This window comes from Danaus plexippus (genome assembly GCF_018135715.1).
Source record: "Danaus plexippus chromosome 3 unlocalized genomic scaffold, MEX_DaPlex mxdp_25, whole genome shotgun sequence".
In the NCBI taxonomy this organism is placed as follows: Eukaryota; Metazoa; Arthropoda; class Insecta; order Lepidoptera; family Nymphalidae; genus Danaus; species Danaus plexippus.
Genome location: NW_026869844.1, coordinates 1,518,632 through 1,590,720, shown reverse-complemented (window position 1 = coordinate 1,590,720; position 72,089 = coordinate 1,518,632). Strand labels below are relative to the sequence as shown.

The 72,089-nt window shown below is 29.2% G+C and overlaps 1 protein-coding gene across 1 annotated transcript; it reads right to left on the bottom strand.

Annotated features, from left to right (window-relative positions):
• Positions 1-13,390: 13,390 nt before the first annotated feature.
• LOC116768088 (5-hydroxytryptamine receptor 2C) lies at positions 13,391-49,295 on the bottom strand. Its single transcript, XM_061526743.1, has 9 exons — positions 48,568-49,295; positions 47,841-47,943; positions 37,881-38,002; positions 26,088-26,286; positions 23,487-23,609; positions 22,583-22,792; positions 19,978-20,147; positions 18,241-18,367; positions 13,391-14,484 (listed from the first exon to the last, which is right to left on the bottom strand). The coding sequence occupies exons 1-9, from the start codon at positions 49,229-49,231 to the stop codon at positions 14,292-14,294; spliced, it is 1,911 nt and encodes a 636-aa protein (XP_061382727.1). The 5' UTR covers positions 49,232-49,295; the 3' UTR covers positions 13,391-14,291.
• Positions 49,296-72,089: the final 22,794 nt, after the last annotated feature.

Here is a 72,089-nt window from a genome sequence, read left to right as displayed (position 1 = left end):
TACAAATTTGCAATTTATATTTAAAAGCATGTGTCATCTATGAAACAGTTTGTTATTTAAATTTTGCTTGAACTTAAATTACCTCAAATTCACTAAAAAATAAGATGGAATCCATAATTTGTAAAGATAAAAGATATTTAAGACAAAATTTTAATTTAATTTATTGTAAAAAAAATTAAAAAAACGTATCAAAATTTTGTACATAAACTTTTAAACCAGTGTGATATTAAATTCACTTCTTATGTCTGTAATATTAATCTAGGAAAAGTAAAACAATATTAGTAATGACAATCTCTATGAGGTACAAAATAAAAGCCCTTATTCAAAGTTCTATATGGTCCAATCATATTTCTGTATTATTTAAAAAAATACTCTTAAATTTGAGTAATAAGTAAATGATGCTAAAAAAATATATGTCTTCTCTAGAATACTCAGATGTTGTAAAAAGGTATGTCACTATATAAATTCAAAAACATTTCTTGATACTCGAAGCACTGCTTATCTTAATATTAAAAAAGATTTCTTTCATCACTTGAATTTTTATATAAATAAGTATTCGAATACTTTGGCCAAATTTTTAAGTAAGCTAAGCCGCATTATAGACCTACTTTTTTCTAAACTGAATAACCACGCTCTCTGGCAAAGCATTGGCAAAGCTCTAAATTCTTTATTGTATTTTTTAAAAATCTTGGCAACCTTAGTTATCTAATGTTTTGTACGATAGCTTTGAGTTAAAAAAATCGGTTCAACTTTGTTAGTTTGTTTATGTCTCTGTGAGCAACTGATGAAAAGAATAAAATAATTTTATTTATTTTCCTGATATTAATAATAATAATATATAAAAAAGTAATTTCAGCTGACAATAATGAGGTATGACAAAAGAAATGAATTTCGAACAAAAAAAAAGCATCCCCTAAGGAATAGTTCCATCGCTTTACATTTATTAGCATCACATATTTTCAATACATGATTGCAAGTTCATAAACGAAACATTTTTAAAATTACGACATAAAAGTTACGTTCTTTCGTTCTTTATAAGAAGTATTTTGTCTTCTTGATAAATAAAATTAAATTCATATGAAACAAGTGGAAAATTTAGTGTTTCAGTATTTGTTATAAACAGAATTTAAGGACGCTAAGAATGATTAAATCTGTGGAGGTTATTTCTCGTAACCATGATATAAAAATTTCTTCAATCAAATGGTCGTCTTGGTAACGGTTTCAATTGCATTAAAGGTAAAGAATATGTTCGTTAGATATCTCTTTTGAAAAAAGTAGCGCTTGTACGCAAGATGATAAAGAATTCCGAGAGCTTGTAATGCAACCTAATTCAAGCACCTTATATCTTATGTGTATAAAACGAGTATTAGGTGTAAGTTAAATTTATTTTTTGTAAGTTATCTTGATATTTAAGAATTTACTTAAATAAATTTTTACATTCTGTTTATTCAAGGTGATCAAGTGTCCAGTTAAAAGCAAGAGAATGCTGAGAGAAACAGCAAAACATAAAAACGAAACGCGACGAAAGTTGGCTCGGTACGAACCATCGGCTATCCGACACTATGTATAACTTACCAAATCGTCTTATAAAACGAACGTACGTGCTAATTTCTACTATTCTCAGCTGAGGTTACAATGATAACTGATATGAATGAAGTACTTTTTAGGTCGGTGCTTTAAATATTTACGTTAAACAACGCGAGACACTTAAACGTAAACCTTATTTCTGAAACATAAACCTTATTTCTGAAAAAAAAAAATTTTTGTGATATATATGAACATTGCGTAAAACAAGCGAAGTAGTAATTGAATGATTTTCGGAAAACACCCAAAAGTATTTCGCAAGTATATTAATTGAAAAGAAAAATATAAACGAGACAGTTTTCACACATACAAGTAGGTTACGTGGGCATTTTTGTAAGCTCTTGTATAATATGAATAATCATGACTTCATGAATTTTAATTCACCAACGAGATGATGTAAAAAAAAATGCATCAGGATTTCTGATTTTTTTATGAATTGCATTTACGTATTTAACGAACTTAATTCATAAAATATTTATGTGAGAAGAATGACATTATATAGAAAGCACTCCATAGATGAAATTATTCTTTGTCTAATTTGTATGAGGTATATCAAATAGCAAATAAACTCTCAGTCTACAACATACAACAAAGATTTCCACATGAAAATTTATTACTATGGACACGTCAACATAACTACAAAGTTCTTTAAAACTGTCTTTAACTTTACGGAAAACATTTGTTTAATTATTTTTGTATGTACTAGTAAATTATTTAACAAAGGTCATCGTAAATAAATAAGCAGCAAGTCATCGGAGTAAAGTAGCTTAAATCTATATTAACGAGAAAATACGTAATTTACTTTTAGGTTTTATTTTCATCAAAATAATATTCATGACGTCGGTTTATGAACAAACCGTTGCAAGTTAATTAAGATACATGTATTCAATTCTCTCAAAACTACAAAGTAAAATAATCATAATAATGTTTTGTATTCCATTTTATCCTTTAAGTTGTAATATTTTTATGAGAATTAGATATTCTAAATCATTTTAGAATTATACTTTATAAGAGGAAAGTTAATTCCAATTATCATGACTTTGTTTTTTATCTTTGAGTTTTATCCTTTTATTATTATTTTTTTTATTTTTCTTACACCACCTTCATATCGGACGAAAAGATACCCTAAATCTGCCGCCCATAGGCCACACCGTATGGTGGCCGGAATTCAATGCGTTTGCTGTGAGACGGAAGACAAGAGGCAGTTTCTCACTCCCTTTCCGTCACCTCCTTTGCGAGCGTCACAGTCTCTCAAAAGGTGGCGACGGCACACCACCCTGACAAGCTCCTTACCATGGCACACACAACAGCCGGAAGCGAGAGGTTTCCCGCAACATCTACGGCCTTTTAATAATTGAGAATATTTTTCAACTGATTAAATATATTTTGACTCATTATTTTTTAAACGACTTAAAAATTGCAATTTGATTAATTTTTTTTTTATACCAAATTTAAATAAATACATAATAATATGTTTTATGAAAACAATTAAAGACTATGCTTAAAGATTTTTAATTAAGTCAGTTTACACATATATATACATATAACAAGCAGAACATGAAGGTATGGTGTATGAGGTTGGTGATATGAATTGGACGGTTTAATTTTAAAAGAGTTTTTTAATGGTGCTACACTTTGGTGCTGCTCTTTTTATGGGAGAAATTTATCTCTTCAACTAAGGAAAAGGTAACTCTAAAACGACTCTCCCACTTCTATTTCTCTTTAAATATTATAAAAATTATTTGAAACCCTTGTATTGGGAGGAAGGCGCTATAGTCTACGTCACAATTTTTGATCACTGTGTTTGTTAAAAATTAAGTTTATTATGAAATATCCATTTCTTGAAATATTTTATTTCAGGACGTTATATAATTTTTGGACTCGTATCTCAAAAGTTTCACTAGTTCTAATTGCTTTAAAGTTTAATATCTTCAAGATATTCCTTGGAGAAATCATATTAAACAAAATTACTTTAGTAACCAATTAACGAACTCAAATCCCTCTTTGGACTTTGAGAAATCTAACCAACTTTAGTATTGGCCACTTACCACACTAACTTTAACCAAACACTACCATTTAAAAATGATTCAAATTAAAAAAAAAACTAAATATTTAATCCTCCAAAAACTGTAAAACAAATGAAATAAAATCATATCGTAATAAATCCTAAACACATAAAAAAAATCTTTTCAATTTATATAATATACGGTTCACGCCCAGCATAAAATCCAGACATACGTTTCAATAAAATTCACATATGTAAAACTTAAAACCTCTTCCTAAGACATAATCGGCCTGATATTAAAACACTACTATCACATTTTGTGTAGTATCAGGAATCTCTTGACCCACACAACCATGGCTTCATTTTACGTTGGTCGTTATGAATTACCTTATCTATACAATTTCGTTTCCCCCGGCGATGTTCGCTCAGTTTTCAAATTAATTTTCAGAGGACATTCTTTTGTTTGTACTCTTATCTCTTATCGCTTAAATAACAATTTCCTTTCGCTTTGCTTACCACTCCTAGCACTGTCATTTTATACACTTGTAGATTGCGTTTTTATGTGCTTTCTAACATATTTATTACTAGAAACGTTATAATTAGGACGTTACAATAAAAATTTACCATCTCTGGGGATTACCTTTCAGCTATCAACCGTCCAATGTCTGGTGAACCCACAAATATATAAAATAAGAAGAACTTTAGTTACACAAGACAACAAAACTATGTTATCAAATATTCCCGTCCAAACCCAATTGTTTAGGACACTTTGTGATTTGTGTAGTTTCTATTTCTTCTAAAACTGATAGCATTATTTATTTATAAGACAGGACCCTCAATAAATATTGAAAAAAAGATTTTTTTATCATAAAATCATTTTTTTGTATTAATCCATGCTTTGTATTTTATTTTGAAAGTTATCGTGAAGACACACTATATTTATTATTAAAACACAAAATTGGTAAATTGAAAGCAAACACAAGACTTTCGAATTACCATATCGTATGATAAAATACCAAAAGTTTTAATGTCCCTTTTATTCTAAAAGGTTTTTCCTTTAACTCACTACAACCGATAAATATTAAAATCATGCTGAAAATAATTTATTAATAAAAGAAGTTAACGACCATCCCTTTGACTATATATTAAAATTATAATAAAATTCAATCTTATATTCCGATTCAGTATTGTCTTTATTAACTTTGGCTACAATGTTTGTGGTAATCATCGGTAAATTGAACGATAAACCCAAAGAGACTCGACTCAATCGCTCATTTATTTATAGTCTGTCATATAACAAGTCGTAAAATATTAATACGTTCGTCCATTTTTCGTATACATTATATTGATGTTTGATGTGTAAACTTGGTAACTCACAGCTTTATATGAAGATAATATATATATAAAAAAAAATCTGTCTTCAATACTATAACTAAATGTATTGAAGCAGCTGAATTTGTACATTAAAAAAAAACAGGAAGTAGATTTTTTGTTCTTATATACTTCATCTCCACTTAATCTCTCTTAGCAACGCAATGGATAAATATAATATTAGGATAACGAAAACTCAAAGATTTTTTAAATCAGGTGCATGTATTGTACTATACGTAATTTTTTTTATTAATAAACACTAAGGTACACATTTCAAATGTCCCTGAAGCTTGTTCTCCATTGATCGAATTCCCATAATATAGTTTACTAAAGAAATGACACGTTTAAATTAAACTTTGTCCAATTTTTCAAAAAAGGTGTTAATTTTTGTAAGGACAACACTAATCACTGTTTTAAATATAGTATAGCTATAACTATACCTAATAGAACTTTGCCTAGTTGAAAAAATATTTTAAACAAATTTTGATTTGGAGAAGATCTTAGAACCCATATATTTTTCATCATATTAAGAAATACTGTTTTACTGCAAGTGTTATAAAGCAATGACATAGGTTTGAGAATAAAAAATAATTTTACTACTTATTCCTGTTTTACGTCGTTACTAATATGAGATCCTTATTAAGTAAGTTATAATCGTTACGACGTACATGATATTAATTAATTATTAATAATGAAGTAAAAGCCAATAATCGAACGAAAACGATAGAGTAGCTAAATTTCTAAAATTCCACAAAACACTTTATTCATATCAGAATCAAGGAATCACAAGGAATATAAAATTCGTTATTTTCAAGAGCTTGTTTTTTTTTCAACCAACTTCAAGAAAGGAGGTTATCAATTCGTCGGTATTTATATTTACTAGTTTTGTATTAAAGCTTTGCTTGCTTAAAAAAATAATTTGAAGAATGACAAAATTTCGTACCAAAGCTATTCAACACTGTCACTTTTTGGGATTAATATTTAAGTACAATAAGTAATAAAAAAACGTAATTAGCTTGAAACTTTTACTCGATTATGCTAGCACTTAATCAATTACTACGCTCAGCGAAAAAGCATATTTCAGTGAAGTCTATTCTTCAACAAAATCTTTCTGTTTAAATATTTATATTTTTCACAATATTCTTTTCTCAAATCATCCTTTCCGTTTATAATGTTTTTTCATGAACTCTCGGACTTGTATTTGCTACCTTAACTTTACTAATGCAATGGAAAACACTGAAACATGACTAGTTTGATGGTAATGTTACTTATCTTTACAGTTTTTTTTTTTAAATAATTATATTTGAAAAAAATCTGACTAGAAAAGGATGAGAATATAAAAGTCCTACAATATCAACTGCAACAATATTTCTACAATCTAAAAGATCTGTTTAACATCGTAACTAATTTGGTTGCTTTTCGTTTTCCCAACTGATATGATAGCGTTCTTTAACAATTTCAATCTAAGCTTTCGTCGGTAATGACATTTTGTTTTTATTATTTGTTGTATTTGAAAATGGATTTAAGATACGTATAAGTTCCCAATTTTGTCTATAACTCCTAATATAAGTAAGACCCTTAGTAAGTACGGTATAAACATTACGACGTAAATGCTATTTATTAATTATTAATAACGAAGTAAAAGCCAATAATCGAAAAACGATATAGTAGCTAAACTTCTATAATTACACAATATTCTATACTCAGTCTTTTGTTGTAATTTAGAATTTATATGTTACGTCTGCTTCAGTATTGTAAGTCGGAAGATACACTTTATCTGTGTTTTCCACGCTATAAAATTTCGTGTTGAAATGGTTTACATATAGCTATGACATATTTTTTGAAATGTTAAACTTTTCTATTTTATATTTTAAGCTAGAATTTTTTTTTTTTCTATTTCAAAATTCTATCTAAAGAAATGTATGTTGTTGCAAATCTTAAGATTGACAACTTAAAACGTTATATGTGTATCGTTTGCTCGTAACAAGTAATTCAGGGTCGTAGGGACAAAATTAACCAAAACCCAGAAAATACCTAAACCCCTAATCTCAGCCGGCCACTCAACTCAGTTCGAAACCTACAAAATTTTACACTTTCTTATAAAATAAATCTTTTTCTCTGAAAACACTATGTATATTAAACTTTCGTAACGTTGAAACTCTTTTCATCAGAAAAATAATAATAATCTGTCACCATTTTCTCACTTTTGTCTTCCCGTACAATACAAAATACTGGTCTTATATAATGAATCTTTGCATTTCCATGTTTGAATTGCGACATAAGAATTTTGTTTCTTCATAGCATCATAATCAAATATAATATATTTAAAACACATTTCATGTTCAGGTAAAAAATACATTTTATACTTTAAAAAACTTTATGACTTATTTTTATTAACTAAAATGGCCTCAATTATGGCTGCATTGCATATGGTTTAATATTCGAGCCAAGCTGCAGGCAGCAGTTAGGTACAACATAAATTCGATTCGTTTTGACTTCTATTAATTATCATATTAAAGATTTCAGGCAATTAATGGATGTAAGTACATATGGTTCCCAATCAGTCTGAATATCATACAGAAGTTTAAATCCCAAGTGATCAAAGATCCGACATTTGCATTAATTCTTAACTACTATCCTCACAGGTGCATCTCACATAACTTTATCCGATCACTAAAGTTAAAACATAATTGTTACGTATATGCTCATAGCTATGAACATATACGTAACAATAAGGGTAAGAATAAGGGTAGCTACCCTTTACAAAAAAAAATATTTTTAGAATAATCTTGTTGCATATAAAAAATAACATTGTTTGCCAATATGTCATAAATTATAATGCATGACTTCAAAAAAAAGGTCAACCGCCATAAAAAAAGGTGATTATGAATTCGATCAGTCTGTATGTAATATTATAGGAAATGCTCCGTTTTTATATATTTATATATTGATTTATCTTAAAACCAATATATGTAAACAACAATAACACGTTATTAAAGATGCCCTCATAAACTCATTCGAGTTTTACGTTAGTCTAGTTTTGTTTTATGTTAGTCTATATCAGCGTCTGAACAAATGTGCCAAATTTGAAAAAAGTATGTATGTATGCTTTTATGTTTGTGCACGCATATCTCAGGAACTACAAGTCCGATTTAAGTATTTCTTTCTTTGTTGTACTAGGCTTCCTTCAACTTAGGGATTATTGCAGGTTTAATCAAAATCAGTTCAGTAGTTCTTGAGCTACGGAATTTTAACAGACCTTAATTTATTCTACAAGTCTAATTTAAGTAATTCTTTTTTTTTTTCGTTCTCCTGGGCATTTTTCGAATAAGGGAATACAGAACGATAAATCAATAACGGTTTAGTAGTTTTTAATATAAGGAATTTCCGGGAAGAATATTGTAATGCTATTATAATTTTTTATCAAATTGTGTTAGATTGTTACATAATCGCAACATTTCTTGGTAAGCATGAGGATCATGCGGTTGTTTTAACAGTTGCGTGGAATCTAACTCATCCGTTGAAACTTTATGAACTCCGAAATCCGAAACTTTATGAACTTAACTAGTTTAGCCTACTTTAGTTAAAGAAAATTAAAAAAGTAAAACTAACTTCAAAATGGTCCGTAAATAACTTACCTAAGTAGGTATGTTTAGAAAGAATATAAAAGAACTAAAAAGTAAATGAAGTCGTTTGAAATAGTAACAAGAACTTCTGTCTTATATAAAATCACTTTCATGTACCAACTAAGTATTTTTTGAAATCGGTCCCTGCCCGAAACAAAAAAAAACAAATTTATAAAAAAAAAAACTGTGAAACACAATTAAAGACATCAATAGCAAAAATAAATTACCTATAACTCCAGACTTAAACTATCACCCAATCCTATACTCAATTCAAAGAAAACTGTCGTTTTTGACCATTCGAAAAAGTATTTAATTTCACTAGTTTTCAAGTACCCAATTTTTTAGGTACTACTTTTCTATGAGAAGGGGCAGGCACCGAATTTTAATTTAAATTTTTTATTTTTTACCTTTTACCTCTGTTATAAACATACCCACTTAGGTAAGTTATTGACTTACTATTTTGAAATCGGTTTTTTTTTTGATATTCCAATTTTCATTTATTTTCTTAGCTGTGTATTTAAATTTAAAACAAAAACATCTAGAGTACAAGTAAATTATACAGTAAATCAAGATAAATATGATAAAGATCTCTTGATAAGTTAAACCTTACATATTATAGTGCAACGTCTGCAGATAAGTCGAAACTTGCCTTAGAAGCAAATCATAGTTAGAAACGTTAGAGCATGTTCTTGATTACAGAGATGATATGTGTCCTATTTAACAAGAACTGTATGAAAATGTTGCAAAATATAATAATAAAAAAATTATAAAAAATTAAGTGTGTGAAATTATCTCGTATATTCATTATAAATTGTCATTTAAAGATTATAAAGGCATTTAATCGAGTAATCATACGCTACATGTACAACAACATTTTGGAAAAGAACTGATACACTTACGCTGCTGAACCGATATTTAAAGAATACAGCCAAAGTCCACCGAAAAGAAACAAAGGAAAGAAATTTGACAAAGTAACATACGGGCACACATACGTAAGTGGATATCAAAATTATAACACCCTTCTCTTTGCTTCGGTGGTAACGATATTCAGGTTGAGATTTATATTCAGTTGCTAATGGTTGCTACAGCGTTAGTTATCCAAAGCTACAACTACAACAAGTATCCAAAGATCTACATATTAATGTTATCGGTATGCAAACGTTGACAAGTTCGTAGGATCTCAGTTGTTATAGTTTTAATTGAACCAAAACAGTTTCATGAAACTTCACATGTCAGTGTTAGTTATATACACAAATATTATTTACTAAACTAGTGCCTATAGATATAAAATATATAACAAAAGCATTCTATGTTAGCTGATTATGATGTAAGTGTATTGAAACATAAACTCTATTTTGGATGTTTCCATCTCAATGATCTAATAGAAAAGATGGTATCACAATATTTACGACTTCAGAAACCTTATCTGAATCATTCACTTTAGTTTTTCTACCTAGCATAGCAAAAAAATTGTCTCAAATAAATATTTTGTTCGAAATTATAACTTCTATTATTATTATTATTTATTTTCAATTTGATTTTTGCAATGTTCAATAAAATTGTGTGTAATTTTCAACTACAACTAAGACTTACGCATGAAGAAAAAATTACAGACGACATGTAAGGACATTTCCTTCACTTTAACATAATTTTAAGATACGCTAATGATTATAATTTCTGTCTCGGATCAAACACTATACGTTTCACTACAGCACGACTGATAGCTAGTTTTATGAATACAATATTAATATGAACCTTATGTTAAAAGCAGTAAATTTTATTTTTGCATACAAACGGACTAAAGTAAAATTTGGGTCGAATTTGCAAATGTTTGAGAGTCTTTTAGCTAGAATTTAAATGGTATAAATGTAATTCAAATTGACATCCAAATTTAAAGGAATATGGAAACTATTTTAGACATTTTACCTAATAATTCCCAAGAACGTGAAAATTATTTTTTTGGGAAAAATAACTACAAATTTTAAATGTGTATACCAGTAACTTTTTTCTTTATTTTTATTATCCTTCTTTAGTCTGTTCTCTCATTAATGCTGATAATATAGATTATCATTGCTTATTAATAAAGCTAATATAGGGTTAAACACAAAAATGACAGTCAGAAATCATTGTTTTTAAAGAAAATCAATGAAAATAAGTATTATAATATATATATATGCAACATAAATCAAATAGATACGTAGTCATAAATCAAATAAACACGTGAAATAAGTAATTGAAATATTCATGAGATAGATGTTAATAATTGAAATAATTCATGAGATAGTGAGTCACGGGGCGGCTGCGAGCTGGATATGAGTTGTAAACTTATTGAGTCCTAGAAGAAAGTTAAAAGATCCTAAAATAATAATTAAATTTTATTTTCAAATTTCATTTTTCAGAGTTTCTACTCAAAGAATGAAAATAAAAAATTCTACGGAATTAATTTAACCTGATATATTCTCAGGTTAAAACAACTAACGTTTTCGTGATGATGTAGAAATAGTCCAATCTTGGACACCAACAAAACCTCGGCAGTTTCTATGATAAAAATTGTCTGTCACGTTTTATACACATCTTCAAACAACCCAAAATATTGCTTACAAAAAATACAACTCATCAAAAAGCCCAAACTCACCTCTATTTAATGTGATCAAATAAGAAGCATGATAACGAAATATCAACAGTACGGTCATAATTACATTCCCCTTTTTATTGTAACATTTATTATATTGACATTAGACGCACTCACTGGAACAGATTTAAATAAAAAAGTAACAACTGCTATGACAACTTCATATACATAGACTAAACTTAACAAGTTTGTCATATGTTAATATAATAATTAAATTGTTTTATCAAAATACTAAGGCTTAATTGGAAAGTTTTGAGGATATATTAAAAAAGCATTTGGGTAGAAACCTTATTAAGTCTTTAACAGAATAAGCCTAGCTTATAGTTTAGCATTAATTGCTACAAAAATTTGTATTGACTAATTATATTATCGTCTAACACGTGTGTTGCCTAACAAAAATGTAGTATCAGGCAAAATGCGTAGATAATTGCCTTTAAGGTTTAAAGAGGTTTATACATATTTATTTGTGAAGATTGCATTGACATAATTTATAACTAAAAGAAAAATTTTAATAAGAAAATGATCTGTATTTTTTGCTACAGTCACTTAAGCCCTGCTTTTCTAGATTCATATATTATGGTGACACATTCAAATGTCTCTTTTCCCATCTTCCTCTCGCATAAAAAATGCATAATGATTAATCATGAATGCCGTCCAGAGACTTGTATACTCGAATAAATTTAAATAAATCTGTATAATATATTCTTTTAAAGAAAAAACAAATATGTGGTATCTTTATATTTAATTTTATGAAGCTGCTTCTTATTTTAATGGTAAGTATATTACATACTATTGACTGATTAATTGAATTACTTCTGACGTAACAACAATACTAATTGAGTCAAGATCACAAATCTAAATCTCTCTGGGCTTTAAGAATCATTCTAAAAATTCACACCATAAAACACACATTATTAAACATTATTCAGTTTTCGATATAAAAAGAAGTTTGGGAAGTGTAAATATCGAGTTTTTCATCTTAATACTAGAAAATGTAATATGCAAGATTTTCACTACTACGCATTTAAAGAAAACTTTTTAAAATCTACGCGTTTTTCATTATTTTATATATACATACATACTCCCGACGTTTTGGTGATCACTGGTGATCACTTTACAGCAGCCGTGATCAGGTAAGTCTTGTTATTTGACATCTCCCTCCAACGATTTCTTAAATTTCTATTATAATTTTCACGAAAGGATCCAAGGTGTAATTAATTGCCAGAAATGTGTAGTAATTTCATTATGTATATATGTATTTGCTACGATAAAATTTGTTTTGTAAGTAATAAATAGGTCCGGAATACGGTAATAGACTATTATAACAAGCTTTTCTGTAACTTTTTTTTTATCTGTAATAATACTACAACTAAATTTTAAGGAAGTCGTCCTCAACTAATTGGGATGAATTTTGCATACTCATTGTGATTTAGATATGATCTGTAAATCCAGTAAAACACTTAACATTTCTCAAATCATTTCCTTAAGAAAATGAAACAAAACGCTTCTTGTCTATTGCCTAAAGAGAAAGACTGAATACAGAGCCTTTTAAAAATAAAAATAATTATAGCTTTTAAACTATGCTAAACACCCATACAACCTACTAAATCACAAAAGACCCTTTTAGACAGTTGTGAAAATATAAAAATACAATCTTCAAAAGGACAGTTAATTTTGCTGTTCGCTGTACAGTTTAAGTTGGCTCGTTTAGTAAATTTACGGCCTTTTAAAATTAAAGTTTCACCCAGTTGCTGTTATAATGAAGTGAGCCTTTCTCTCAGCTTATTACTCGTCAGCATCTTGAACATTAACATTTTAAACTTGCGATGTCTTTGAAATAATTAAAAGAACATTTTAAATATTTTTCAATGTTACTTTGAAGTAATGGCCACGATTAAATATGAATGCTTTTAACTTTTGACCTCGTTCTCAATTAGCATGCGTATCTATTTTATAAAAGTAACATAAACGAAGCCTCACTGATAAATAGTGTTAAATATAGACGTATTAAAACACATTTTGTCCAAAATATTTTTTATTCTAACGATAAGACTTATCCAAAATATACATATAATTAATGAAACTTAATTATTATGTCAAGTATTTTTAAAATTACCAGAAAAATATTATAGTTATTGCACATATAATAGTACACACTCAAGTAACACAGTCTAAAGAAATTTGAAACTTGACTACAGCTATACTTACTTACTTACTAAATGATAAGTCGTTCTGGTAATGATTTACCTTCTAACTAAACTATAGACATATATAATTATTTTCATATGTGCTAAAACTTAAAATATATGTCAACTGTAGACTAGAAAATTCCATACATGTATATCCAAAATACTAACACTTAAGTTAAATAAAAATAAATATAAATAGATAAATTTTATTTCTGGTATTTTTAATTCGCTTCGCTCTCTATAGGGAACTAAAACTAAGTTTACCTGATACTTTATAGAATAATAAATTTTACCCTTTCATTTTTCAACCTTTCTATATATTATATAAACATATATTTTATTCACAATAATGTACTCTTTTGAACAAATACTAATTATATTAAATTTATTCAGTAATAATTTGCTTATGCAACTTGGGTATAAGCTCACCCACACTACAAACTATATTGTATTCAATATATTTGTATTACTTAAAAATTAAATTTTTTTTTACCACTTTACTTATATATGTTTATTACATACTTATTAACTGAAATAATACGCATTGATTTCTTTCACAATGACTTTTTAACTTCTGCAATTTATCAGTTTAAAGAAGCTTTTGTCTATTTAAAAAAAAAAACATTGCAAGTTAATTAATACTAATCACAAATAAATAATAATCAAATCTAAATTGTTTTTCTTCTTAACATACTAAATTCTTAAATGCCATCAGCAATCCTGACACTAATTTTCTTCTCGACTTGACATGCTTTTACTAAGTTTACGTAAATCTTTAACAGCACACATCGCTTTTTGATGTTATTTTCTTGTACTTCACCAACTGACCCAAATATTAGTTCCTGTCAAATACCGTTCATTCTTTGAAGTACACATGAGGGATATTAATAGCGCATTTTAAAGTCTCCCAACTGAGGTTCTATAAGCACTGTCTCTGTGGTCTCCTGCTTTGGCGGGGTGGTGGTTGGCATCGCAGACGGTCGCAGTGAGATAGCGAGAGGCAACGCTGACCTCGCACAAAGCTGGGATGCTCCGCGGGTCGAATTAACCGACCGGTAGCGAGTACATCGACCTCGTCTGGAACGAAGTGAGAACTTGAAATATTCATTTTATTATCATATACAAATAAACCTTCGTTTATTTTATTTCCATATTATAATTCACAAAGCTTTATATTTATTACAAACCACCCATATGTCGCTTAAATTAAATTATTTATTACTTCTTCTCATTTTTTTTTTATCTATTGCATGTTATATTACAGCCGGGCTCTGAATAAGGATGAAATTAAAGAGACTATATGAACGTACAAACGACTACGTTTTTGCAATTGTATTGCTAGAGATACATACACGTTTTCTACAGCATTTTTTTTTTGTATTCTAAAGTAATAAAAAAATTATAAAGGTGTTTTTAAAATGTGCCTGTCACCTGAATTTCTGTGTTTATTTTGAATTTAGAACTGTAACACACAGATTGAATTTAAAGGTAAAATTTCTAGTCAAGAACCAATTTTCCATTACGAATAATGTATTAGAATTATTGAACAAACATTACAAAATTTTAATAAACGAAATATCTTTAAAAAAATTTGTTAACTACAAATCAATAAAATGTTTTAATTGAATCCCAGTTTCATGAAACAACACAGTATATATAGAAGTAATATTTATAAATTAAATGCCATTACCTCTTTTAACTTTATTCTAAACATTATTAGAAAACAAATTTTATTTCAAACATTAAAATCATCACGTTCCAGTATTTGCATAACATATGTAGATGCTTGTAATAGACGAAATTTGAACAATGCTTATAACTTAAGTCGTTTGAATAATATGTGTTATAAAGTCAGTTCTACATATATTTACTTCAAACATAACATTAAATGGATTAAGGTTCAAATCATATCACTTAGACCTCTGTTCTAACATTTTATCGCTTTATTTAGTGTACTTTAACTTATTTTAATGTTTCCTACAAAGATAGTAACAAAATCACAAAAGAATAATTACCATTTGTAATTTTTGGAAGGACATTAAATGCAATGTATGGAAATCATCAGTGTACGGGACATTTAATGACACTTCGAGTGCTCTCTTCATTGACGTAAGAAAATTGTTCGATAAAGTCTATCGCAACGACCTACATTTAAAGTTGTATGAACTGAAAGTATTCGACAGGTTCCATCTCATCACGGGATACTGATTACATTTCGATTCGATTTTTCTGCTATTTAGTAAAGGGAACTGTATCATCTATAAAACCATTGTCTTGTAAACCATCAATAAAAGCACAAGAGACAGGCAATATCGGTAGCTTTTATCTTTATAACTGTCAACAACCCCATCCCACTGATCGAGGCACATATCAAGGAGTGACTTCTTATATTTTGTACATTCTTTATGCCTTTTGCGTATCTATCTCTGTAAACAGACGGCAGGCAATGTGAGACGCGAATGACGTATGACATGTGAGTATATAAGTTGACATACCCTATGGTCGTTTTTCGTCGCAATTTTGGGGAACTCCGACAGTTAAGTCGTAATAATCTATAATAATCTATATAGATGCAACTATTGCTTACATAATGTATTCGCACCATTAAAGACAGTACCGTTTTGCATATCGATCTGACGTTCTGATGTCTGAGTGACACTTTAAAAATTATAATTCAAGTCTATTAGCTCCCTTAAAAGTCAAGAGCTTACATACAATTATAAAATATTTGTAAAGTATTAAATATATGGAAACTAAGTTACTTTATTTTTATAGTACATATATATCAGCACTCGTAGATTTTTAGGCCCTGTCTGGTTTATAAGATTCAGATTATAAAATAAATAACAATATAAAATTTTATGTAGACATTAAAAATTATTTAACACTGTTTAGCGATAGTCAAAGTAAAAATTCTTATTTCTTTCTTCGTTAGTATAGTGACATTCATTACCTAACAAGTATATTTAATTATCTAGATCAAAGTCAGTACTTGGGACAATCTAGTTAAATAAACAATTTCCCGGATTAAAAATATAGAAAATCGATTAGTCGTCAATCGAGCTTTTGTACTGGCACGTGTAAAGCAGCCAATTGAGTAATCAGAAGCCTAAAGCGCTTTAATATTGGAATTAGCTGATAATCTTACACTGATGTGTCGTCATTATCAAAACATAGCTAAGAACTAAAGTAAGGAAACTGGCCTTGAAAATTATTTTGGCAACTGAAAAATTATACATCGAAATCGATCGTACTTTCAAAGAGTCGATGCTACAGACATATCTATGTACACACACACATCGACATGAAATTTAAGCAATCTCCCTTGTATGTTTATAAACAGACACGTTTAATTTCATTAACTTTTTGCAGTTTAGTCACAGCTCTTCATATAATAATCAAGATAAAAGTCATTTCCTTATACAATTTCTTCATCTAATTTTGACTTAACAACAGTATTTTTTTAATGATTCCCAAGCTACTTCAGAAATAAAGATCTCTTTTACATTTTAAAAGAGCTATTAAATAAACATTTAGGACAAAAAAAATACATGACTCATTTTTTTTTGCTCATGAATTATTGGTAGTATGAATTCATTAATTCATTCGGCAACAAAACAGCGACGATCAACATTTGATTGTCTATAATTTTTTATGAACCTCTTATTTATGGATTTACAAAAACGATTTTTTTTAATGAAGCAATTACAACTAACGAATAATCTTCAAATTTAATTTAATTAAGGTTTTTATGTACAAAATATTATTTTGTATACTTATACAACGACTTCATTAGATAGGGTGAAATAGACAACTTAAGTCCTCTGGTAATTGAAAATTATAAGGTTTAGATCCCCATCGTAAAGTTCAGATTTGTATACCAACAACAATTTGAACCGTTCTTTGAGGGCTATTTGAATGTGGTCAACGATGCGACAAAGTTTGAGCAGAAAACAATCTAATTACTTAGGAGGTATTTATTGACGTTCAAAGAAATTTAAATAAACAAAATATAAGCTTTAAAGACAGACTTCTATACCAAAAAATGGAGAATGGAATTCTGGAATACTTGAAAATTTTACTTACTAATTTATATGTTTTTTTATTAAATTAATTAATTTTTTTTTTTTTAATTTTTAAATTAAAATGATCTAGACAATCTGACAATACACTATATTAAACAGGTATTTGTGTGTCATTCATATATAACACTCACGGGCCAGTAAACAGAGTTTATATAAAAATTTAATTATTGCAATGTCTCATTACATCCTTTTTAACATATCGCCTCAATATAAAAAAAATTAATTTTTGTCATAACGTTTTTTTTTTTTAAAAAAAAAACCTTTTTTAATTATACCTATAGTTCTTTATTTCACCCCAATTGGCTTTTTAAAAATACAACCTGACGTATGCACGATGCTATACTCTTTATTTTGGAACTGCGAAACTAAATCAAATGTTTAAAATAAAACATTAAATTGTTAATTTAAGAGGACACTCAAATAACTCCCACCTCCGCCCTGCCATGGCCTATAATTTTGTTTAAAGTATCCATAAAGAGAAGTCTCATGAAGATTGACGCAAACATTTTAACACACGTTCATTTAATGATTTTGTTTCATGTATATTTATTTATAGATATAGTATAAATTACGTATATTATACATAAATTATTATCAGACTAGTTTAAATACATCCTCAACTATCTGATGCCAGGTACCTCAACCGCTTGATGAAGTGAACCTCAACTGATGAAGAACAATAAAATAAGGAACATCATAAAAGTATGTCATCATAAATAAAGTCAATTTAATATAACGTATATGTTACCTGCTGCAATGACACCTCAAAAGCCTTAAGAAGGCAGCTCTGAAGGTTCTGTTGAACACCGTATATATTATAGGGTTAATAGTGGACGAGACGTATCCCAGCCACAGACAGATGTCAACCACATGTTCTGAAAGGAAATCGATATAACAGCATATTTGCATATCTTACATAATGAAAAACTCGAACAGTAGAGGAATGTTATACTATAAATGTTATACATCGCATAATATAGAAATCGTCTGTTGTTAATACAGAGGTTATTAGATTTTAAATATTGTATATGTATGTCTGTTTATACCTTGTGTGTTTAACTACTTTAAAATAAACCCGCTTTGCTTCTAAACAAATCAAAACTTACCCAAAACTAATGTCAAGTTCAATTGCGGTCAGCCTAATGAATTTATTTAGCAGTAAAATGAACAGATAAAATGAAAAATAAAAGATATTGTTATATACATATTGATATATTTGGAAAGCAAAAAATATCATTATATATTTGGAAAAATCACTTTTTTTATATTAACAATCACCCTTTGGATAGTTTAGCTGCCCTAGATTATTAAAAATACGTTTAATAAAATTCAGATATAAGATTAAAATTTTACTTCAGAATATCAAAATACATACTTAAAACAACATACAGGAAACGGCTCTTAGATAAATAAGTATTTACTTTAAATATATAGCTCATATAGTTTTTGAATGTTTGAAAACATTATACCTGAGCATAATTAATTTTAATTTTTGTTCTAAAAATCTAATCACAACACATCAAAACTCAATCATTAATTCCTCGTATAGACAGACCATGTAATACTTAGTTTATTTTAAAAGCCTGTGTATTTTTGTTAATATAATCACAATCCAATTTTAATTTCAAAAGAATCTTGATAACTAAACGAATATACGTATTGTGTTCAAAAACGTCTTCAAAAGTTATTTCTCCATTTCAAAGCAATTATAAGTTTCAAGAGCGGGATATTAACGTTCAAATAATTTCAGCGATTTAAACAAACGAGTAACTTTAATACATATTTGTTGATCCAATTCTTGGATATGCTTTTTTTAATATTTTTCGTTAAGTGTATGCTTTGTTTCGTTTTTGTTTATCGTAGAAAGAAGAATTGTTTATTTTTTACGTCATAACGCTGATTTCAAACCAAATCTTAAATATCATGTCGATCTCTACAAACCTGTTTGTAATTCGGTTTACAAGAATATTTGCGTGAACGTTTTTTGGGCTTCAGTTTCATGGGAAAAAAGCAAATTTTCAACATTTATAATGTGTGACTGTTAAGCGTTGGCAATAATAATGACATAAGTAATTTTTTTCAAACAAGGTTCAGTCTACTTCGTGTTTAATAATAAAAATAATTATAAAAAGTTTTATATGTTTCTAGTTAATATTATTTTTTTATCAATAATATTTTACGTTCACTATCGGAGAAAACATCTCAATACGCGTACAACATTACCACCAGCCATTACACTCTTTTATGGAATGGAAAATTGAAGAAATATTAAATTAAATACATTGACTTATATTTTATTTTCTTTGAGTTTGTGGGTCCAAACTAGACTTTTCTCGTATTTTTGCCGATTTTGTGAAAAAACTATTAAATTCAGTCAGAGTCAGAGCATTATACTGATAGCTAAATTCTCAATTATTTTATGATCATAATCATTACTAACCACGTAGTGAACTAAACATTTTCTCGTCTTTATTTTTATTTATACCTGGTACGATACAAGCAGGACACGAAGCGAATAAGATGTTGAGTAAAAAGAACGGTGCCCAGCAAAGTACGAAAGTGAAGAAGACAAGTCCAAGCACCTTCGTAGCTTTCTGTTCGTTGGCCACTGCGTTAGCCGACATCGACCGGTCTTTCTTGCGACTAGCCAGAAACCTACAGAAAAAGTAACAAAATTATTGGCAATCTTCTATACAGTTTGTTATAAAAAATATATATATAATTACATTTGCTTTCCTGTGTTAAAATAAACACCTAACTTATCTTTACCTTAAATTTACTCTAATATTTGTTTTTTTATTTCATCAAAAATAAAAATAATATTACTCTATAATTCTACTAAAAATTAATGCTTTATTACTAAATAGGTAAAATGAAAGATTTTTTGAATGTTAACATGCAAATATATATATATTTTCAGCAATTAGGCCACAATCTTGGTTGTTAAACCGACTATAGACTTTATCAGGTTTTAGGAAAGGCGGTAACTCGTCTCAATGCGTTATAATATCTAAGATATATTTACATCGTTTTTGAAATATTAAAATACTCACAATAATATTAACATACCGTCTATTTATTGACAAAATTTGTTTAATTCTCATAGATTACTTATATATTTCCATAAATTAATATGAAGCCAATTAAATAAATAATTAACATCTTAGTATTGCGGTTGATTCTTAAGTAGGGATTAAATGGGTAAATACTTCACAGCAGATTACTATAATATTACAGTGTACAGAAATATTACAGTGGGTATAAAAGTATATCTGCCAGTAAGAATAATAGAGTGCCTTTACAATTCTGTCTGTCGGGAATAGAGTGTAGAGGCAACACAGTTCAATGGCCTTAAAATTTGATTTTTTAAATTAATTTATCAAAACCCTACATATGTCGCATGTAAGATATTAAATTTCATCAAGAAGAGGCACTGAATTGTCCAATTCGATTTTTAAATTGATTGCATTCGGCTGCTATATCACTTCATTGCTTAAAATTGAAAGTTCGATCTGTGATTAAATTATTGCAAAATGTTAATAAATCAAAACTGTGCAATGGCACCCGATGGGCAGTGAAAAGTTATTTCCAAATTTGATTGAAACTGCGATCTTAACTGCTAAATCAAAAGAAAAAGTTTCTTTGATTTCAATTGCTATGGCATTTGAGTACAAACGATTACAATATCCTGTGCGTTTATCATTTGCGATTTCCATAGATAAGGCCTAAGGCCAAACACTTCGCGTTTGTGGTGTTAATTTGGAGGAATCATGTTTTTCACATGACCAGCTTTTTTTGCCCGTTCCAGATACGGTATCCCCAGATAATGGAATTTAATAAAGACCATCAATCATAAGGATTACCCTAATTTAGAGGCCTTAATAATACCATGTGTTCCGTTGTCCCCTTCACGTCTTTAATACTGTTAAGATATTCAGCTCACACAACGGCATAAAGAGGCTGAATAAAATAAATAGTAATAATTTCGCTCAAACCATTAATATGAAGGTCGGAAATACGGGGTGTGAACACTCTGCAATTTATTTTCCGAAAGATAATTAGGGGTTTTTTTTATAAAAGAATATGTCATTTATATTTCACTCTAAAATTCTATAAAGGTAAATCTGCTGTTACCATGACAACTCTATTCCTTACAAATTAAAAGTTGTTCCGTATTACAATCTATAGCTAATAAATAATCACATAAATTCATATATTTAACCAGATAACGATAATTCTACTCAAAATGTATTATAAAAATTTATTGTCAGTACTTTAAGTTTGTTCCGCTACTTAAGCTTCCAGAAAAATCGTGTGTACATGTTGATAAACAAATAAATTAAATAGGCATTTAAATTTAAAAAAAATCCATACTTAAATCACAAGAGGCTTTTACATCATATAAGTTTTGTAATGAGGCAACAAGCTCATATTAAAAGTTTAAAAGATTTTTTTTTTTCTTTTCAATAGACCTAAGTAAAATATTGTTTTAATATTATTATTTTTACTCTAATAGCAAAAATAAAAAAAATATTACAGATAAGCTGATAAGGAAAAGTAATTTCAGATGACGCGGTTTTGGAGGCTGTTTTCCATTAGTTTCGTGTCATACAAAGAACATTTTTGGCGAGAATATGATGTTAAACCTCATTTATTTTTCATTTGACTTATTACAAATTAAATTTAATATTTTGCTCGTATCCAGTTGACATTTTAGCATGAGTCATCTTGTATACATTAGATCTAGATCAAGTGGCCGTAAGTGACACATTCAATAACATAAAATTTGATGGTTTTAGACATAAAAGTCAATATTTTTGTGATAAACTAATCTTAAGAATGAAATTAAGTGTTTCGAATACTAAGCTTTTCTATTATTTTATAACAACATAATTTCGAAACTTCGGTTCATTAACAGCAGCCGTGATCACGGGCAAACGAAATGAAAGTGTCAGACACTTATATCAAACAATAAAAAAAGTGTAGTATCCGAAAATCTTAGTTTTATTTAAATGTGTAGACGCGAAAATCATTCACTTTTAAGAATCTTAGATATCATTAACTTTTTAATAATTTGATATTGGCCTCACCGTAATGATAAGGCATTAGGTGCGGCCAAAGAGATCTTTAGAGGGTTCAGTCTCGCTCGTCTGGTCTCAGCGCTGATGCTGGGTGGGGTCTGCGTCGCCACATCCCTGTTCCGTCGCGAGGAGACTGAGCTGGTGTTGTTGTTGCTACAACCATTCATATAGCTCAGCTGTGGATGCGTTGTACTCATGCCTATCTTGTTACGCTGGGATCTAAAATACGTTTTTCTTATGTAACATTTATTATTTTTTATTTTTCTATGATATTCTAGATCAATGTATTTATTTATATTTTATATATTATTATTATTTGAATAATTTTTTTACACTATTTGTGTTATTCCATATATTTAACAATCTATTAGAGGCCATTCATCAATGGAGTCGTTAAGTCTCAATGGCATTATTTGTTGCTTGGTTTTCCTTACATAAATCATGTTAGTATTGAGTGATAAATCATTTTCATGATTGAATAGAAACAACACATTATATATCCATAAATTAATAATTATTAATACAAATAGTTAGTGAATGTTTTCAATACAACGAATAAAAGCTATGATCAAGTAAATCCTCTGATCAATAGCGAACAGGAGTATTAAACATACATGTATTTTGCAGCTGTCTTGGCCTGTATGTATTCCAATACAGGTCAAGCACTATCGCTTAGTTCTCATTAGATTTGACATCTCTCGACCAAGATTGCTGAATAATTATTATAGTCCAATGCAATAACTGTGATGACAAACTAAGTGAAGCATTAAGTGATAAATCGATGTCAATTTACTACGGTAGAATTGAGACAGACATGTTTTTAATTTAATTAAGTATTGTATTTCAAGTGTGGGGATATAAACAATATATAATAATAGTTTTCAAAAACGCAATATTATAAATACGGCTATACCGTGATGTAGAAGTAACTCGCCAAGTCATCTGCCTAGAAGCTACATCGGGGGAGAGTTCTGGAGACCTGGCACCCAGCCGACGAACGCACTGCAGTGGTCCGTTGTCGTAGCCACCGCATTGCCTATTAATAAACCCTTTATAAGAAACAATCGCCAAACTTAATAGCAATTATAAAATCTAAAACACACAACGTTTATTAAGTTTAAGTACTTTTGTTATTTATATGTAGGACGTACATTGCGGAATGTATAAAATATAGTGATACAAGTCTCATTTATCCTATCGTCTTTACAGTTTCTATTTTCCAATTAAAAACAAAAATTAAACAACTATCATTAATTTGTGTGAGGATTTTCATAAAGTATGGATAAAGATAATACACCTTTAAAGACAAGGTTATTTTATAAAGGACTCGCGGAAGACGTAAAATAAAAGATCTGTCATAAATGTAAATGGCGCTTTAAAAATTTTTATGTAAATAAATTATAGCTTACTTGAAAAAGATTCAATTCATATGTCTGCAATTAATTAATGTCACTCTAGAAGCTAGATTCTCGAATGAATTAAAAAAAAATACTAACATTAAATTTTCAGCCACGGATATTGCACATTAAAATTGAAATTAACAAAAATTGCTAATAATGTCAATAATGTCAATGTTATTAAGAATGATTCACAGTCATTCACAAATACATATATATGTATGGTTATAAATAAATACGCAAAAACTATGTATAAATAAACGACATTTTATCTCTATATAGTTACGATGCTGGAATAGAAAATAATTTCTGTCCATGAAGACTTTGGTGTCGAAAGCATTAATGCTAGTAGAAGTTATATAAACAAAAAATCATTATTTACGTCAACAATTTTTATATTGAGGGTCACATCACGTTCTTGCATTTAATCAACACATATAACTTTAACCTAATGTATATTTTTTTGCTAATTAAAATTTCTTGATTTTAACGGATATAATCAATCTCTGTTGTTGTTAAAAATATTCTCGCCTAAACGGTATTAAAATTTATTTTTATTGTTTCCGAAGTTTTAAACTCTCAAAATTTTTCCTATATATTTTTGACATAAATTTAATTTATTCATTTTAACATAAATTTAATTTATTCTAACTAACTGAAGTAAAGAGTTGTGAGTAAAATCATAACTTCACACTATTGTTCTAAAGTCCTGGGTCAATAACTTAGATATTTTTTTGGGAAAATACAGACCTTTCAAAACAAAACTAACAGAGACAATAGCAGATGTTACACGAAAGCCTAGCATTATTTAATCTGTATTTTATAAAAAATAATCTCAAAGAACATTTTTTTGCACAAAATTTAGAAATACAAGTTTAAATGATTGAATACTTCTATTAGTTAATAAATTGTTCGAAAAATTCAGAACACTCTCGTTATGCATCTTAGTATTTTCTGTCAACATTCCTATTTTCTTGACATTATTTAGTTTCATATTAAGAAATTATGTTCTAAATAAATGAAGAAGAAGTCTTAAAAGTGATGAGAATATAATTAATAAAGCAAGTTTGAAAACGCTTTCTGTTACTCCTCGCATTATTTGAATACGCTGCACTGAAACCACAATTCCGTGGTTGTGGTTTTGTTAATGTGCTATTTTTTAAATAAACATGTCTCAGTGAATTTAAACGAAATAACATTATAGAAAAATAAAATTATTTACAATAAAACCGTAAAAGCAAGTTAACTAGACTAACTATTAATAATATCGAAGCTTTGTATTTAAATCTCAATAGTGCCTAATGTAAATATAACGTTCGATGAAAAGGTCGATCGAATTCTTTTGTTAATCTCAATTGATTCTAATTCTAAAGACTAGGCAAATCGAGTACAATTGGATAATTTTAAAAATGTTATACTTTTTACCATAATCAACCGACTTCAAAAAAGGAGGTGGGAACATTACATTAATTATTAACTTATTACAAGTATACAATGCATTTGCCTGAAATACAAAACACAAGTTAATCATGTGTATCAAGGTAGGTATTTGCGTTGGTAATTGTAAGTAAAAAAAAAATAAAATTCAAATCTTCCATTCCAGTTGATCAGAGTTTCTTGTCTTTTATATATTCTGGACAAGTTCCAAAGTACAAAATCGGGCAAACTGAATAATTCCCGGCATCAATCAGCAAGCGCTGCCAAAGAAGTTGCTATATATTATAATTTATTTTCTTATTTGATCCAATGTTGGGGTCAAAATGTAAAGCTGTTATGTTATTCATTTTATACTTATAATGTCACTCAATAAGTTTCATCAAGTGAAAATATTATTATCAACTCAGAATGTTTACCTCATATGAACAATACATTGATAGAATGTGAAATTTAGGGTGGAATTTCTGGTGGACCTACAAAGGCAACTACAAGTGCTAGGTGGACCTACAAAGGCAACTACATAAGGGCGTATAATAACAACTATTCGAGGCAATTAAACTGATTTAATAATTTATTTTTGCGTGCTGAAAATATGTATATTATATTTTAACTATCTAAGAAAACCAATTCACTGTCAACATGTCAATATTTTATATTTAAAGGATATAACTAGTACTCACCGTCTCTGGGTCCCTCCGGGTACGGGATTTGCTGCCAGCCTCGCCTGTCTCTTCAACAGTTGCACCGTCAACGCAAACGAGACTACCATCATTAACATCGGTATATAAAAGGCGACCAGAGAACCGAAGACCCAAAATAGACGATTGTTTATCACGCAGAGGTCCGGTGTTGGCATTATGTTCGTTCTGTTGATAATACCTAAGGAATAAAGATGATATTGAAACGTGATGTAAATTATACGAGCGAGGCGATTTTGACGAAGAAATAACAAGAGAAAATGAAGAACATTTGATATATTACATTGGATTGGAATAGAGACGTAACGAAATCTGGAATGGTATCTTACAAACAGTTGACATAAATTCGACTCAAATAAATACAAGAGTTTCCTGATACAAATAGAAAATAGTATATAAAAATAGAATTGACTTTAAAGATTCCACAAGGTAAAATTAATATTTATAATTTTATTAGAGTCTAGACTGTAGAAGTGAAATAGGATTATGTAAAACCTCAACCTGGCTTACTTTAAAGATCAAGACAATAACTCGTGCAGCAAGAAAATCGAAAAACTTAAAAAGTTGCAAACTCTTTCATATATATGTTGCCAAAGTAATATTTATTATGGACTATTTACTAGCTACCCTCTATTTTAGGCGAAAGGTTGAACGTTCGCGTTAATAGGAAACGCATGCACATATGTCAGCAGTTATTTTTTCGGAATAAAATAAAAGTCTATGTATACGACATACTAAATTTTTTTACAAAAATCTCATAAAATATTTTTCTAAAAAAAATATAAAAAGTGTTAATTTTCAATTTCTACATATAAAACAAATCGTTTGATAAATCAATTAATAAAAGTATCAATCAAATTTATTCGTCAGAACAATGTTTAATTTGTCTTATTTATCAGTCTTACAGGATTGTCGATTATTTAAATATTTATTGAAATACAATACCTGCTAATATTATCACGTGTCACGTTGAATAACCGTGCTCAGGTGTCCCTGAACCATTCAGTAGCTTTTAGATCCCATTTAGAAGAGTAATGAGACATATAAAAATGTTTTCACACAACTGGCGTCTAAAATATTTTATATATTTAGGGGAAAAAAATCAAATAATAATGATTATGTTAAGGTTTAACTGTTAGTCTAGACATGGGATAAGAAAAGATAGGAACGTGTAACCAAATATAAAGCATAAAGGAATAGACTGGCTATACATGATATTTGACACTTACTGAATACATTACACACCACGCTCAATATTCAAGTTCCTATTTGTATTATAAATATGAGTTTTTTTTTGTTAATACAAAAAAGAGCTGTGTATAAAGAAATGACTATAAAGCCCTACTTATGTCATAAAGAAAAAACAATGGTATAGAATAATCTATACATAAAATACGCTGACGGTATTTCTGGGACTGTAACAACTATTTTAAATTTTAAAATATTATGTATCCATATTCCTTTTTTTTAATTTTATTATACACTCTATAAGTATAAAGCAAATCATGAATAAATAGGCATGTGGAGCTCATACAACTAAATACAACTGCCTGGAAATGTTTAAACTGTACGTGCACTTCTATAAAGACTTACATTTAAACATTTCATTGGTCTGATTTGTTTTGTATGGGGTTTTCCAATAGGGACGCTTGAACTTTGACAGCTGATTGCGGCCATGTTGTTTGAGTGACAGCTGTCAAATGCAGTGTGTTATATTCATTCCGTCCTCCCAAACCACCATGGCAGGTTACAGTGTCGAACAGCACGTGCAAATCATAAAATTGTTTTATGAAAATGGGTCTTCAGTTCGAGCAACGTTCCGCGCACTTCGCCCGTTTTACGGTCGCGATGATCGTCCTGCCGAGTCGACTATCCGTCGATTGGTGGACAAATTCGAGTCAACCGGGTCAGTTAACAATCAGCCGGTTCCTGTGCGTCAACGTAACGCGAGATCTGCCGAGAATATCGCCGCTGTGCGCGACAGTGTCCTCGAAAACCCGCGGCAGTCAATTCCGCGTCGCGCACAGGAACTCGGCCTTTCGCAGACGACAACTTGGCGAATTTTGCGTTGTGACTTGAGCCTGCACCCGTACAAGATCCAGCTGACCCAAGAGCTCAAGGTTAATGACCATAGACAGCGCCGTGTGTTCGCTGACTGGGCATTAGAGCAGTTGGAAGTTGACGCCGATTTTGGCAAAAAAATCATCTTCAGCGACGAGGCGCATTTTTGGATGAATGGCTATGTCAACAAGCAAAATTGCCGTATTTGGGACGAGACCAATCCACACGAGGTTCACCAAGTGGCAATGCACCCGCAGAAAGTGACTGTTTGGTGCGGATTTTGGGCCGGAGGCGTGATTGGTCCGTATTTTTTCGAAAACGATAATGGTGTGGCCGTCACCGTCAATGGTGAGCGATACCGGTCGATGATAACCAACTTCTTTTGGCCTGAAATCGAGAATATGGATCTGGACAACATGTGGTTTCAACAGGACGGCGCTACGTGCCACACAGCACACGCTACGATGGAAGTTCTGCACGAGCAATTTCTGGACATGGTCATCTCGCGCGGAGGCGACGTGAACTGGCCACCGAGATCGTGCGATTTGACGCCGCTGGACTTTTTCTTGTGGGGTTTTCTTAAGTCGCAGGTCTATGCCAACAAGCCGCAAACCACCGATGCCCTCAAAGTCTACATACGCCACGCCATCGATCAAATACAGCCCGATTTGTGCGCCAGAGTCATCGAAAATTGGACCTTTCGTGTGCGCGCCACCAACCGAAGCCGTGGCGGTCATTTGAATAATGTCATATTCCATACATAATGGGGTCGATAGACCTTCCAAATAAAAAAAAAATTTCGCAAATGTCTTTCCTACATGTATTTTTTTTTGCATTTCAAAGATCAAGCGCCCTTAATGGAAAACCCTATACTTGACTGATGTTTTTTTTCAACTAGGATCTTACTCAAAGGCCATGTATCCCACTACGGTTAGTTATTGCCGAGTATCAATAAAAAATATTTTAAAAGTGGTGGCCTTTTAATGTATTGGTATTTTTTTACCTATATATAAATTACCTATAAATATATAATACATTTTACCTATTTATAAATTGTAATTGCTTAAACCGTACTGAAGTTCTGTTATCTTTCATAATAGTGATTACGTCACAGCTCTAACGCTTTGCAAAGCTCTTGAAAACTATTACCATGAAGAAATCATAATAGAACCTTTTAAAGTTTTTCAGGGACGACCTTAAAATTATGCTGTGTATTTTACGCAAATATTGAAAAATTATACAACTAGTTGTTACTCATGGCTTTCTTCATGTTTTTGATGTTTACAATCATACTAATTCTTGGATGGTTTAAGTTTTAGGTACTCTGGTATTTAAATAATTTTATCAATATATAACCAAACATAAAATATACAACATTAACATATTTGATAAATATTTTATATTATTATACTGTACTTTATATTATTTTACATATTCATGTGACTTTACATGAATAATTTAAAGTAAAAAATCCCTATCCAACCAGTTAATTGCATATAATATGATTCCAGTTTCTTAAAATGCATAGCAACAAAAGCTTCTATTAAAGAACGTATTCAATACGAAATTATACTACAATAACTTTAAATACAAAAAATATATATCTTTCCGATATTAACACTTCAACGAAGTAAAAAAATCATGTTCATTTCAATAGACAAAAGAATGTACGAAATCGTAAAACAAAATCATTCAGTTGTGAATGAGTAAAAGAGTCAACGTCAGCGAATTGAAAGAGAAAAACCGAATATTTAACAAAGTAACGTCATTTAATTTTTTTAACCTAATTGTATCATGTACATTGGACTTTTTTCACATGTAATTAAATATCACTTCACATAAGTCATTGTAAAAATTGTGTTCATAGTGAATTTGTCATTATAACAAACTCAAAACTTGATAAATGGTTTGAGGAAAATAAACAAATAAACCTAAATAAATAGTTATACAAATACAAAAAAGACTATCCACTCCTTTTTTTTATTGGCCTGTAATTTTGTCTCTCGAGATCATGGTCGGACCAATATCAGTCAGTTTTAAGTCTCATGTTACTAAAAGTTAGTTCTAAGATGATTTTTTTAATACTGACATATCAAACGATAGTTTTATACTATTGCATTATGATCCTCAGAATTCGCTGCGTAGCATGGGCAATGGCGCTAATTTACAGCAAATAATTATCGAAGGTTGATTAGATGTTTATAAATAATCAATTTTATTGAACAATTAACAATCTATCGAGTGGTTATTCTATTCAGCAAGTCTTTATTTTGATGCCAGAATAATATTGATATGCAAAAATTAAGGCTCGTTTTTAGGTTAAGACAGTGGTTTATATATTATATATTGATATATTTTTTCTCGTTGTATTGTATTAAAACAGTGAAATTCAGCCAAAAGATTTAACTTGATCATTTTTATTAAAGACTAATAAAATACACCAACTTTAGTTCTGGATAAAGACGGCTGTAACACCTTAATAGTCATTATATTAGATTGTGGTCGCTTAAAAAAAATAGTAAACTAGAACGAGTTTCTTGAACTTTGATCTTTATAACAAGTTTTAATTAAATTATGAAAAAATTATTGATGAACTACTTTTTTCCACACCTAATTATAGTATTTTTTCCAACAAGTTTAGATTTTCAATATTTCAATAAAACGTATATAATAGATCTTAAGTTTTAAATGAAAAGACAAGCAAATTTAGAACAACAACCATATTGCTTGCATCAGTGATGTATAAGAACAAAATATTTTAAAGAAAACGTCAGACGATAGAAAATTAATTTGGTGACGCATTAAGCACTCGATTTACAAAGGTCGGTTTGAACTCGATTTTTTTCGAGTCTTTGATCTATTAGAACCACATTCGTCATTAAATTTAGTTCTATAAAATTTCAATCTGTGTGGTTCAAGACTGCTTTCGTAAATTCCATTATAATATTGTGTTTAAGTTTTAAATTTAGCTAGTTATTTCTTCTTAATAAAAATGTTAATAAAAATGTTGTAAATTATGAAAATATTTTTTTTAAGAGCTTATAAGAGACAAGGTTTTCAGATACATAAGAGCTATTACAGACGCCAGGTTGGTTACAGTAGTATAATCCATATATCCCTTTGTACACACTAAACACACAAAAGGAACGTCCAACTGTTCAGTGTTCAGAAGGTTTTAGTTTATCTAAGTTTATGATTGTCAATCATAAGACGTGCTCGGCCGTGACAAGTGGATGTTATTGATATTTTTAAGCTCTGGACCGAGGATAATAACAGTGTAGAGCGTGAAGCGTAAGCTGAGCTTTGCATTTGTGTGAGTGCATACAGAAAGTATAGGTGTGATATCGAATTTGTGCGTGCCTCGTGCTTTTCTAGGTTGTGACCGCTTTATACTGCTTTTACTCCGCTCCGCATCTTCCACATTTCACCCTTTGTTGTGGTAGTAGAATTACGTTATTTAGTACTTAATATTTAGATTTTGTGTTCTATTTATTGCGGAAATGGATTCTAACATAAATAAACGAAGCATACCTAAACCTTTAAATACCCAAGTAAAATAAATTTTGTGTAATTAAATAAGTTATTTGGAAGACATTAATGAAATATCGAGTGAAGAAGAACTCGTCTATTTTTTTTAACATTATGAAATAATAAATTTAAATAAACTATTTTTCTTCACATAATATTTACATCTGGCCTTTAATAAGTTTTGTTTATTTTATTTTTAATCAAAAATAGCTCTCTCACTTATGTTATATATGTAATTAAAACATAATAAAATTTAATTCTTAAAGTTTTTTGTCTGACTCTACTTTTACTTTCACTCACACAAAAGCAAAGCTCAGCTTAAACCTCCCGGACTATACTTATCTGGAAGTACCCATGGCTAATGAAAAGCAAATATAGGATTTGAACTAACACTCTAAGCTAATTTTTGAAAGCTAATAAAGCCTGGTTATTCTGATACTTCTAAGTGATTTTCCCAGAGCTCACTTAGAAGACCCTCAAACCAGTGATCACCAGGATCCAGATCTGAGTTTTCTATATGATCGTCGAGCCATACATAAAACAGTTTACAAAATCATTTCACAGCTTTTGTAAACATAAATTCAACTGTAAATTTAATAATGCCTGTTTATATTCATAGTTATTAATTTATACGAAATTTATTTATTTTCTACAAAATCCAAAACTGATACAAAACTTTTCGCTTCGTTAATGAACAACATTTGTTTTGAATTCATATATATTATATTTTTTCCACTGATATTTATTTTTCAACAGTTTTCAATAACTTATATTTTCTTTTCTTAATTCGATAAAAACTATCCTAATGACTTAGAAAAATGAAATTCTACAAATATACCTCACTATATTGTACAAAATTTTATGAAGATCAAATGATTCCAAAATTTTCCAAAAGGAACATCTCATTGGTTGTATAGATTAGAAAAACATAAAAAACTTATGACAAAAATATTTCCATCGAAATGGTCTCGTCTGAATTATGGGCAGCCCTATATAAACATCGACAAACACATTTGCATATGATTGAACGTAAAGCGTTTCCCAGCCGCCTTCCATAAGAGGTTATGATGAATAAAAAAAAAATATTTTCTATTAAGAGACACTTTTTTTATTTTTGCAAAAATATGTGAAGCGATAATGATCCTTAACTCGACCATACACTTCGAAAATTTCAATGAAAATAAAAATGAAATGCTCTACATAATTTATACTTAACAAATTACAAATTAAACTCTCTCTTTATAGTTCGTGTTTGATTGCGGGGACAATGTTAATTAAATGAACCAAATATTGGAAGCTCGTAGTTTTAATTTATGAAACATAAAAAATTGCATGTACACATTGAAATAATTTGTGAACAGCTCCTAAATTTAATATAATCAACATTATATATATATATATATATATATATATATATATATATTACAAATAATATATAGCGCTTCATGCTATACGCTACTACAATGAAAATTCCATTCATCGTTCATAAATTATAAAACAAACTTTGCAGAATAATGGTTTATGCAAAACATTGTTGTGGAAATTTGCTACTAACAAAAAGTCAACGAATTTATAAATATGTCACCTTACACCATTACAATTTATTCCTATTATAGTAATGTGTCAAGATTCAATTGTATAGGAAACAGTGTTTCTCCTTAGTATTCAGCAAATGTTGACCGAGTCGGTAACTGGTGAAGATCACTGAAGCGAAAAAAGATGAAAGCCAGAATCGCTGAACGGAGTGCTCTCAGTCATGGAAATGATGTTATACACTTTATGCATACTTTCATAGAGATATTCATACAATATTCATTAAGATGATACTTCTGAAATACTATGTGAAAGACAATTTAAAATCTACCTGCCATTCAAATTTATAAACGTTAATTAAATAAAGTCGTGGTGGCCTGGAGGTTAAAGGCCCGTCTCTCATACATGAGAGCGCGGGTTCGATACCTGGTAAATACCAATGTGATCTTTTCCGAGTCATATGTTCTTTCTAAGAGTATTTAAACACCACTGACAGACAGTGAAGGGAAACATCGTGATGAAACCTGGACTTTTTGAAATTATAAATTTGAAATCGCCAATCTGCCTTGAGCAAGCATGGTGATTAATGCTCTAACTTGTGGGCCAAGTGGGCCAAGTGGGCTCCGATAGGCTGATGATGATTATGAATTAAATTTACGAATCAAATCGTTCCTTGTCGGACAGATATTTCTTATTACACTCCACTATTACAGACACAAACAAAAATTTTGTATTAGTTTGAAATTCTAATAATAATTTATATAAAAGATATGAAATAAATTAACTTTATTTCGCACTTTCGGAATAGGCTTATAAATAACTGTAAGCTTAAATAAGCTCAAATTGATAGATACGGTCATAAATAACTGTTTCACACAATGATATTTTACAAACGCCTGCGGCCGATCACATAACTCTCAGACCAAATAGCCTTATAAAACATAAATAAATAAAGTCTGATGCGAAAGCCATAAATATTCTTAGTGAGACAAAACTTCGAAACTGTTACCGTTGAATGATACAATTTTAGGTATGGTAAAAACAACATTATTTTCCCTACAGAAAATCATCAAAACATATATCATACACGTTTAAATATAATAATATACGAATTATGTATATTTCGTTTACATAACATGTGGTTATTTGAAAAAGGGGTATTAAATAATTATTTTCTCCTCTTCATTATAGAACTAGCTCGGCTAAATCAGTCAAACACTCTCAAATCATGTTCATAGATAACCACAGTCAATTCAGTGACGTAATTTTGTAATATATTTTACAAGTAATTATAAGACGATCATATTCTTTGAAGATATGAATTCGTTCATATAAGAAATTCAATGCCATTTAATCTACACAGAAGTCATCATTACCGGATATAATTGAGAGGCACAATCAATGACGTCACAATCCAAAGCGAGTGATTCAGAAAACAATAATAATGATAAGAAATTTACGAGTGAAATTGCCCATGAAAGTACCTCAATTTAGCTTCGGAATGAATCTTCGAGTACCATTGAATTCAAATTGTAAGTCAAGAAAAGCTTTGATCTTCGATACTCCAATTGATTGAAATAATTGCTCAAATATCGCGCTATGGATATTTATTACGAGTTCAATGATAATCAAATCAATTGTAAATCTAGTTTACACTAATTTTCTATACCTAATTAGGTATCATTTATCTCAAATATTATTAAATTCCTCTTGTAGAATCACTAAAACATTAAATTGAATAAATAGTATGCAATTTATTACAAATACGAAAATTTGCAACAGTTACATGCGGAACCCAAAAATTCATGAATGTTTGCAGAATTGACTGAAAGTTTAATTGGTTTAAAATTGATTTAAGCTCTTAAAATTTTTATAAAATCAAATAACTCTATAACTAGATCGTATATATTGTAGAAGTTGAAGAACTACACATGTAGGTCCTGAGAAAAAGTCTCGGTCGCAAAAACATTCCATGTTCAATGTACGTCTCACACAGAGCTTAATACTTACTACTCTTTGTTTGAACATCATGAATTTCATTGCTTGGTATTATCATTAATCTTTCTTGAAAAGTTTGCTTACAGAGTTATAATAATAAATTGTTAAAAACCTTAAGTATACCTTAAGTATAGCAAATGGTACCTATTTGACCACCAGAGCCAACAATTCTTTTCGTTATAAAAATAACTTTTTTACTTTCTTAACCGATCACTTAAATCGTTTATACATAATGTATAAAAATTAAGGCCTAAAAAATATATTCAACATTATTTATATCAGGAACAAAATAAACAAGTTAGACAATAAAAATTAATGGACTGTATATCAAATACGATAAATGGGTTAGACGTAAAGGAATCATATTTTATTTTATTATATTTTATTAATATTTCTAAAAATTAAGTTAACGGTAGAAGAAAAAATATAAAAAAACAGTTTCAAATGTAATAAAATTATTTTGAAAAGGGCTGATTAAAAATAACTTTCATGTAACTCTAAACACGCCACAAGTAGTGTTGTGTGTAACAATGTTAAGATATCTTCCAGTCATGGTCCACAGTTGTACATATGTTTTGACCAACAACATTAGAATTTTTATTTAACAAACAATTTTTTTGTAATTACACTTATAAATAACTGCATGACGTACAAAAATACATTATTTTAATTAATCTGAAGTAGGAAATGCTGAGGAATTTATTTAATTTTGTAAAAACACATCACTGTAGATATGAGTAAGATTATTATTTTTATAAAATAGTGGTATGTACTTTATTCATAAGATTTCACATAAACTTCCATTAACAAGGTGATTGGCTACTATTACACCGAGAAGTTCTGAGGTTTCAGATCAATTTTAATTTAGGTTTGCCTTCCGATATATTGCGTAAATATTTTATAATAATGCTACTTGTGACTTAAAGTTTGTTTTTGGAGTTTAAATACAAATTATTTGTCCAATAGGTACTGTTCATTTGAATCCATAGATAACAAAATTACTTGAACTTTATAAAAAACATGCTTGAAAATGACTTTAATAATGAAATATGTATATCCCTTTCCCATCTTTCCTCTCTCTCCTCCCCAAATGAGGGTGGCAACGCATCCGACATATTATTTTGCGGATGTCCATGGGCGACGGTACTACCTCCATCAGGTAGGCCGTCTGCTCGTTTTCCCCCTTTATCATAAAAAAAAATATTGTTGGTCGTGAAAATTTTATAAGTTCATTTAATCGTGTTTATCATTTAACAATATTTTATTTGGTCGGCTTTTTGGTTTTTGGTTTGATACAAGAAAATAAAATTTCCCTCCCCCTTGCCCTTTGGAGATTTAACACTTCCCATATTTATTGAATATCTATTTTATGATTTTCTTACAATATGAAGTGTCGACGGATATTAAAATAGAATTCTAATTAATATCTTATTAACAGTTCCATGGACGCATCAAGTGTTCTTGTCATTGTGATATAATGAGATGACAAGTGAATAAATAAGTCAATAACACGAGCGAGCGAAATTTATGTCAAACGATATGCATACGTTTCTCAGTTGACAACATTTAATTTTTTTTATATATATTTTATTTCGATAATAAAATACGCATAGTATAATCCAAAAAATATTAGTTTTATTTAAATGAATACTTACGAAAATATTAGATCTCATTGTATATAAATAGTAATACACAAAATGGCGTGTAAACGAGATTTAAATTTGTATTAAAAAAAAATTACACTTACAGTAAATAAAAACTGAAAATTTGTTGAATAAGTTACAAAAAAATATTTTTTTGTTTCACTTTTTCTTTTATTTTGGCTTTTTATTTCTTATGTAACATAAATAATATTTTATTAGCTATATGCAAAACTTTGATCCTTTTTTACTGAGATGAAATAAAAGTTTATTAAGTTTACACAACCTATATTGCCTTTGAATTTCGCATCGTTTGGCGTTAAGGCTTTGTTTATTCTATTGTTTCTTTTTAGAGGAAAGTAACCACCACCTTTTAAACAGTGGTACTTAAATGTTAGAAAGATAAGTTTTGCATCACTTATATTAATCAAAATCTACAGAAACATTAAAAGAATATTGGAATAACAAGAAAAAGAAAGCCATTGTTGATGATATCATAGCAGCAGTTGTAAAAATTATTAGTCTTAATTATTTCATATATATTTTTTCACTGAATAGAATAATATAATATTTATTTTATATTTTTTTATAAGCAAGTTTCAGCTAGATTCATTCATAAAAATTCAAGTAGAATGTTAATAATGAAAATTATTTTTTTAATTTCATCTTTAAACTGTAGCTTTAATAAGAAAAACAAAATTATATGAATATAACTATAATTATATTTGTAATTCTTTCTATAAACTGTAAAATTACAAATTGAATAGGATTACGAAAGTAAATTTAATATCCAGCATCTTCATCCAGAAATATTTCCCATATCACAAAACATAATTCTTAAAGCGACAGTAACCTCACATTTTATTATAGGTAGATTCGCTTCCTGCTATATTTTTTACTTGAATTACTTAAAGCAAGAGTGTTAAAGATCATATTTTTCTAACAATCATTAAATTTGTCTGGTCTCTTTATACAATTGCTTGGTTTATATTATATAATTAATTCAGTAGCTCACCTAATACTGTGATTGAGCTTGACACCAACATGCTGAGAAGCCAGACGAGCGCGATCTTTATGACAACCAGGCGCTTGGTTGAATGATGGCGACTCTTCAAAGGGTTTCGAATGCCAAGGTACCTATAAAATGAGCATATTTTAAAAACGTAGTCTGCATTTATAACAATTTCAAAGCAGTACATAAAGTTCATAAAGACTAATGAGAATATATGTTCGTAGACCCTAATTATATCTATGTTGTATAGCGCGTACTATATGTGTTTATAGTATAGCCCAAAGATGTTGGAGGGGTATAAATTTCTCTTATTAATAACAAACATTACAGTCATGCACATGATTTAGCTTGACTATAAAGTCGTAAGGTGCTCTCAAAAGTACGCGTTTTACTGTACTCGTCCGAAAAAAAAACTCAAAACAATCCACAAAAAAGAAATTATAATTTGAGACGGACGTCATAAATTTTTCTTACAAACATCATTTTCAAATAAAAAATATTCGCTTAGTGAAACATTCTTAAAACAAAGTTTTAGACGTTGATCTCATTTTTGCTTTTACAATTAAAGATAATGAGGAATATAAAAACTGTCTTCATTAGGCTGTAATCTGGGTTCCGAGCGTTCATTGGTTGGGTTTTCTTTTAAGGGAATTAATTCATTCGTTCGTTTTATTTGTAAAAGATCCCTGGATGATGAAATAAAAGAAGTTAATATTATATATTTTTTATCGTGAACAAGGAAAAATAGATAAGACATCTGAGTTTTTTGTTTGGATATTTTTTTTAATTCAATATTTCCGAGCATACAATTTTAGGGTACAAAATAAATAAAATGGGCAAATCAAATCTGAATACCACATAAATTAAGTTGGTGCTATACACGATTTTGGGAATCAGTCTGTCGCAAAAATGCATTTTAATATGTACATTGTTCATTTGCAGTGACGCTTAACATTTATCTTTAAATAAATATTGTATATACAGTTAATATATAAAATAAAATACATATTTAAGACACGTATGTAGTATATATCAGACGCATTTAATAATTTACAAATAAAAAAGGGAAACATTGGAAAAGGTGCTCCGGAACACAATAAATAATAAGGGCTTTTTATTTTTCTCTCTCTCTCTCTCTAACGTACAATCTCTTCAGAAAAATCTTTAAAATTATCGTATGTTATTTTTGTTTCACAATTACATTTCAAATATGTATTAAACTTTTCTTTCATACCCCTCCCTCAAACTGTTTTTTAGTTTTGATGGTTAAAACAATCAAATTGATAAATATGAACAAGAATAAGCACGATGAAAAAATATTGTTTGTAATATTGTGAAATAAAAGATCAATGACATTACTATTTCCATCGATGGATCTTGAAGCGCTCATTGAGAATTCCCTCAACTATTCGGTTTAAACATCCAACATGTAACGACATGTATCGACGATGTGCTCCAGTTATCTGGAGATTCCGGAAGCGATGCAAAATGCCATGATAACAAATCTAAGCTCTATCGTTTTATATAAACATAAACCAGTCTTAAAACTTAACAGATAGTGTGTAATGAAAACTAATGTTCTGTCTATCAAAATAGCTAACTTTTATAAGGAAAGTATTTTCGTATGCTAACTTATAACAAAGGAAATTCTGCAACAAAGGAAATTGTATTTTTAAACTTTGAATTGTCCGTTATTTTGTCTTTGTTTTGAATTGTCTTTAAAGTGAAAGTATGAAGAAAAAATATATTTGATATTGTTTTATAGCGTTGAACGTAACATCTAGAATAATTGTGTTCCATAATGAGATTTAAGACATTTGTGAGTTTTATTCATTTAAAAGAAACTAATATTTTTCAGATATGCTACGCGTGCTTTATTTTTGTAAAAAAACTACATGCTCCCGACGTTTCGGTTACTTTACTTTACTTACTGTCAGACATTTACATCTCATCTGCCCGTGATCATGGTTGCCGAAAAGTAACCGAAACGTTGGGAGCATGTAGTTTTTTAAAAAAATAAAGCACACGTAGTTTATCCGAAAAATATAAGTTTCATTAAAATAATTGTGTTCCAAAGCATAAATACTACGATGCTTTTTTACCAAAAGAATTTCTTAAATCTCATATATATTTTAGGAGCTTCATTTTGTTTATTATTATTGAACTAATGTTTAATCAATCGATGATGAATTTATGTTTAACGTCATTCACGGAAATCAGAGTAAACATTATCATATTTATATCGTAAATTAAAAATGATTTACTTCACACATATAAAACCCTAAAATACACACCGACATATTGAGGTTATAAAGATTATTTCATATTTTCTGAGACGACATGACAGTTAAACGGATGATATTCATAAAATAAACAAAGCTATAGATTGATTGCAGTAACTGAATTTAATGTTCGATAAAGATTTAACGAGATCTTATGTAGAAAAATTTCAACTCACACTATTCACAACAAGAGAAAAAAATAACAGTTTATTATACTCAGAGAACATGAATACAATAAAAAAAATACCATTACTAAAGATTTAAAACGCAAGGAAGTCATTTTTCTGTTTAATATGTCTTCATTTAGATATCTAGAGAAGAAACCTCTCAGCATTCCATGGATTCACCGTGTCGGTACCGGGCTCATCGCGTTGCAAGAACAGGAGCCTCAACAAAAGCGACTTGCGACTTGCGACCCAGGTGTACGTATAAGAGGTCCCTATCTAACGCGATTGAAACGCTCACCTCCACCATCCAAGCTCCTATCTGTACCTAAACAAAATTTAAATGAACCTACTAGGGCTGCCTTCAACGTGTTCCAAGAATGCACTGATGTTAGTTCTTGATAGGCCCAAGTCTTTTAGTAGGTTATAGAAAGATTTGGCTGTTATATCTCTCGCTCCCAGTTCTACCGCGTAGAAATCTACGACTAATCTATTCCTAGTGAGTTGGTTAGTGAGTTCGTAATGCTTGTTTATCTTGATGGCATGGTCTTTGGGGATGTTGGTTTCCCAGGAAACCGTGAGCTCTATATCTCTATATCTACAACGCGCTTTAAAATTCGCGAATACATAAATTTGTCTGGTCTGGAGGACGACGCACAAATATGCTCTGGGATTTTACATTGCTTCTCATACGTATCATCATTATAGTCCAATCCAAAACTCGCTTTAATGATAGCGTAAAGCTTGACGTTTGATTTTGTAGCTCTAGTGCGTTCCCTGACAAAACCTATTTATTTATTAAATTGGGCAAAATTTAGTGTACCTGAAAAAAATACAAAAGTAATCATATAGACCAAGCCGCTTAAATTTTGCCAACCTATGTTCCAAGACTTTTATTATATGGACATAAAGATTATTTTTATACTTTAAACAAGCGCTTCTATTGAAGGGATACGAAGTACTTCTATATTATATTTTTAATATTTATAGACATAAAAATATAAGTAAATTAATAAAGTATGAATTTGTGTGATTATGTTTGTTCGCATTGAATATTGAAAATCAATACCGATGAGTTATTAGAAAGTTCACATACAATTATATACATATATAATATACATATATTGTAGGAATATGAGAGGGTATGAGAGGTCGAACCACATATAAGCTGTTGTCAAAGGAGATCAGGACTCTTTTTTGGTTCATAACTCGCGTTGGTGTAATAGATTAATCGATCGTAGATTATTATCGGAGTGTGTTTAAATCTTTCGTTTGTGACACATTCAGTTATATATCACAATAACTTTAAATCGAGATAGTTAAAAGTTATTTATTTAACATTGTTATTAATTTTGTGTAAATTTAATAAATTAATAGTGAAATTGTATCGAATATTAATTTCAAAAACCGTCAATTCTGATCTTGTTTCTATATATATAATGAAAGAAAACTGTGATTATACTTATTCCTACATTTATTTAAACATTATTTAATACCTTTAATTTTCTTGTGCTCTTTTTCCTTACAAATGAAAGAGACGGCATTACAACACGGGCTGCAATATTTGTAACAGATTTAATATAAAATTCAATTTGAAATACTCTCCCGCGGGTTCCTTTGTTCGTTATACTGCGACTCCTACAAATCGTTTTAGATAATACATTTTGATAAAAAAAAGCTGTTAAACGATGAGAAATATTTAAAGTCTCATTGGTATTACGTCAGTTTCTCTATGTGACAGACTTACATTTTATATGATATATCTACTAATAGAGCGATCATTTAAACGGTGTCTCAATTCTATAAATGTATGAACTAGACACTTGGAGATGATATTGAAAGATTATGAAGAACGTTGAACGATATTTTAAAGCAAAAAGATTGTAGAAATTTTTAATATAACTTACGCTCCTTTTTCATTGTCATTTTGAGATGTTCCATTCTTAAGTTAATTAAATTCTATCTGTAGATTTCAAAATACCATTTACAACTTTACTATGAATGTAAAATAATAAAATTACATATATTATCTTCTGTAAAACCAAGGCCAAATATGAAACGATTTGCTCAATTACAACGATCGGTACTATCTTAACAATCTTTCGTACAGCCTCACACATCACAACATGTAGCGTTATAGCTACGTTGAAAAAATCAACAATACTTTTAAAATTATCACATTCGATCGAACAGAATACTTCTTTAATGATAGTGTCTTTGATTCTTTAAAAGTAAGTTTGAAAAATGTATATAACTTTTATCTCATTTCCATAATGCGAAAGTCGAAATTTAATAAGGCCTATTTATAATAAATATTTAGTTAATACTAAAACTTCTGAGGTATAGTGATTATTGGCTACACCTTTCTTATTATAAGCTAGTAATCTTTAGCAAGTATAATTGAAGAAGAAAAGAAGACTAGAACCCTTCAGAACGAGTTTACTTAGCAATTAATTGAGGTATAAGTGTACAAGATTTTAGAATAACAATGTTAGTAAGCTAATTTTACAAAAAAAAGATCAGTGTAACATATTATAAACTAGAATAATTAATTATTAAATTGTTGATTTTATAGTCATAGAATATTCCACGTGCTTTTCATATTTTCTACGTATGTATTATATATATATATATATGTTAACCATTTTCTTGAAATTTAAATCTCTAGTGGTGTAAAATGTCCATCATCGATTCGATTAAACATATTCTTCTTTTAAAACTTTCAGCAAATAAACCGAGGCTATCTAAAATGTATCGAGTCTTTAAATTTGACATTTATTTTTAGTACAGTAAGAAAGGCGAAAGGTCTTGAATAACTTTAAGACACTTAAAATACAAACTTAATCTTTGTCCGCAAACTAGTTACATTCCTCTAATTTTTCTTACATTTTCTAAATTAAATTCTCTTTCCTTTGACACATTAATTTGACTTTAGCTGGCTTTTTAACTCTGTTACCAGTTTTTTTTTTTATTTAAATTGTATGTAAGTGTTTCGGGGTCTTTTGATTTTAATTAACAACTTGAAGTGTTTTAACCAATGCTTATACTAATTTATATTTGACCTACCTCACCCACGAATCAGTCCTAATCCATGATAATTTAGCAAGTAAATATTAAAATAAAATATAAGAAATAATAGAAATTAGGATATATATCAAAATTATATATTAATCAAGTAGGAAATATAAAGAACTCTACCGTGACAACTTCAACTTAACTGTCTTCAAAAGTTGCGCACAAACTGAACGGTAAAGATTTTTCAAACAGTCTTTCTGCTGTGACAATTTTGAATTTTAGTTAAGTAATATGTAGAGTTTAAAAACCCTAGTATTATGCATATGTCTTATGAAGTACATGATATGGTAACAACGGCTTCATTTAGATTATTCTTAGCTATAACTATTAAAACAGCCATTCAAACATCTACACGTAAAGATATATTTCATTAACTGTTTATTATGCAAATTTTCGACCTTAAACCGCCCCATACGCTAAGTTTAACCGTTTGGGGTAAAAGTACGAGTAATACAACGTCCAATTACATTTTATAACCTGCTTATTTCCTCCTTCATATTTTCCTTGCATATCTAAGATTAGAAAGGAAATTTAGATTTATCCTAAATCATATTATTACAACACAATATGTGATAATTTTAAAATAATATAAAAGCAAATCATAAGGACGCTACGTAACCCAAATTTTGTTATTTATTTATTTATTATTTCCAGGTTGTCTTGATTTGTTAGTTCTTTGTAGAAATCTTAATAGGCTGTCTGCTTACTAACTATAATAGTAAACATCTAAAACAGAACGACTGTTTTGAAAAAAAAATTACAACTTGAATATAAAACATTCTTTTCAGTGCTATGACTCAAAAGGTTCAAAAATAACATTTTCATCTGGTTAACCTTGAAAGAAATTTTAAGTATGTTAATGATGTATAACGTTGATGGACTCATTAAGGAGGCTTTCGTTTGTCATATCTAACCCAATTATCACCCTCACCTTAGTAAATGACTTGTCTTTGTATAGGAGGAGGGGGTTTAAACGACGAACACTATCCTAAGTGTACTATATAAGTATACTATAAACTTGTGTTACCATATCTGTATACCATTATTAAATTTTGGGGTTTGCCAAAATGTATCTAAACTTTGTACCATGTAGAAGAAGAGGGCGCCCGTTGTCTGGAGTCTCCTATTGGGTTATACGTTTAGTTAAACTGTGCACTAAATTGACACTTAAGCTTTTGGCTCCGAAACGGAACTGTTTCCTTGGGATCATTTTATTGTTTACAGCCAACCGAGTATAAATGAATAAATTTAAAATATAAAAAATATAAACTAAAAACAGTTTTAAATTGCAGTGAAATACGAACTAGCCATCATTTCCTTATACGTTTCTAATTATTTAATAAGCTTAAATAAATAACTACAATAGAATAATTAATTAAATAACATTATTGTATTTAAATAACTTTAACGCTATACTATAAAAAGCAATTTCTCCTAATAGTCAAAAATTAAATGTGGATTTTAATTAATAAAAACTTTTTAAAGATTAATTTTTTTTTGAGGTAATAGATATGCATTAATTAGTTAAGAATCTGAAGTAACCATCCACTTTAACAGCTCTAATATTTCTTTATCAAGATGTTTCGGTTTAAATAATAACCTTATAATATATAATTCGTACACGGTTGGTACACTTAAGACTTTAAAGGAATATTTTGGTAAGTTTAATACGAACCGTCCAGATATGTTACAGAGTTATTTTCATGTTTATTCTATTAAGTAAATTTTATAAACATAGTGAATAGTAGAGAGCAAAACGAATAAATTTTTGACTTTAAAAATTACTTAAATATTGCTTAATATTACTTATTTCCTCAATTTGAGGACACCAATTTTATGAGTAATCCAATCGTAAGCTCAAAAAAACTCTTAAGCAATTACAGCGTTTCAGTTTATTGTAAAAAAGATCATATTAAATAATTAATACATACATACTTTATTGTACATGAAAAAAAATCATGTAAAAAGGGTGGGTATAATTTTCAAACAGCATTTTCTGCCACCTGATCTGAGATATATGAGAAAGCGTATACGTAGACGTGCAATCTTTGTAATAAATAAAAATGTATATAATTTGAATGCAAAGTGACAAAATTTAATATAAATCTCAAATATGTATAAATTTCTTTTTATATTCTTTAATATATTAAATATATAATATACATATAGGTTATAAATACAGAGATATATTTTATTAGAGTGATACAAATAGCGTGACTAGTAAACTTATATTTAGAATAATTATAATTTATAATACATCATATACTTGATTGCTTGTTGATTGAAAGAATTGTGATTCCGTGTTATTTAGAGTGTCAGAAAATTCTTTACATTCTCTCGCAGCAACTACAGTAAATGATTCTCGCATGACAGCAGTGTGGTGTTTAGGCATTGTTATGTTCGGACTTCGACTGGCGGGGAGCGGCCTGCCGTGAGCATCAGGACGAAATTGAAATTGCGACGAGAGGTATTGCGGATGGGACAGCATGTAAAGGATGGTGCACAACATACATATGTATGTCTCTCGTTTGTCTGCGCTCATGGACTCTAAGCCTTTATTTGCTAGCAAAGTCTGGAAACATGGTCAAACTTACAAAGATTGTAAATAAACTTATAGCGGAACTAACCAGGTGTTCAATTTTATTCATTCTTTCATTACTTAGATTAGAAAAACTAACAACAGTATAAAAATTTGGGTAAACAACAGAAAATTTACGATGGACTGATGAGGAAGGTAAGATATAAGTAATATTATATATAATACTATGATCCCGTATTATTTTTTCATTTGTAAACGACTCGATTAGACTTGACGGCTAATAATGATGATGCCCTAGCATTTTGAGGGATTAACTTGGTCACCAAAGTGTTTCGACAAAAAGGAAATACGTGATAAGTCGAATTTCAATAAGGTTATGGTGTATTGACATCCCTCAAAGTTTCCACCTGTCCGTTCCAAGGCGCCCCGATCTAGCCGCTACTCGCTACCTTTCTCAAATTATCAGTTCAGCGTCCACAAACATTAAGGATATAGGCTGATAATATTTCTCGATCTCTTGGATAATTAGCAAGAGTATGTGAATGTAATCTGTAGTCTTGAAGCTTTCTCCAAGTCTATCCTGCTAACGACATAAAAGTTATGATCAAGAACGATTCGTAATAATTTTTGAATTTATTTCTTATAGGCAAAGTTGACAGTTATTCAATAGGTTTTTGCAAGCTTTTTTGAAAAATAATATCACTATATCTCTGCTCCATTGTAGAGAGTGAACCAAAAAAGCTTTATTGAAAGTCACCCCAACCTCTCTCAAATCAATGTCGGAAAAAAGTTGGGGTATAAAACTGGTTCACGTGCGTTCCGTGACCTAGGTTTTAAAGGAGTTTAAATTATGGTGAAGGGAATTATGGAAGGATGATGATGGTCCAATGATAATCTTGTCAGAAAACCCCGATCTGATGCAGTTGTAGCTTCTCCCGGAGCCCCATATCAATGAAACACGCGCAACATCTCAATACAGGTTTAGGTTTCAACCTGCATCAGCAGGACAGAAGATCATTGCACACACCAACATCGCGGGAAAGAAAAGGCTAGATAAAAGGAAAAGGCAACCGGCTCTTTCACTAATCGGACCAAAAAATAGACAACGCCGATCTTCTTTGAGAGGGTGGTACTTCTCGGTCAAACCAGCTCATGTGCGAGATGTAGTTGTATGACGACAGCTAGGTTCTATCACCTCTAACGCATGACGAATTAGTTCTATAACTTAAGCTGCAAACTTTCATGTTGAACTTGGGACAGTAACAGTTCAAGATCCACTCGTTCTACGTTTATATTCAGGTTGCTTTTATTATTTACCCTGTAAATCTCTGTATGTGACGTTCGTAGTAACTTTTCATAGATATAATTAAGTTTTTAGACACATTTTTGGGACCTTGCCACCCATCACAAGTAGTCCTTGAGTAAGTTTACCTACATCTGAACTGCTTGTTTCCGCTCCGAAAGCCGAATGATCGAATCCTTAATTTGCCATCTTCCGACAGTCCCACTTTGGTAGTCTAGTCAACCATGTAAAGCGTCTAAATATTCTTGGTACGTGTCATAACTATCCCTGAATCATCTAATATAATAAAATTCTTTTAAATGAACATTTTCTAATAATAAGAAATATATTTCATTTACGTCATGTTGTATAACAAAAAAATATTATATCCAATTTTTCCATCTCAATGAGCTAATAGAAAAGATGGTATCACAATATTTGCGATTTCGGAGACCTTATCCGATTCATTCGTTTGAGGGATTATAGTTTATTTATATCATAACATTATTTATAACACAACGTTAAGACTTAAACACACATAATTTTTATATTTTTTTTTGATATTATGGTTTTCATACGATAATGATGTAAAATTAAAAATCTAAATAAAACCTTACTTACCTGCCAATACTGATAAAGCACATGTGCATGATACTAGCAGAGCAAGCGAGCACATCACAAGTCACGTACACATTACACCACACGACGCCTAGAGGCCAGTAACCTGGACATAGGATATTGGACCATATATAATGTGAAGAAAAGTTACGAATTTCCTACAAACAACAATACAAATAATGTGTCTTTTTAGTTTTAAGTAAATGCTTGATAGATTCCCACAAAACTGCAGATTACGTCACTTTACCACCTTATAGAAGTGTGTTATAATTAAATATAATACAAATGTTTTTTCTTGCGTTTGTTACTTCTATATATGCCGATATATGATTAATGTAACTTTTAATTTAAATATTAGATTAACTATACAAACATCACTGACTTTTTCTTTACATTTGTCTCGTAAAAAAAATTAAAAATTCATACACTTCAATATATTTTTTAGAGAATATCCCAAAATTCCATATACTTCTTTGTATTCAAGAATTGGTTCGTAATTTATACTGTAAATCCTTAGTTAACATTTAGCTACTTTCCGTGGACTCGAAAATTACTGAACCAAGTTGCTGTCAAATTCTAAGCCAAACGTTTTTATTTCAAAAAATTTAAAACTCATATGTATGTGGAAAAATTTATTTTCAATCTACTGCACTTAATTTTTGGTTCTATTTTAAGGACAAAAATATTTTCTTCCATATTATAAGACTACAAAAACACTTGAAAAACTTACCCAAGAACCCTGGAATAGCTCCCATCGGCATCACAAACAGACTGACTAGTAAATCAGCAATAGCTAAGGATAATAGAAAATAGTTTGTCACGTTTTGCAATCTCTTGTCCAAACACACAGCTAAACAAACCAGAATATTGCCAACACCACCGGCCACAATAAATAATATCACAAATAAAAAACTCCATTCGTAAGTCACTTCACCAACATCACCCGTTTTATTACCGAGGCCCCATTGACATTGGAACGTATTATATAGAGAATTATTTACTATCCCACCCACAGTATCGATGTAAAACGTCCGATTTGAAAAATCGTCATAACAAAATAAAGTATCCCATTCACATACTCCAAAGTCTGGAATCTTCAGCCATAATCTTTTTAATGCATTCTCATATAAAATAGACATCATTTTCAACTTAAGTCTAGTATTACATGAAGTGTTGTTGCTTTTTTTATCCAAGGAATTATTTGAACATTGGAAGCAATTGTAAGAAGTTTCATCCTGGAAGTACAAATTCAATTCACAACTGTAGTCTATAGAATTTGCGTCGCTGATACACTCAAGACCTGAAGAAAGGGTTTCGTTTACACAGCTTCCGGTAGAAATCAACTGGCATTTTAAATCATCTAGTGTTGGATTTACGGTACTGAAATTCGTCATATCCAATCTCGAGCTTATTTATTTAGTTAGGTGACTCTCTCTTGCAACATTGTTTATGTTTTGCTGTTTTAAGAGCCTATTGTTGACGGTAATCTGAAACAAAAGATATTTTTTGTCACATTACATAAATATCTGAAAAATTGATTTTAGGACTAAAGTTAGATTCCGTACATTTTCGTATAAAAATATATATCATATTAAACAGAAAAAAATTTAGAACTAAGTATCTGACATTTATGAAATAGTGCAAACATGCATATTTATCCATCTATCATCAAATTCTAAGATTGCTATTTGATTCTGAAATTCCTTGATTAAATCTGTTATTCAAATCCTGAAAGGGTTTAACAGACTAAATCTCTTGTTGAGAAATGTACTAGGTAACCAACCTAACCTTTAATTTCATTTCAAATTTATAATGTAATTTAAAGGTTCTTATAAAAGTATAAATAAAACAATTCCTGACAACGTCACTGTAATAAGAAGGAATCAGAAAGAAGTCGTTAGTTAACTCTAAGTTTTAACTCTTTCAAAGACTTGGTAAAATTTAATTATATAAACTTCATTTAAAGAAATTTAAAAGGTATAAAATAGGAAGCCAAAACCATATTAAGATATCTTTTTACATTATTTACTGAAGTTTAACAAAATACAAAGTCTATGCAAAGTGTAAATCGTAGGTATAATGTAATCGTTTTATCGTTCATAATTAGATCTTCTGTCGCGAAGGAGAGCTGTTTGCATTTATCTAGGTTGTGCCATGGATCGGTAATTCAAGAAAAATTAGGTCAGAAAAATATATAGCATTAGGCTTGACTTCAGGCGTTTCATTATTAATCAGTGATAGTGAAATCGCGATTTTTAATATAAGTATTAGCATATTGTAAATACAAGTTTTACTTCTTAATGTATTTTTTATTTGTTTGCGCACGAATTTAATAAATTAATGCAAAATTATTATGATATATTATGAAGCCTTGAATAGTTTTTTTTATTTGGCGACTTAATTATTCATGTGACATTTATTGTTGAATGTATTAAGACTTTTATTTAACATTAATTATGAATCAAGCTACTGCAGATTTTAAAAACATAGTTTTTTTTGCCAATTGAAAGTAGACTTTATTCTTCAATATCTGTTGTTAAATACTATTATTTTAAAAGATTGCTAGTAAGCCCTTCTTACAATTATTAAATTTAAAATATTCAGAGGACAACTATTAATTTTTCATTTCGACGAATAAGATTAACATTTTAACGACAGAAGAACTGTGATATTTCGACAATAAAAGTCAGAGTTTAAAAGGAAATGAAGTGAATAACGACATGTCTCGTAAAAAGGAAACATTTTTACGGCCCTTTGAAGACTTTGAAGCTAGCAGAGCTTTATTTGGTGTATAGCAAAAAAAACATTGTATTTGAAATGTGACTACTCGCTACTGCGTCAGATAACACATGTCTTAGAGATTAATTACTTCGTGAATATAAAGATTTGCTTCTTAATATTAAAATTTTCAACGTTAAAAATTTTGGAAAATATTTCCATTTATCCACGACTAACAGATATAAAAAACCCAAAACGAAAAAATACACTTAGTTTCTTCAACGGAATAAATTATTTTTAAAAACTAAAGCAGTTTTCTAATCTTACATACATATATATATGAAAGTGTGTCGTAAATCTAATCAAACACCTTAAATTGCAAATTAATGAATATGATATAGAAAATTAATTAAATTTATAAATCTTTAAACTAATTATTCGATTTCCAAGTCCAGGTGGATGATTACCCGTTCACAGAAGGATGGTCTATATAGCAACAAGAATTTTGGTTCCATGCCTTTGAAACCACCTTCCACGAAAATTTATTTGGTTTCATAGCGGACGGCTCTACCTAAATAATGACTAGATTTCATCTACAAATTTAGGCAAAATAATATTCTAAGAAGCTGAGCAACTGTTACTTCCAAAAATTTCATAATTCAAATTCAGTACAACGTTGCTTGAAACTAAAATATATTACTCTACTTTGTAGATTAAATCTTGAAATATTTTTTCGTAATTTGAGACTTACCAGCTAATTATTGAGGAACAAAAATGTGTCAGGACTTCCGACCTTATAAAGCATTCAGAGCCATAACTATTCTAAAAGTCAATAAATTTTGATAACGAAAAGCATGAAATGCCAAAAAGTGTAGAAATTTCACAAGCAATAAATAGTTTTATCGAGGTTTATGAAGGTCACAGATAAGGTCACAGATAAGGCAATGTAGAGACGAATCACACAAATAATTTATTTAATGTTCCTTACTTCATATTGAGATATAAAATGTTATGAAGAGCGTAATTGTTCATAGGAAATGAAAAATTCTACTGCACAGGATATAAATTTGAAATAATTAAATTTATACTATGATTTAAATATACCTTAATGTTTATTTACTTCAATGATAATGTGAATAGGAATAATATTAAACCATTGAGTTACATCCCGAAGGCCGAATTACAAAAAAATCATTTATTTACCAATAATAAGTAAAGAAACCATAGGATATATTTTTACAAGTATCCATTAATTCGTTAACAGATTGCCTTAGTGTATCGGTTGGAATCAAACACCAGTCCGGTACAAAGGTATCTCTGGACATGGGTATAAAATTTATATAGAAAATAAAAATATATTTTCGAAATTCCCTTGAAGATGTATTTGAGATGGCGTTATTTTTATTAATTACTTATTTGCAATAAATTATACTGGTTTTTTTATATATGTATATATAATTTTTCATTAATTAATGAGTCATATGGAATATTTATTCCATGTTTGAAGATAATCTCTGCATATAATTATTCCTTGAATATTCCCAATTAGTACCGACACAATATATTGAGTTCGGGAAATAATAATTCACTAACAAACATTGATAAACAGATCGAATAATACAAACAAAAAAAATACTAATATATGTATACACATATGTATTTGAGATGCCAGGCGATGCCAGACTAAAAAGTAAACTTGCATTTACTTCCATTTGTGATATATTCCGAGAAAATGTTTTACTGCTGACTACAAATCATTTCATTTTAAATTATACGCACTTATTAATAAGGCATGTTGATTCTATATTTCAGCGCAATACAACAACAGCTTGTATATTAATGAGATCTAAGATTTTCGCGTGTATTCATTTAAATGAAACTAGTGTTATTCGGATTTACTACGCGGATTTTATTATTTAAAAACTACATAATCCCGACGTTTCAGTTACTTTGCAGCAACCGTGATCACGGGCAGACGAGGTGTACGAGGGCAGTAGCCGAAAGTAACCGAAACGTCGGGATTATGTAGTTTTTAATTAATAAAATCCGCGTAGTAAATCCGAATAACACTAGTTTCAGCTTGTATATTGTTTTAACAATACTTCTTATATAGACAAATAATACTCGACAACAATTTAAACAACTCAAGTAATTTAAACAGTGATCCAAAAACTATGTTACAGCACAAACCAAAATCGGCTAAAGAGTTTAATTAAAGCCATTTTGTGAACAAAGTATTTAGTATGAAGTTTGCTAAAACCCACTTCGTCATGTAGCGAATGACAAACTGCTATTAATTTTCGAAATCATTTAAACCAACTAAAACTTTCTTATATGCGTTTAGTCTAGAAATTAATATTATTCCTAACTCATATAATTGTAAGTATTTTAATTACAAAGAACTTGCTTTATTTTAATTCTAAATAATAAATTTATTTCGCACTTGCCAATTATGTAAGTCATTTAAATGCATCACAATATTAATTAAGGTAATTAATATAAAAATTTCAACAAATTTAGAAAGATAATATTTTGACAATCTAAAAATATAATGATATGAATTATACTTAGTATTCGAGCCTCAAGATATCTTCCCCAAATAAAGGTAGTAACAGATATATTTGAATAGCATCATGGCTGGAAAAATTGCACATACAAATGATAAAAAAAAAAACAATTATATAACATATCCTTTGTTATTTAACAATTTTATAACCTGTGAAATACTAAATAACTGATGTCTCTGGTGCATTTAATTATTAAACGCAGCACACTTTTTACACTTCCCTTTGTGAACGTCTGTTTGCTTTGGCTAACTTTTAAATGGTTGTTCAGATTTTGGAACTTTTACCGGATGACACATGAGTTGTTTGTTCAACAAGTACGTGAAAATTCAAAAGGAAAATTGATGTTACTGTCGCATAAATGTTATACAGAATAAATATACCACAACTTACCATTTACACTGTCATAACAATTGATATTTAATTGATATAAAAAAACCTTGGGCGAATTCAATATAGATTTGAAATAACGAACCGTTCTTATAAAAGAAATTATGGATAAAATTTAGTAGTATTGTGTTACTACCGTTAATTCATCTTCATACAATTTTTTTAACATTTACCGCTTTTGTTTCGGAACATTAAAGTAGGAAACCTTAATACAATAAATTAAGAAAGTAAATCAATTAAAAATATTCCCATCTCCTAATTCCCTTTTAGGCATCTTATAATTATATTCCACTAAGTAGTAGACAGTTTTAATTTAGAATCCTTAAGCAGTAAAACAAGTACGCAACTAATTCAAGACGAGGATTCTTATAGAACGTGATGAAATTTTAAAACGACTGCGTCATCTCTACTTCGTTTCATTTAATAAAATCCTCCATATTTGATGATATAATTTAATAAATATGACTATTAAAATACAACATTTTTGTCCCCGGACGTTTTATATTTTAAATTTATGTCATTTAAGTCACATAACAGAGATGAGCGAGGCCTCATTTCCTTAGGCAGTATATTTTTCAACTGTAGTCTTCACATTGTTTGAATGAAAAACTTGAGAAGTTTGAATAGAAATCATCTGAGATGTCGCAAGCCCTTGAATTACTTGGTGAAGCGTAGACAAAAGACTCTACAGTTTATGAAATATTTTAAAGTCGAGAGTATATAACAACATGTTTTGTAGGGGAAAAATTTATAAATTTCATAATAATTTTCTAAAAGTATTTAGTGTCGACTTCAGATGAATGTATGTCGTATAATTTCATCCATTACGAGTACAATAATTGAAAAAATAATTCTGTTTTGCAATAGAATGAATTTCATTGATTCAAATAACTAGACTTCGACACAATTATAATTAAATTGTTAATATAACTTACAAACTATGTTAGTGTAACAATAAGGAACAAACTTCTTACTAGCCATTATTATGAAGTAATAGTTAGCTAGTCGGCTTTAAATTCTGTAATATAACTCTATAAGTGTACAAAGACAGAATGATTAAAGTCCAAGTGTTGTGAAAGTTAATCAATTCAAATAAGAGAAGTAGTAAAATATTTAATAATAATCAATTGTTTCAACAGAAAGACGCTGAGACGGAAACTTCCCAGCATTCCATGGATTCATATGGATCATCATGGATGATACTTGAACCATCGTGTTCCAGGGAGAGGAGCTTCAACAGTGCCTGGGACTTGCGAACCAGATGTAGGTTTAAGGAGCTCCTATCTAACGCGCGTTAAACGCTCACCACCGTCCAAACTCATCACTCTACCAAGACAATTTGTACTTCAGTGATATAAATAATATATCATTTCTAATTCAGTGTCAGATCAGATGAATTAAACGAGTATTTATCTTTTCTTAAAATTTTAAAAATACATATTGGCCTCTTAAACTCATAAAAAAGGGAGCATTTATAATCAGGTTTTAATCATCATCTCGCTTTAATAAAAAGCGCTCGTCTTTAAATAATTGTTAAACCACAGCACATTAGGTTCTTTTTCAATAATTTTTTCTCTTGTGCTTTAAATTTATTACTAATCTGAATTTAATTTTATATGAATTGAAAATATAGAAAGCTGTTTGCAAATTATATCTAAACCATCCATCATATAAAACGTCAAATTTAATGTTTAACTCGAATTAAAATATGGTATACAGTAGAAATTTATACCAATAATATTTACTACATTTACGTGATAATATAGTTAGGAAAAGTATAGTACTTACATTGTGATAGTAGTTGTTTGATCTAAAAAACAATTACAATTGAAATGCCGATAAAGTAATAAAGTAAAAAAAGGTATTTGTGTACGAGCTTTATAATGCTTTGAAGTTGAAGTAAACAATATAGGGTACTGGAGTAGTTCGATTCACATGACTGCAAGTGCGCTCATCGGAATTGAAACAGATAGTAATTCTTTTTATTAAAATTGGCCGGCGCTGTTTAAACTGATAGCATTACATTTTATTAAATTCTGAAAATACACGATATTTAGTCGGTTTGAAAAAAAGTTAGTAGACAAAACAGGCAAAGCGGGAAATATACGTGCATTCGAAAAATAATGTCCTAAGAATATTGAGAAATATGCCTTAATTTTGTCTAACATCTGTCGATATGACTAAATATCTATGAAACCAATTTGACGGTAAAATATATATACATCATCAATAAATCAAGTTATGTACGGACAAAAATAAATACATAATATACTTTCAGTACTATTGAGTACTTCTGCTTTATTGAAAATCATTAATAAAAAAATACATTTTACGATTTTTGATTGTTGTTTCACTAGCATTGGAAACGCTTTCTATGTAGTGTGATAATGCAAACTTGTGTCAAGGACATTCGAAGCAGCTTTTGCCATTTACCCTACTTACTAAATAATGAATTGATGGTAGAATGCAATTATGCTTTAAACATATTCACGTGATGTGAATATGCTTAAAGCATACATTTACCGAAGCACTTAGCTTTTAAACCAGACCTAAAGAAACTAACTAACTAACCTTAACGGCATTTCAAAATATATGATGGAAAGAAATACTTTCTCAAATCACTGTAATACTTATGATTTATCATACAAAGGTTACGTATATTTATGTTTCATTGAAATTAATAAAAAGTACTTACACAAGATAAACACAAGTACAAAACAGTTATTTAAAATCGATCTGATTTAAATAAGTTAAAATCAAAAAGTTTTCATATTTACTAAATAATTCTTTGTAAAAATGTAAAGACGAAATAATATTATATCCATTATATTTTTTTAAAATTAAGAAAATCATAATCGACTCATTTGGGTTGTGAGAGAAATTAATAATGTATCGTCAAAAAATTGGCTACCTACTAGCAGCGGCAACTGTGACATGTGACTATTTACAACACAACTATTATTACGAGCTCCTTAATAAAGGACTTGGAGTGTTTGCATAAAGTATAACGTATATGTTATTCTGATATCTATGCTACATCTCGAGAGAGTTTTATCAATATCCCTTCAATAGTTTTTGAGTGAAAAGACAAGAAACTTCTATACATATATATGCTCATAAACTTTTGCATTTATATTTTTGGCACTCACCAGAGTGGTATTTTCTTCATTTTATTATTTCAAACATCGTTTTCTCGAATAATGATACGTTTTAAAAACATAAAACTTTGATAGTGATAGAGTTGAAGACGGGTAATAAATAAAATCGCTTGACTTGAGGAAGTTTTTGCGAGGTAATTGACAAATGAGTGTGATTGATGACAGTCACTACCTTAGACACGATCGTTTTTACCGAGAACTTAATGTTTGTAGAGTATCCAAAACTTGTCGCTTAAATCTTATCAATGAAAAGATATAATATCACTACAATGGCTTTTTCTCAGTAATATCGCAATACATTTACAGATACTGTCTCAAACTGAAATGTTAATATAATTGTAGGTGGTAGAGCCTAGCTGTGGTCAAGTTACTGCAGCTCTAACATAGACTGGCTCGACGGTCGAAGTACCACCCTCTCACAGAAGATCGGCGTGAAGTAGTCTTTAATGGCTGCGTTTAGTCCGATGAGTGCGAGAGCCGGTTGCTCTTTCCCTTTTCCCATCCTTTCCTACCAATTCCCTTTCCCTCCCTTTCCCACTTTTTCCTTCCCCTCTTCCCTAATCAAGAAAAGTAACACATCCGCAAAACTATATTATAGTTGTCTATGAGTGGCGGTACTACCTCCATCAGGTAGACCGTCGGGGCGGTTCCCCCTTTAGCATATAAAAACGATAATCACATAGAAATCGGATCACAAAACATTTAATGTCAAAATAAATGTCTTGTATGCTGCCATTTCAGTACAACTCTAAAATAATCATTGACTTAAAAATATTTTTTAATATAGATACCTAGATGTGTTGAAACTAGATCAACATGTAGGTAGATACAGGAACTCTCGTTCCGGATGTCAGTATATTATTGGATGAGTTTTACCAACACACAAAAAAAATTATTATACAAAATTACTGAGTTACAAAGTAACAGTGTAATTGTATATATTTTACCTATAAAATATGAATTTAATTTCTATAAAAATACTACTATTTATAATAGATGTGTACATATTATTAGATCATTTAGATCTGTGAGAGTATTATTTTATTTTTATTTTTTTTAATCCCATAAATATAACACACGCTCACTGCCAATCGGTTTAAAATTCATCGATTGATTCGATGACATCATTGATGTCCACTCTCTTCAAACAGCCATCACCGCTCAAGTTAATTGCATCTTGCCTGTATTCTCCACAAATTCGATTTAATCGTTCGCATCGCTCAATTTAACTTAATCCATTTCCATCTTTGGACATTCGATTGATAGTTGATAAAAGTATTACGGATATAGTATTTGAGTTAAAAAGAAAATAATACCGTTTTAATTTTTTTTTTATCTGTAAATAATCTTCGATTTTCATTTTATAAAACTTCTCTCTGTATGTTAATTAATGAAAACAACTTAACGAAAATCAAAATCTTTTCTGGTAAACATATGCAGACATAATATTTACAATAGGTATATCAATTGAAACGTCGAGATTATTACAAACTTTTTAGTTGTGTTTACAAAATTATATTAGATATGTTATCTAGAAAGAAGCAAGAAAGCAAGAAAAAAAACTGATTAAGAACATAATAAATTAATTTGCAAAAAAAAATCGACGAATTTAGTTATAATTTAAATTAGCCACTAAGAAGCCTTATATATATATAAGGCTACATAAATATATATATATATATGTATGTATATATATATATATATACTTTTGTGTATATATACATATAGTAAAAATGTAAAGAATCACTATCGGTACACGGATGATATATGAGAAAAAATATGTGGATTTAGGTAGCGTCATGTTGTTACGTATGGTCTTGGCAACGCTAACAGCCTGTTTGTTTTGATGCTCATTGGCCAAACGTCTAATATCGTGTATAGAGAATTATTATTAATATGTTCTTCTTTTTAACATCAAACGTAATGATATCATTTTTTTTTTGATTAAATTTCTAGAATTATTTAAAATTGCTTTCTATTTATTTACTTTTACCATAGATTATTATTTACCAAAAGGTTATAAATATTATCTTGATAAAAAGAAAACAGTCTATAATGTACACTAAAGGTTGAATAGCTTAAATGATCGAAACAATACTTCATTAAATAAACCAAATTGATTTTTGTTCCGTTATCAAAAGACACAAAAGTAGAAAAATTAACGCAGCAATACATTATCCACGACAATATGACGAGTTTCTGAGGGAATTTACTTCCCTTCAAAAGTTCAATTAAACCGGTTAAGAAGATTTTCTGTCAAAAATAGCAGATATACTTAATTTTGTTATTATAAAATTCATAAGACTATTTTTTGTTGCTAAGTTTTTAAACTAAAATAAAATATATTTCTTACGACGTCTGCAACCGTTAATATAAAAAGCTAGTTTTGTGAAAAGAGCTTTAATTATTTTTTAATTGTGTATAATATAAATATTGAAAACAACAATAATAAAGTTCCCTGTCTTTAATTGAAGTATGGTTTAAATAATGATAAACAGGATAAGTAAAAAAAAAAAATATTTCTGAGTAAAACAACTTATTAAGTACATCGACTCACACAAGCACAAGTATTTTTTCATTATTGTCAACGTAATACCTTCTTTTTATGTGGAAATATTTTATAACAGAATATTAAAATCAAAGAAATTTGAATAACTGAGACTAGCATGTATTAGTACTTAAGTGAAAAGGCCTAAAATAATCCTTGTCTCTATTATTTGTAACATGTAAGTTATTTTTAATTTTATGCCACATTCTTTTCGTTGATAAATGAAATTGAAAATAAATTATAATTTATTAAAACCTATGATCATTATCATAGCTTTTAATAAATTATAATTTATTAAAACCTATGATCATTATCATAGCTTTTTATTAATTTGTTAAGTAGGTGATGAAAAGTAAATTTCAAACTATACAACCTTTTTACAAGTTCAAACCTACAATTTATATATAAAAATAAAGGCCACATTTTCTTTTGAATATTATTAGTATTTGGCATGTTCGACCTTTATTACTAAGTTCATATTCAACCGAACATTGAGTGAGTTTACCGAACGAATATTTACGAATACATAAATAAAGTAATTTTTTAATGTAAGGATTTATTTCAAACACAGCAGGAACAGAGTATCTAATATCGACACTATCTAATGTCAAAACCGCTTTTTCTTTTTTTATTTCAAAGGCGGCGAACAAGCAGGCCGACTACCTGATGGAAGTTAGTTAACGTCGCTCATGGACATCTGTAACATAAGGGATGTTGCAGATGCGTTGCCGACCTTGATTGTGGATGAGGCACAGGAAATGGTAGGATAGAGGAAAGGGTGGTACATGGAAAGGGCAACCGCCTCTCTCAGTCTTCGGACAAAACGCAGCCTTTAAAGATTTCTTCACGCCGACATTCTGTGAAAGACTGGTACTTCCCCGGATGAACCAGCCCAAGTTCGAGCTGTGGTAATTAGGCCTCTGCTAAATTCTACCACCTTTAAAACATTAATCTTCAATAGTTATGTGCATGTTTAAAGAAAAGGTCAATGTCATTCTTGTTCATATTTATCCTCAAAGATTTTTTCTTTCCAAAAATCAGAGATTAAAATAAATTTAACATTTAATAGTACTAAATTGTGATATATGTATAGGAGAACGACTCTCTTGAAGTCTATTTTTGAGTCATCGTAATTAATTTCAGTTTCGGTAAATGATCATTCACTATACACAGAGGAAGTCAGAGAGCATAGAATAATTCCATTTAAAATAACAATGCTCTCATATCTTCCTTGATTTTTAGCCCATCACGTGGAAGGACAGAAATAGCGTTGTATTAAATTTTCATTCAAATATTTGGCTTTTATTCTTCATTATCTCTTCTGATATTTCTGGCTGCTTGGTTAAAGCCAACTCTTTGCAATAACTCTAAAAAGCTAAATGAGGAGCACGAGATTCCACCTTTGCCCTCGTCTTCCCTTTTCATCGTCACTGCTGCTGTTCGCAAACGGTTTAGTACTTGTTAAGTTCCCAAAAAACATGATTTGATTATTTAAAATTTCCCTATACATAAGAAATCTATCCGGAATCTGAGATCTAACACAGCGATTAGTGTTTTTATCCTGTTGAACATTTGCAAATCTGTGCTTCAGTTATTTTTCTAATGTTTCTCGGATATTATGAACATTGGGATACATCTGTTTAGTGTCCGGAGTACTTAAGCGCATCTAATATATAAATATATAGATAGATAGAAATATTTTTTACATTAGTGGTCAGGACTTAAACAAACGTAAACTGATATTGTGGATTAATATTTTTTTTTATTTAGTAACATTTGATTACACTTAAATAATAAAAATACAAAAATTTTAAAAATACTTCAACATTTTCATTATACTATTATATAGTGACACTTTTTGTGTTTATGTTCGTGAAAATATCTGGTATATAAAATATTATTTCAAATTTAGTATAGAACACAAAAAAATCTTCTATAAGTAGAACATTCAAATTCAAAGACCAGAGAATCAACCTTTCCCCACTCTTCCTTTTTCCCTCTCCCACAATCAAAGTCGGCATCGCATCTGCAACATCCCTTATGTTGCAGATGTCCATGAGTGATTACCTCCCACCTAGTAGGCCGTCTGCACGTTTGCCGCTCTTGATTTAAAAAAAGAGAAAGTATTATATTGTATAGCAAAGACTATGTGAAGTTATTATGGACATAATCTCACGCAAGGACTTGATATGACATCGATTTACGATTTCTATCAATAGCAAAACATCTCTATAACATGCATATGTTATGCAAACATCAAAACAATATGGAGCATGTGATTTGTTATAGTCGTAAATCAATCGTTGGATATCAAGCTGAAAAAAAAACATTAAATCAATCTTTTAAACTCCATTCGTGTGTATGATTAGCAAACTATGAATTAGTATTATAATCGTTTTATGAATTATTTGGTGTGAAGTTATTCTTAACACGTTTTAAAGTAAAGCTGACATTTTTCTTTATCAAGAAATTTTAGAAGAGAAAACGGACGGGCAAATATTACTAAAACATGCGATGGCATTGTGATGTCCTTAAGAGTGATTGTAAAAAAAAGGTAGTTCTTTAAAAAATATTAAGATTTCAGTAAACTACAAGTTCATATAAAAAATATAATATATGTCGGCGCAATTCTTATTATTTGAATAACTAATAATAGAGGGTAGTTGAAATTATCAGGTGTCACCCGCATAATCCCCTGCGTAGCCACCTGTGTGAGTTTAGTCAGGACAATGAGTATCAGTTCGTATAAACAGAGGATAGAGTCCAGATTATAGATAGTCTCGCTTGAGCCATTGCAGGGTACGGACCTCTTTGAAGTATTAGGTGTTTGTCAAATCGTCTACGAAGTTACCTTCAAGAGTCTGAGATCCTGACGACATTCAAGAATAAAGTCATTGGTGACGTCAGTTACGCTGAAATCACTCTTTTTAAAACCACGGTTTGCTTTTAACTCCGACATATAAAATGTAATAATTTTTTCATTCTTTTAAAATGAATAAAATATGACGTCTATCTACATACGACAAAAAGAAAGTCTTATTAAACACTATTTATAGCTCAAGAACGGCTATACAAATATGGCTAGATTTTTTGTGGAAGTAGCTTAGAACAGAACACGGACATAGAATACTTTCCATTCTGTTCAACTGAAAAAGAAAAAAATTCTTTAACTTAACATAATCCAAGATCAGTTTATTTTCTGCCTTAAGCGGAATAGAGTTCACCTGGTCAGATATACACGTCTTATTATGTATTTGAGGTAGATGAAGTTGCGGGGAAAAACTATTTTATTTATATTTATATATATAAATTTTATTATTTATTTTATCAATAGTTTTTATATTGATTTCAATATGTACCTAATTGGAAGTGAAATACAAAATTATTTTAAAAACCTAAATTTTGTAGTACCTCACTTCATTTTAATATGTAAGCTTTCTTAGTCATTTCAGTCAGTCAGTTTTCAGTTTCAGGGTTATAGTAAAGTTATAATACAATTACATTTTTTTCACTAAAGGGTGATCCTACCTTAAAATTTTCTCCCAATTTTTAAAATATATCACAATATATTTCGAATATTTCTTGTGTTTGTCAAAATAAAGTCCACGTCCTTACCTATCGTCGTTAATAAGTTCGGGTAGCGTCTTCTGTGATACCTACATTTAAGTTTGACTTCTCTAAATAAATATATCTTTCACGGTGGCATATTCCGTAAACGTATTTCCAATTCTATTTTAGAAGTTATCATTCAGGGCGTTGAAATGTTGCATACCTTTTTGAATTTTCTTAATAACTTTCTGTTCTCGATAACTTAAATGACGGGGAGAGTGCTGTTTATTGATTTTTTATTTTTATTATTATTTTTTTCTTATTAACTACACTCTACAAATTTATTATATTCATCTGTCTTTAAAATCTCTAAATACTGCTACTGAACATATATATATATCAAATACACGACATGTGCATGATAAGATCAACTTTATTGTAATCGAACTTTTAACTTGATCTAATAAATTCATAATAAATAGAAAATATGCCTTAAGTGCAATTTATTTACAGATAAAGTGAAATACAGTCAAGCTAAGTAGGCTTTTCTCGGACCACTTACACAACTCGATTTCGATATAAAGGATCAGAATATAGTTTCTGAGAGAAGTGTGGAGCATCACATATATTAAATTCACCATTTAAATAACAAACGCAGTAGAAAACTATCGCATTTCTTTATACCACACGATGTCTTAATAGAAAATTAGAACAGTTTTATATCCATTTACGTCCAAAAAATTACTAAAGTGTATGATATTTGTTATTATCAATAATTATTTTTTAGCTTCGGAATGTCAACATCGTCCCATCTAATAATAATTGCGTAATGTGTTATTGATGTTTAATTTTATAATTAAGAATGCAATACGAAAAAGTATTAGACACTCTAAAAAACTATTTCTTTAATCAAACGAAACACAAATGGAAGAGCAGGGTAAGGTTATCTTAATGTTATCTATATTAATAAAGTAAATTAAATAATCATTAAAAATGCAAAATAATAAATAAAATAAATCATCAATGCGATTATGACAGTAAAAATTAAAATATTTAATTAATAAAATATAGGTCTTTTAATTTTTACATAATATGAACATAAGATATTTGAAAACAAATTCATATGATACTCATTTTTAATAATATGATAAAAAAAAACCCTTTCATAGTATCCGAATATGAAGTAATTGAATTCATTAGCGTTGTAAATAAATTTATTTTCATTATATAAAAGGAAATACTGAAGATAAAAAATTTCAAGATAAACTTGTGTATATTTAAAAAAAAAAACTATATTCAAGAGATATACCCAGTTAATTAAATCATAACTAAACATAAGAAGTTTTGAGCACAAGATTAAATTCACTAGCAATACAGTAGGATAAAGGATTTTCCCTTTAAAAAATTTATATGATATGTGGTTCATATTCCGGTTTTGAAGAATCCTACCAAAACATAGTTTTATTCGACAATGCCGCAAAATTTTTATTGAAACTGATTAAATGCATAATGAGAACTTAATTTGGACAAATTAATCTCGTATTATGCAAGAAAAAAGACAACTAAATGAAAGTTTTTAACAAAAATAAATCTGGACGAAAAGAAGGTTTCATTTTAATTTAATAATATTTATTGAATAATATGAAATTAACTTCAGCGTTGACGGCTGTTTCAAGAGAGTTAACAATGGTGATGTCATTTACAAGCTGATTAATTTTAAATTAACTATCTTCAAACCGAGTTCTAAAATTACGGTGTTTTATAAGGACTTACTACTTAAGGACAGACGACTAACAAATCATGTCGTCTGAAGTACTTCCTTTTTTTAATAAAACTTTCACATTATTTTAATAAAATAGATGAATGCTTTTTTTAATTTTTTATACAGTAATACTTTATGCACTTATTTGAACCTTCAGACATTTCAACGGATTACCAGTATCACATTTATTCTAGTCATAAAATTGTTAACAAAAATATATAAACAAAAAAAATAATGAGAATAGAAAGAAGTGAAGTATAGAGACGTGTTTTCAGATGTACATTCTTCAAACATCGCTATTGGAACGCCACGCCTCAATAATAGCAAGTGTTAAAAATAAGCGAAACATTGAATCTGATTGAGTTAGATATTTTTCACTTATGAAATTCCACGACTACTTTCAATATTAATTGACGAATGATCTTGACAGATGTTGTCTTATATGATAGATGGTCCGTCCCACCATAACGAGGATTGAAAGATACGTGTGGTAAAAACAATTTCTAACTGTATTCAATATTTTAGAATAATTTAGTACTACACATAATAATTTAGCCGCCTCGATTACTCACTCTAAGCAAATGTGACATAAAACGATAATGTCGATTTTGTACTTAGTAACAAATATAAAAACACACATATCATCTTTTCAGAACATACTAACTTTGGCTGACCCTTAGTGACGTGGAAATTGTTGGATTACTTAATATTAATTATTTGAGTTAAAATTTTAGAGCAAATTCTAGTTTGGTACATGTTAAACTATTTCAATTTTGATAAAAAAAAAATTGATAAAATAATTACACATCGTGATGTCCATTTTTCTCTAAGATTCACATCAAAAACAATTATTACAAAAGTAATTAATAAAACCGAATAATTTATTTATATTCTACAATCGTTATAATTGATTTACTACGGGATAAACAAATAAACAGTCATGAGTGTATATAAAGAAACCTTAAATAAAATATATAACCTAATGTCAATTTATTAAAAAATATACAGACTTACTTACTTACTTAAAATTACTTAATGAAGTAAGACTGTGTATCTGTAGACTATACAACAATGACTCGTGTTTCCAGGGAAACTTCCCTAAAGCCTGTTTGTTATTGAATATTTCTGTATATATATCCCAGTATAATAATATTTTTTCCTTCAATACAGCTTAGAATAATGAGAGAATGAGATGTTAAAGTGGATGAATCTTTTTGAAGAAACAATCCCAAACGCTATGCTGTTTCTAAACAGGGTCCATATTTATCTTTCCCCACAATCTTATCCTAAGCTTATCTCTAAGAATAAACGAACCTATTCAAGTATTCAGCAAACTTTGGCATCTTTGTTTTGGCAACTAATTAAGAGCGATAGTTATTTGATATTGTCGCTGAAATGGATTTCGTGTTTTTCTCCTACATTATTTTGAGATTCAACATTATTTTTAGCCTTAACTTTGTCCATAACCCAATTTTAATTTAATTAATGAATATTTAAACTTAAACTTATTTACAAATACAATTATAGAATTAAATTATAACTACATATCAGTGGCATCTGAACTTTTTTTAATATGTATTTAAAGTACAGTAATTAAAGTATGTATTTTTAAATTAACTGATGATAAAAATACTTATATAAGATTAATACGCCCTAATGTTTAAATTTTAAATTATAATAAATTTCTCTGCATCTTTTTGATTTACGATATTTGTAAACTGAATATTGACGATAAATTTAATTCAAAAAATATTAAATTTTTTAATTTTAAACCTAATTATAATAAAGCACTAATGTAACAAACAAAATTTAAATTAAATTAAATTATAAATTTAGAAATTTTCTACTGCTTCGTTCTATTCAGTAGAAAATGGATTTTTTTTCTATATAAAGGTGCTGTATGAAAAAAGTTTTTATTATGAAAAAATAAAATGAACTTTTATTTATTAAATAGAGGAAATATTTATTATATTCGTCTCTTCACTTTTACAGTTCGCTGAAATATAACAAGGTAAATATTTCTCAACTTTTAAATACCCATAGTGGTAGGTAAATATGATATATTTGTATATAATTTTAACAACAGTCGAAATCCATTTGTCAATATTTCCTAACAAAGCTTAATTGAGAACCCATAGAGCCGGATGACAGCAAACTTTTCATGTATACTTTTTATCTATCTCGCGGGACTGAAATAGTTGATTTTGTAGACCGCAATCTAGCTGTTTGACAAATTTATCTGGCTTCATTTCGTCGCTGGCTACACTTACAGCTAGCGTATATTAAGGTATATAAAAACACTCTACATTGTAAAGAAACAAGCTTGGGAAGAACAGTATATTAAAAATACGCTACAGTAAATAAATTTAACTATAAATCCATCCTCAGTCTAGACCAAATATTTCGCTTTTAAAAATTTTATACTATATATTTTTTTTAATAATTTTAAGGATCAGCTAAAAATAGAAATTATATGTTAATATTGAAAAAATTACTAATTAATAAGTATTACAATTACTTGATATTTTTTATGACATACATTGAATATTTAACTCATCACTACTTACGTCGATAATTTTCATGAAATATGACACTAAATAAAAATATATTTATCTCTTTGAACTGTTCTCACATATAAATCAACTAATTCGACCTTAACATTTCATAAAGCGTTTATAACTGATACGATATGAATGTCACATAAAATATATTTTTTACACCAACTGGATTGTACTACACAATCATTCACTTTGTGGTTGTAATAGCAGTAAGAGACAATTGCTTTAAGGACATGAGACTATTGCTTTAAGGACATGTGACTTATATGTGGAAGGAATTAAATGCGAGGGAACTTTTGAATTCCTTCACGAGAAAAAAGTAAGATTTTCTGTTGGTCCAGACGAGACGAAGCCTTCAACTTAAGGATGGAACTTCTGTATGATTTTATTACGTACGTACTCGATCTTTGTTTGCTAGATTGATTTTAACGAGTCGTGGTCACCAATAAGACTTTTTGCACGTTTCTCTCCGGAGTCCAAAGCCTTGACTTTGAATGTTTATGCGATACACCGAACATTCCTTCCACGATACATGGATCTTGAGTTTCAGGTTTTCTATTCATTCATTATTAGAATATGAATTAAACGACATAATTACAACGTGTTATTGACTTCGTCCTCATCCATCTGCCTCTATCGTCATGTTAGGTTGCACGCGAGCCTGCGTCAAGGATACGAGACAATAGCGACAGAGGCAGGAAACTCGCACACAACCTGTAGTACTGTAGTACTATTTATGTTTACTGTAAATTTTTATAATTATATGAAATAGTGTATTAAGTTTTTGAAATTTAATAACAAGAACAAAGGACAATGAAATAACTGTATAAATATTACCGGAGTTAATTTTGTGTTTCTAGTAATTCTTTTAAATAATGATTTCTAAGATTTTACTATACTCATTCAAATGAAACTAAGCCTTAATAAACGTAAACTTAGTTTTATTTAAAGTTTCCAAAGTTTATGCTAAGAATGTGATTGTATTTTATGGAGGCTTTGATCAAAGCGAGTTACTATAACAATACATATACACATCAAATGACAAATATTTAAAGAAAAACCTCTTTTTTTTTCTTTAACACTTTTTTCAAACAATTATTTAGTTCTCCAACCGTAACCAATTATGAGAAATCGTTAGTTTTAAAAAATGGTTTTTTTATCATATGATACTTAACCTTTATTTATATATTTAATATAGAAACATAAATATTAAGAAAAATACTATATTAATGAAACTAATATATGTTGAACTGAGTATAACTTCTTTCGATTTCCAGACGTCTTCCTTGTGTCTCGATAAACATTAAATGACAAAGGTAAGAGGAATAGCTTATTTCCTTCTGCGGTTGACAGAATAATTTCCCACATACATTCATACGACTTACATACGTGTGACTGTTTTAGCACATGCAGAATTACCATCTCAATTTCTTCTTATAAATGCGTTGTTCTAACTGGGTTCAAGACTAATGGCTATTGTTTTTGAAAGTTAACCGTTGATTATAAATTTATACTAAGTATATACGAAGTTTATTTCAGTATACGATATATATATATATATATATATATATATCTGAAGTACAGAACCCAATAAACAAATTTGAATCATGTTTACTTATTTTCGTATTAGTTCTTTTAGGAGAAACTATTACAGACTGTAACCATACATTAATACTGCCCTCAAAAAATTATACTAATGATACATTCAGCGGAGATTTATCATTCGATTTAAAAAAATTATCTTTTGAAAAATTTTTATACATACTTAAACTAATTGATACACAGGTTTCCATACAGGTACAGAAAATACTACTAAGTAATTTTAGAACCACGAGGGACTATTTGACTTTTCTTCGATGATAACTAAATTATTTTACAAAAAAACAATTTAAAATGTAATAAGGAAACATAAAGATGCTAAATAAAGAGCCCTCTCGTCGTATAAATAATAAGTTAAGCGACTTTTATGGCTTTCCTCTGAATTAATGATTAAAAAGAGTAAAAAAATTCTTAGTAAAATACGGGTGTTATATAATTTATACTTTAACATTATTATTTCTTGTGGTAGAATGATAGAATTTGATTGATTATTCAACTAGCCTGGAGGTTATTTCAGTCTACAGTCAATTACAGAGCACCAGACATTCTCTGAGACTGACAATTATACTTCAGTACATAAATAATTCGTCACCTTGAAGTCAAAACCACGGTCTAGACCCAACCATCTTCTATTGAAAATATTATCAATATTTTACGAAGCATGTTGAAAAAGGAAATTACAGAATTGTATTAAAAATTTTGTCATCAAGTTTTTGGTATTATTGCAGTGTTTTGAATCAAATACACTCGAATGACGAAACCACCCATCCTATTTAGCAGACATATAGAGTGACCGACCCTGCAATAAACCGGGTAACAGCTGTTTAGCTGCTTAATTGTTAAAAGCAATTTAACTGTAAAATTCAAAATAGACGTCAATAGCATTTTACTAATAATATATCGGGATCCAGTTCTCATGAATGTGCTTAACGCGACATAAATGATTTGAATTATCGACGATTTTAAAAGCATTACTATTTTAATATAAATTTGAAGTAAAAATATTCATTCGCTCACTTTTCCTTTATATGTATTACACAGTTCTAATAAAGTATGAAACTACTAAAAGCTATAAATAATATATTAAGTAAAATTCTATTCTGGAGGATAAACATGTTGTTTTATATCCATTTGTTAAATAATTCCATATGTTATAACTTTAATATAAATCCGAACACTCAGATGCTCCAGTTTCATCATCATTAGTATATTTTTTTATGTTTACCGTATACCGTGAAGAATACTATAAAAATCTTGATGCATAAACAATAACCCTTACAAGTTGAACAAACCTTCATCATAAAAATAGAATTCGATGTGACATAATGCTTAATAAATATTTAAATAGGTTAAAAATATTCTTAAAATAACATATTATTACAGCATTCAAAGAAATATATGATGATAAATGCAAGATGTCGCGAAAAGCAATAATAACCTTACACATTCTCACTCGATTTAGTACTTTATGTGGTTTCAATTCACTTAAGATGTTTTCGATTCCACAGAAAAAGCCCTTTTTATTTATAACCACGACAATTTGCACAATTTTCTTGATTTGTCATATTTGGCAAGTCAGTTAGTCATTCAAAAATAGACAGGTTTTACTATCTCTCGGTTACCATAGTATAGTTTTAACTAATACATTTCTCTCTATAGTTTATAAGATGTCAATATTCATATAAATATTAAATTCATTGAAGAACTAAAAATTAAAAAAATACAAATCAGGTATTTATATTATTAATGTGACCTGTGATGTTTTTTATTATCATTTCCAATTCAAAACTCCAAAACACTTACGTACACTCGAAAAACATCATTATATTTCTTTCACGGTTGGGTAAAATGTTCTTATGCAGGTCCAATTAAGAACAACTCATTTATATTTAAATGAAACTAATATTATTCGGATATACTACGGGTGCTTTATTTATGTAAAAAACTACATACTCCCGGCATTTCGGTTACTTTTCAGCAACCGTCATCACGGGCAGACGAGATGTTTCGTAAGAGAAATAAAGCACGCGTAGTGTATCCGAAAAATATTAGTTTCATTTAAATGAATAAAACTCGAAAGTCTTAGATCTCATTACCCATTTAAATGATTGTTACAGTCACTTCACATACTAAATCCGATAAATGTAGTACAACACTACCTATATAAAATACAGATTCATTAAATGATGTGAGATTGTGCAAATTACACTTTATATTTAATGATGAAAAGTAGAAGAGATATAATTACAGTTGATTAAAAACTGTCGCTTTTAAAAACATTTGCAGTTTGTCCTATATATTCGAAATTAATTCATTTATATAACAGTCAAGACTTGATTTAATTAAACCTTATATTGGCAAGTATACATTATTTATTACCAAGATATTTTATTGTTATGGAATTTTATTTTATAAGATTTGATCCTTGTTCCAAACTCCTTGTCTTAATCCTTTTTAACCCTTGTCTTAAACTTAAAACTCTCAAACAAAACAAAATCTCCTAACAAAGCTACAACAGATTATAAGAAAATGATTTAAAATTAAAACACCACTTAATAGATTTTATGAAGAAAATGTTAGATTTAATAAAACAAGCCACTCAAGCTACCCACCGCGTATTATTGTGGTCGCCATAAATTAATCAAGAAAACCATTTTTGGCAACGTTTAGAGATAATTTAAATTCATACTAAACGAAAAGTTTTGACCCTTGCCAAGGTAATTTACTCTCATGTAATTATTTTTTCTTCCGAGCAACATTTTTTTATGAAATTTGTGTTTCGTTACACTAAAACTCGTAGTAACCGTTATTTGATCCACGTTTGTTACTTTTTAAATTCTACGACACAAATTAGATGTATACCTATCATTTGGACAAACATATTTATATATATTTTCGTGATAAATAATCTATTTTGCTAGTCTGTTTATCTTTCAATAAGTCTGATATTTCAGAACCAAAGAGGTCGTCTTTAAAACTGGCTGCATTTAATAAAATTAAGTTTGTATGCTTGAAACAAAATAAAGTTTAGTAAAAAACTAATCGAAAAACTTACCATTTGATCTCATAGACTTACATAAATAATAATTAGTGTATATGTTCATACAGTAATAAAAATATTCCTATGCAAAATTATATTTTCTAGACTTATATTGAAGAAGGAAACTGTTTGTTACGTTGATTTGAGATTTATTACGTTACTATACCTACTCATAAAGTTTTTATTATTTTATTACTTACTTAATCAGCATCACAAGTGAACTGTTAATTGATTAATTGCTCTTCAATAAGTCCTAACAACTTGAAGTTATTAAAAACATTTACATCGACATCTTTATTTTTAATGTTATATGGGGTTTTCCAATAGGGACGCTTGAACTTTGCAAGCTGATTGCGGCCATGTTGT

Bases quoted from the DNA above. Each gene is read 5' to 3' on its own strand.
- LOC116768088 (XM_061526743.1), bottom strand. From the start codon at position 49,231: ATGACGAATTTCAGTACCGTAAATCCAACACTAGATGATTTAAAATGC. The intron at 23,610-26,087 runs GTGAGTACTAGT...GTTTATTAATAG, and splicing joins CCCGGAGGGACCCAGAGACG to GCAATGCGGTGGCTACGACA. The intron at 18,368-19,977 runs GTATAAATAAAA...ATTTCCTTTCAG, and splicing joins TCCTGCTTGTATCGTACCAG to AACATGTGGTTGACATCTGT.